Raw genomic sequence first — 69681 nt, 5'->3', positions numbered from 1 at the left:
AGATCACTAGTGGTAAAGGGAACATATACCATAGTGAGATTGCCCTCAGGGGCTACAGTTTCCCGCAGTGGACACAAATAATTCTGTTGCAGGGGCCCTTGGAGTACCGGGCCACCCTTGCTCGATGAGCTAATAAGGGTAAACCGAATATCCCCAGGGTTATAGTCAGATGACAAGTTCCACTGCGTTTCGGAGCTCTGAGCTGTCACGGGGCCAGTCTTTCTCCTGGTGTGATCAGACACTGAGGAGCTCAGAGAGGTTAGAGGGGACTCCTTTTTGGAAGAACCCTGGTGGCTTGGCTCACCCCTGCCAGCTGAGGCATTATCCTCAGAGATGGGGGAGGAGTTTTCAATTGAGGATGCCAAAACGGGGAGGCCAGGATACAAAGGGGGAGGGGGCATAGGATCAGGGGCAGAAGGAATCACAGTGGGAGGACAGGATTTCTTAACGGGGACAGGATTTTCTAACAGGGGCACGAGCCATTAAGGTTTTAATAGTTTGTATTTTACATTTCTGTAACCATGGGGGAGGATTGGCTACGAGGTCCTGCCATATATCTATATAGGGATATTGGTCCCAATGCCCATCCTGGGTCACAATGCTATGTACTGCTTGTACAATTTCTGGCTTGAGTGTCCCCCCTTCGGGCCATTCCACCCCGAAGGTTGTCCACTCAAGAGTACAAAATCTTACAAGATTGTCTTTGCATAATACAGTTCCATAATCAGCCTGGCGTCTAAACGCCTTCCAGTTATCCAGCATACATCCCAGGGGCGTACTGGAGTAGGTGCTTTGTCCAGACCCCATTACACTTTACCCAGGGGTTTGTTCAAGACAAAGGTATCAAGAAGCTTTTAGGGATTCAGTTTTAACCCAGATATCCGCTGGGTCACGAGGTTCGGCTGACCCCCCTTGCAATCAAGATATCCTGGTCACCGGGTTTCCCCTCACAGAAGTCTTGGGGCGGCTGAAGTCAGCTTAAGCCTCAGACCTGTCAGCAGCACTCACTCATTTTACACAGATCTCCTAATCAGTCACAATCTTGGCTTCCAACACACCATCAAGAGGAGAAACAAGATTACCCCTCCCACAAACAAGAGCAGTCCCTGAGGCTGCTCCAAATCCCAATAGTTGTTAAGAACGGCCCATGGACTAATGGAGTTAGTGACGTTACTCATTGGCTGTTGGTTACTTTTCCTTTACCCACAAACACGACGACAATACACTTATAATACTACGACAATGTTAATATACCTTCCCTTATACGGGCTGCCTAGGGGATTTCCACCGTCCAACCCACACCTCGGGAGCGTTATTCCTCAAACCCAGGAGGTAAACGCACTTACCGCCTGAAGTGGCCGCGTCCGGCAGTCAGACTTCCCCTTCTTCTGAAGCCGTCTTGCTTCCGTGTCTTCAGAGTTCTCTTTAGAGAGGACACAGCCACCCCGGCCAATTGTGACGATCCGAGGCCCGAGCAAACCAACCGCTCGAGGTGGCCACTCCTCGGAGTCGCCCTCGGCCGTCGGTCAGTGCCCTCTACAGGGAGAGAAGTCCCATCTGGGGTGCCATTTGTTAGCCAAATGGACTCGTTTCCCCCTGGAGCTGCCCAATTACCCCAAGGAGGCACGGGAGTCTAGAAGACGGCTTCAAGTTCTTTATTGTTCAGTCAGCTGAGCGGGTGTCCCCCTCGACTCATGCCAGAGGGAGGAACACACCTTACAAGCGTAGAGCAAGTCTTTTTATACCCGGTAACAAATAACTTAACGTGCCTACATTCTGCTGACCTATGGAATTTTTAAATTCCTTTCTAGGGGTAAATAGGATACATCTGTTGGACCGTAAATAGGATATATCTGTTGGGCCTCTTTGATTGATTGTCTTGCTATACGTTCATATATGGGAAAGGGAGCTATGGCCATGGGGAACAGCTGGGATAATAGGCGAGTATTTGGCCTTTGTTCTAACATTGGCACCATCTCCCATAGGAAGCACCTCCCACACCTGTGTCTGTGCCTTCCTCTTCATTCTCCGATGCAGCTGGGTTGCATGGTAATCGCTCTGCAAACCTGCCATCTCTTGTCTTGCTAAAACCTCCCCTCAGAACTCACCCTGGTTGGCTTGCCTTTGAGGAGAGAGCGGGGAGAAAAAGGTGGGGGGTGGGGAGGAGAAGAGACTGGCAACACTAAGTTAACAGAATCATCAAACTGTGTCACTTTGTTGTTGTCACCCTCACCATTTCCCTCCCCTTCCTACCCCCTTCCTTGTCTGTTTATGCAGCTCATTTATTGTGTCATGTGGACATTAAGAGGTGCAGTCCTTAGGGTAGGAACAGGTCTTTTCTTGCATTTTAAGGGATTCAGAAATTATACATAATAGAAGAATGCACTGTAGGGAGACCGTGAGTGAGTCTCCTTACGTTAGAGCATGGCTGATTTCAGAACTAGCCCTTGCAGATGGTGCCAGCCCTGGACTCATACATTCCTACATTCTAAGGTCAGAAGGGACCATCATGATCATCTAGTCTGACCTTCTGTATGTTGCAGGCCCCAGAACCTCACTCACCCGCTCCTGCAATAGACCCATAACCTCTGGCTGAATTACTGAAGTCCTCAAATCATGATTTAAAGACTTCAAGTTAACCTGCAAATACCCCGTGCCCCATGCTGCAGCAGAAGGTGAAAAACTCCCAGGGTCTATGACAATCTGACCTGGGCAAAAATTCCTTCCCGACCCCAGATATGGTGATTAGTTGGACCCTGAGCATGTGGGCAAGACCCACTAGCCAGACACCTGGGAAAGAATTTTCTGTAGTAACTCAAAGCCCTCCCCACCAAGTGTCCTATCACTGGCCATTGGAGATATTTGCTGCTAGCAGTTGCAGATCAGCTACATGCCATTGTAGGCAGTCTCACCATACCATCCCCTCCATAAACTTATCAAGTTCAGTCTTGAAGCCAGTTAGGTTTTTTACCCGCTCTGCTCCCCTTGGAAGGCTGGTCCAGAACTTCACTCCCATGATGGTTAGAAACCTTCCTCTAATTTCAAACCTAAACTTGTTGATGGCCAATTTATATACATTTGTTCTTGTGTCCATATTGGTGCTTAACATAAATAATGCCTCTTCCTCCCTGGTCTTTATCCCTCTGGTGTATTTATAGAGAGCAATTATATGTCCCCATAGCCGTCTTTTAGTTCAGCTAAACAAGACAAGTTTTTTGAGTCTCCTCTCAAGGTAGGATCATCCTTGTAACCCTTCTTTGCATCTGATCTAGTTTGAATTCATCTTTCTTAAACATGGGAGACCAGAATTGCACACAGTATTCCAGATGCGGTCTCACCAGTGCCTTGTATAATGGTATTAACACTTCCCTGACTCTATGGAAATACCTCGCCTGATGCATCATAGGACTGCATTAGCCTTTCACATTGGCAGCTCATAGACATCCTGTGATCAACCAGTACACCCAGGTCTTTCTCCTCCTCTGTCACTTCCAACTGATAAGTCTCCAGTTTATATAATTGGAGGATGCTTCCTGGTATTGAACCTGAATGTTTCTCAGCAGTGCAATGTCATATCCTCTGGCTCTGCTCCTCTCCCCACTTTTCTTTTGGCAGGTCCCACATGATGGTTCCATGGGGGAAGAAAACCAAATGAGGCTGATACAGTGTGCACTTGGTAGCTGGGTTGCTGGTGCTGGGGTTCTTATTTTCCCTGCAAGTTACTGTTCTTCTGTTCCACCTGCTGTTCTGTGGCACCAATTAAATTAACCACTTCTGTTGTGATGTGCTGCCCATCTTGCAGCTGGCGTATGGCATAACGAAGAGCCTTGAAGACATCATTTTTGCTGTGACTATGGTAACCCTGACCATCCCCTTCCTTCTGATTTGCATCTCTTATGTCTTTATTGTGGCTGCCATCCTGTGGATCCACTCTGCGGCCAGCTGTCACTGTGCCTTCTCCACCTGCTCCTCCCACCTGACAGTTGTCCTTCTGAAATATGGCTGCTGCATCTTCATTTACTCCCACAACAGCTCCAGCTACTCCCTGGAACAAGACTAGGTGGTGTCTGTGGTCTACACTTTTGTGACCCCTGTACTGAACCGCCTGATCTACAGCATGAGGAACAAGGAGTTGAAGGATGCTCTGACCAGAGTGCTGAGAAGGAAAGTGCTGTCCGAAGAAAGTGACACCTTTGGACCCTCAATCAGAGAAACAATGTAGGACTGGATGGCGCAAGGTGCTTGGAAATGGGCCATACAGGATTCCTGATCTAGGGAACCAGTTGCGTTCTGGACCCAAGTTGTAGTGGTACAAGGAGCCCATGGTGTTGGAAAGTGAAATTATTAAGGTGCTTGAACCATCATGTGGGTTGCATGCTAATGCCAAGAAAATCTTAAAAATGCTGATTAGACAAGTATCATACTGATTGCTCACTTGACAGCAATGGCTGCAATCTCAGACTAGTAAAAAAGGGTAGATTTGTCAGTATTAAATGTTTCTACATTTTTTCCAACAGTTCTAGTTGCTTAGGGGTTTGGACTAAAAACTTCAAATTTGGCAGGCAGATATTTTTTTTCCACAAAATTTTAATTCAGATTTGACTGAGTTATAAGCAGCAGCATGCTTAGTAGAACTTGCTAGATTCTTGCTCCTACTTTTCTGAACCTTCCAATTGGTCACTGAGCCTGCTCCCAGACATTTACAGTGTTTCCACACTAGCACATAGAGTGGTAGAAAGGACACAGATAAAACTGCTGCTGCAGGCAATCTTAATGCTAAAATGTCCTAGTTTTCAAGTAATTGATGTGCAACCTGAAAAGGAGTCTTTTAACATCATTTTTTCTGCATGAAGTTTCATCTATGTAGAATGTAGTAAGTAGTTACCCAAGTGATTGTCACTGAGCTGCTCTGTAATAATTTATGAACACGGTATGTTGACTTGGTTATTGGGATGTTTGCTGTATGAATACATTGGTTTAGTTTAATAAGGGAGATGTAAGTGTAACCCTTCTGCCCGTCTGAGTTGGCAGCAACAAGGGCTGGGTTCGGTATCAAAGGGTTCCGTTTCAATAACACAATGCAAAACCGGCTCGAGCCCCCACCCAGTGACCTGGGACAATTACACACCATCCACTGGCTGCCTCTAAGAGGCAATACTTCCCCTCTCGCAAGCACAGAGTCTGAGTGTAGCAAAAACCTTTTAATAAAGGAGGGAAACAATGCGGCATTATGTTGGGGAAACACCACAAACAGGATTCATAACACAAACCATGAGCAAAAGACCCACCCCCAAGTAAGTCTGGCAGTGTCCTTTCCCCCTCAGGGTCTTAAATCCAGCAACCCAAAAATCACCCAAAAGTCCAACAACCCAAAAGTCTGTCCCTGGTCAGTGCAGCCCAAGAGTTCAAAAGTTTATCTGCAGAGTTTTACCTCCTAACCTGGGTGGCAATGGGGGGGGGGGGTGGAGGGCATGCAGGGGTGTTAAGGGGCACCTTACGTGGTCCAAGGCCAACTGCCCCACCTCTCCATGGGGTTCTGCTGCAGCCCTCACTGCGAGCCACTCCGCCAGCCGCTCCACTCCACCAGCCGGCCCATGAGCCGCTCTGCTCCACCAGCTGCTCTGCAATATATCTACTGTTCGTGGAGGTGCAATTATTAAGTTGGTGTAGCAGGGCAGTTACATCGGCCGGAGCAAAATTTAAGTGTAGACACTTCCACAATGAGGTCGATGTAAGCTGCCTTGTGTCGACCTAACTCTGTAGTGTAGACCAGACCTAAGATGCAAGGTGGGAGGGTCCCAGCCCAAGCCTGGAAATCTACACAGGAATGAAGGAGGCCTGCAGCCTGAGCCCCGTGAGCCTGAGTTGACTGGCATGAGCCAACCGCGGGTTTTTCTTTGCTGTGTAGACATACCCTAGGTCTGACTTCCCGAGCCCTAGTGGTAACACTGAGAATATTGTCTCCTGGTTATTAACTTTTACTCCAAGTCCATAAAGCAAACTTTCAATGTAAATACATTATTCCTTAAATATTACCTATGCATACATCTTGCAATGACTATGAATCTTAACAAGTTAAGAGCTTTCTATAGATACCTTACATACTACGCTTTATTGATAAATATCCTGCAAGACATTGTTTGGCTTAGTAAGTTTGTCAGGTCTGCGACAAGAGTTGTTTGCAAAGAACAAGGAACTCTTTGCCAAGGGGCCTCTGTGTCACAGTCAGTTCTGATGAATGTCCCAACATGAAAAAACATTGGAAGAAAAGTTGCGAGATGTTTCAACATTTTCAAAATGGAAAGCCTCAGTGTTTCAGTTCAAAAAGACTTTTTGTGTAGAAATTTAACTTAATTGGTACCCCCAAAAAAGTGAAGAAGAACAAAAGGTCAAAATCTAAACAAAACGTTTCCAAGTTATCAAAATGTTTTGATTGACCCAAACCAAGAGGGGTTTGTTTTTTGCGGGGGCTGGTGTCAGGTCACAAAAATTTTCAAGATTTTCACTTTTTTGGCCCCAATTCCAAGGGGAAAAATGTTCAAAATCTCAAAAATTCTTGTAGGATGGAACAAATATTTTCTGCGCAGCCATAGCTTTTAGTCAATTTAGCTGGTGAGAGAGAGGTACTGAAGTGACATCTCTGGTGCCTGAACTCCTCTGTTCCCAGAAGAGATGCAGCATCAATACAAGGTTCTGTACACTTTTGGCCCTCATCGCCCTGCTAATGTGCCTCATCCTGGTCTGTCTAAAGCAGTGGTTCTTAACCTTTACTGCAGCCTGCACCTCTTTGGTTCTCAAAATATGTTCTCGCACCCCTTATCAAAAATCGTTGAAGTAGGTCAGTTCTTAAACCTAGATATATTTTTATTTGTATATTACAGTAATCGTTAAAAAATGTATAATCTTAATAAATACATAGGTTTAATTAAACAAAGTAGTTGTACTTATGTGCCTGTGCTTAATTTGTTTTTTCGATGATTTACCTTCTAAAAAAAAAAATGGCATGTCTCGCACCCCCAGAAAGGGCATCTCGCACCCTCAGGGGGTGCGTGCACCCCAGGTTAAGAACCACTGGTCTACAGAGTCTGCCAGCAAGGGAGTCACTTAATGCCAGCTATACTGGGCATTTGGGTGACATGAGAACTGGTCTGGGTCCCTCTAGAGACTGGGCTGAGTCCCCAAAGAACCATCAAAACTATTTCTGTGTCAATGAGAGCCAATGTGGCTAGAACACTGAACTGGGATCTCTAGTCACTGCTGTAATTGTAATGATAGCATAAGTCCTGACTAGCCTAAGCACCAGATCAGAACCAGTGATGTAGAGACTACAGGCTCTATGTTCCACAGGTCTCTGAGTCAGCCATCCCCTTACTGTCTGGAATAAGGGTCCACAGCTAGTGGGACCACCAGCTAGCTTAACCCCCAGGCAGTCTAGGCCCCAACTGAGCCTGCTGATTGGCCCAACTGCCCATTGGCTGAGGGAATCAACAGACCTGCTAAGGCAGCAATAGCCAATTATTTTTTTGTCAAAGTCCACATTTCTTGATCAAGGTTTAGTCAAGGTCCAGGCTCCAGAGAAATATTTTTCACACTACAAGTGCCCCTGTACAAGAAACACATACAATGCTGTGCATTACTCCTGGGTGGATTCTGCACCACTGTGCATGCGCAGAATTCATGTCCCCCTCAGATTTTTTTTTCTCTGCAAAAAATATATTCTGCTGGAGAGGTGCTGCAATTATGCCTTTTGCCCACTAGGGGCTGCTATGGCACCAAAGCAGAGGGCAGCCAGCTCAACGGCAATAGCAGCAAGCAGCCAATAGGAAGGAGGAGAGGCTGTGTTCCTCACAGCACCCTGCCCACAAGACCAAATGAGGAGGCATTGGATATGGGGAGGGACAGAGAGTGGGTCACATGGAACTGCTGGGGGGTTACATAGACTAGCAAGGGTTAGTTGGGGGGGACAGACTAGGGTGGAGGTTGAATTGGAGTAGGGGTGTGGGGACACATGAGGACAGGGGAGGGGGTGCATGGGGATGAGGGAAGGGGTGCATAGGGACAGGAGGGAGGGAATGCATAGGGATACCTGGGAATGGGAGAGGAGGGGTAGCTGAGTGGGGGTTCAGGGACACATGGGCAGGGCTGGCTTTAGGAAGTGCGGGGCCTGATTTGAATACCTGGTGGCGGTCCGGGTCTTTGGCGGCACTTCGGCAGCGGGTCCTTCACTCACTCTGGGTCTTCCGCAGTACTGAAGGACCCGCCGCCAAAATGCTGCCGAAGACCCGGAGCGAGTGAAGGACCCGCCGCTGAAGTGCTGCTGAAGACCTGGATCACCACCGGGTGAGTAAAATTTAAAAAGTTAGGCACTCTTCTTTAGGGTGCGGGGCCCTCTTAGGCGTGGGGCCCGATTTGGGGGAATCGAGGGAATTGGCCTAAAGCCAGCCCTGCCGTGGGTACAGGGGCAGATGTGCCTGACTGAATGGGAGAGGCTGGGGGTCAGCCAGGGTCTGCATGGAGGAGGAACCCCAACTCCCTAACAATCCCTCCCCCACCAAAAAAAACCCTGTTCCATACTTCTCCCACCCACACCAAACAACCCTCCAGATCCACGCCCAGGTTCCTTCCCAGCAATTACTTCCCTCTCCCTCATCTCCTCTGTTACTCCTGACTCCCCCAAGCTTTTGCACTGCTTCTGAGGGATGTGGGAAATACATTTCTGTATTGAAGTTTAAATTAATTATTACTCAAAGTTAAGTATCAGAGGGGTAGCCGTGTTAGTCTGGATCTGTAAAAAGCAGCAGAGAGTCCGGTGCATCCAAAGAAGTGAGGTTTTTACTCACGAAAGCTTATGCCCAAATAAATCTGTTAGTCTTTAAGGTGCCACCAGACTCCTTGTTGTTTTTGTAGATACAGACTAACACGGCTACCCCCTGATACCAGAGAGTCCTGTGGCATCTTTGAGACTAACAGATGTATTGGAGCATAAGCTTTCATGCATCTGATGAAGTGGGCATTCACCCACGAAAGCTTATGCTCCAATACATCTGTTAGTCTCAAAGGTGCCACAGGACTCTCTGTGGCTTTTTACTCAAAGTTATGTATTAATATGCCTAGTAAGGAATCTATTTGTCAAAAAACATTTCCTTAATCTTCTTTGTTGTTTGTATTGTTACAGACATACTTGTTGACAGGTATTTTGAAATACCAAAATAATTTAAACTGATTAAAATGATTATATTGTGTTATTTTGACAAATATGCAGAATTTTAAAATATTGCATGAAGAATTTTTAATTTTTTGGCGCAGAATTCCTATTGCTTATATTTAGTGGATTAAATGAAAAATAAAATCAAACCACTATATAATCTAAAAATAACCTCCAGAAAAGATGTAATAAATTACATCTGAGATTTTGAGAAAGCACATAGATAAAATGTCAAATAAATGCAAATATTAGCATTAAAACACTTTCAGACAACTGTTTTAAGTTTTGAATTTGTTTTAAGTTTACAAAGAGTATTAACTTTGGTTTTGTCAAATAAAATTATTGTAGGCATATATATAGATAGATAAACATTCAAGCCTTTTGTGGTTTATTTAATATTAATATCAGAGTTTGAAAGAAAATAATACTTATAAACATGAACTCTTTACCTTAGCTTTATGATTCAAGTCTTTCCAATAACAAATACACACACATACGTGCAGTAAGCAAAAGAATCATGAATAATTACTGTGAAATACCTGTTAAAACTGTAGTATCACAACTGAAAATGTAATTTTATATGGCAATACAAATTTAAAATAAAATATATGTGAATAATATATAATTATAATACTCACCATCAGTGGGAAAAGTGACAGGTCCTCTGATGGACAAGGGCCTTCAAGTTTGGAGTAAGTTCAATCAAGGCTAGACTGAGGCAATTGCACAGATGATCATCAGTCAAAACGGAGCAATTATGCAATTGAGAATGTTCAATGTTGAGAATGCTGAGTCACACACATACGTCGAGCCAAACATAGTCAAGATGTTATATGCTACCTTCTCAAGTGTGGATACTTGGAGTCTAGCACAAGTTTCAGACGTAGTTTCAGTGTGCCACACCTTAAGCATTTCATTCGGTTGTAAATAAGTACTCCAGCTGTAGTTTTGCTTTTTCAACATTTGGAAAGGATACTTTTGCTTGATCGCACCAAGTCCCATTTGCTTGTACCATGAATGGGTTCCTTACAAACAGGAAGATGTCTTTAACACTTATAAATTCTTGGAACCTCTGCTGGAAGTTTTGATGAAGCCTGTCAAGAGATGACACCATCTGATTCAGGTCTCCGGTGTCCCGGCAGCTTAGCAATGTCGGAAAATGCAGCATCTCCCCAGTTTCCAAATCACTTTTGAAGAGACTCAGTTTGTTTTGAAATGAAGCAACACTGTTTTGGAGATCCGCTACATTGTGATTTCACCCCTGTAGCTTTACACTGAAATCATTTAAGTGGCCTGTCAGATCAACAAGGAAGGCCAGGATGCTCATGCTTGCGGCATCCTTCAAAAATGAATGTTGCTCTTCTGCCTTTTTCTCTGGAATTTTATGTAGATATTCTTCCTCATGAACTCTGATTTCCCACAGCCTTCTTAGTACTTGCCTCTGCTCAGCCAGCAGATGTCATTATGAACCAACAAGTCATTGTAATTAGCAGATATTTCTGAAAGAAAGCTTTTGAACTGTCTGTGTGGCAGTACTGACTTGGACTGAAGAATGATGACAAGTTTGATCGCCACTGTTATTACATTAGCAAACTCAGTGCTAAGCTGTGCACTAGGTGCAGTTTGGTGGATTACACACAGTGATAGGAAATCAAATTGGGGTTCAGATCTTGCAGACATTTCACAAGATCTCGGGGAGTACCAATCATGGCAGGAGTACCATCTGTTATAATTGACACAGTCTGAGTCACGTCTAAACTTTTATTAGACACAAAAAGTTTGAACAGACTTAAACAAATCCTCACCAGTTGTATTATTATTATGTGGTATAAGGGACAACAAAGTCTCAACAAATTTCTCTCCATCAAAAAAACGGACATACGGTGCTAGCTGAGCTGTGTCCCTGACATCACAGAATTCATCCACTGCCACAGAAAATTTTTCCATTTTCAGTTTCTCACACAACTGCTTGAAAACGTCTTGTGCCTGTGACAGGGTGTGACTCACCACACTAGCGTCTCCTGCTGGCTGTCCCGGGGATTAGCTCTGCTAGCCTGTGTGCCTTCTTCTTGTGATGTCTCATTGCTGTCACTTCTGCTCCTGGACCTGTGTCATTCCAAGGACCATGGCATCCTCTTCGGGACACAACCTTCCGACTGCCACACTCTATGCTTTTCCTCCCACCCCTCCAGGGGAATGTACCACAGTCCGACGGTCTAGCCACTTCCTCAGTGGTGAGTGGAGGTGTGGGGGGTCCCAGGCCCGCTCACTACTCCAGGTCCCAGCCCAGGGAGCCCATATATGGCAGCCACGTGCTGCGTCCCCTCCAACCTCTCAGTCTATTTTCTTGGGCCACTTCCCTGCAGCTTCAGCACCTTCTTCACCCTTATCTCAGGGCCTTTGCATGCCAGTTTCAGCAGTCAGCCAGGAGCTTGCTCTCACTTCTCTGAGCCTGCCCAGCATTGCTCTGTCCAAGGTACTTCTTTCTTCCTTCTGCAAGGCAGACAGTTCTCCCTCCTTGAGCTCCAGAGAGCAACTGAATCTGCTCTGCCGTGCAGCTCTTCTTATATGGGCCTGCCCGGCACTGATTGGCCCTCTCCTATTGGCTGCTTTTTGCACAGCCTCCCCAGGGCTCCATTTACCCCTTACCAGCCAGTGTGGAGTGGACGCCTCATCACACTGCCAAATAGCTGTGTGTCTGAGAGCAGCAGTTGTCAAAGGCACCAATGTCTTTCTTCTCTGCACAAAGGATTTCAGCTGTAGTAACCATACACTGCTTAATAATGTCCATGTAACGAGGGGATGTGGCCTCTCTCTGAGACTGACAGGAGGAACCTCCGCCCAACCCTCGGGTGGGCAAAGCCAGGACACCCACCCCACCAGAAGCAGAGACAGGAAGTATAAAAGGTGGGCCTTACAGCCCATTTGAGCTGGAGCTGCCGAAGGAGAGAGATGCCTCTCGCCCGTTGCTTGGGCTTGAGTCTGAAGAGGACCCCTGCTGTGGCGATAACTGATCAGAGCTGCCAGCGCCACCAGCAGACCAGGGCACCGAGGAGCTGCTGGGACTCCTGCTAGCCAGTGTATGCTGGGGAGACGGAGGATGACCTCAAGCCAAAGGTACACCATGGGAGGAGTGTAGGAAGTAGCCCAGGGACACCAAACTGTAGTCCGGTTGTGTTGTTGCCTGAACCCCAGTCAGCGTGTTTTGGTCGGATCCCCATTGACCCAGTGGTGGAACATTCCACCACTGTTAGGACCCTGGGCTGGGACCCAGTGGAGTAGGTGGGCCTGTGTCCCCCTACACCCTGCTGCCAACCCCACCCCTGGGGTGGCAGCCTCCCCACCTTAGGCCAAGAGGACTACGTTTGTCTGCTGTATGCTAGAGCCAGGATGTCAGACTGTCTGTTTGGTGCTCTGTCTTGCCTGAGGGTCTGAGCCCCTAGACTAGGGGTGGGCAAACTTTTTGGCCCAAGGGCCACATCTGGGTGGGGAAATTGTATGCAGGGCCATGAATGTAGGGCTGGGGCAGGGGGTTGGGGTGCAGGAGGGAGTGCAGGGTGTGGGAGGCGGTGCGGTGTGCAGGAAAGGTCTCAGGGCAAGGGTCCAGGAGGGATGCGGGGTGCAGGAGGGGGCTCAGGGTAGGGGGCTGGGGTGCAGGAAGGGTATGGGGTGTGGCAGAGGGCTCAGGGCAGGGGGCTGGGGTGCAGGATGCAAGAGGGTTTGGGGTGCAGTCTCCGACCCGGCGCCGCCTACCTCGAGTGGCTCCAGGGTGGCAGAGGCGAGCCATGGGGCTAAGGCAGGCTCCCTGCCTACCCTGGCCCCGTGCCACTCCCTGAAGTGGCCAGCATGTCCGGCAATGGCTCCTGGGGGTGGAGTGGGGCAGGTGGCTCTGCCGCGTGCTGCCCTCACCTGCGGGTTCCATCCCTGAATCTCCCATTGGCCGCAGTTCCCCATTCCCGGCCAATGGGAACTGCGGGGGGTGGTGCCTGCAGGCGAGGGCAGCGGACAGAGCCCTCTGCCCCACCGCTCCCCCAGTGGCCACAGGGACGTGGTGCGGGCCGTTTCCAGGAGCGGCGCGGGGCCAGGGCAGGGAGGGAGCCTGCCTTAGCCATGCTGCGCCATGAGGCTGGCAATCCCATGGGCCGAATCAAAAGCCCTGATGGGCTGGATCCGGCCCACAGGCAGTAATTTGCCCTCCCCTGCCCTAGACTGTATGGTACTCCGCTCTGCCTGAGGTCCTAAGCTCCTGTTCATTGCTCCACCCTGCCGGAGGGCCCGAGCTTGCTAGATTGTTTGTTGCTCTGTCCTGCCGGGGACCAGAGACCTGGACTCAGGGGTGAAAGTGAGCCGGTATGGGCCGGTACAGCGTACCGGTAAGAAGCTGGTACCGGCCCGTATGCAGCCCACATTAAAGCAGGGCCACCGACAGGGAAGGCAAAAGGGGCAAGAACATTAAAGCGCTGCCATGGCAGCGCTTTAATGTGGGCTGCATACGGGCCAGTACCAGTTTCTTACTGGTACGCTGTACTGGCCCATACTGGCTCACTTTCACCCCTGAGTCCAGGGATGCCCTTCCACTGAGCATCCATGCAATGAGTGTTCACAGGACTGGGGAATGCCGCTGTATTCACAGGGATCGAGGAATGCTGCACTGTGGCCAGAGCCGGTGCAAGGAAGTTTCACGCCCTAGGCGAAACTTCCACCTTGCGCCCCCTCCCCCCAGCCCTGCGGCAGCTCCCCGCCCCCCCTCCGCCCTGATGTGCCCCCCCCGCGGCAGCTGCCCGCCCCCGCCCTGAGCCCCCCCCACAGCAGCTCCCCACCCCAGCTCCGCCACCTCCCCAAGCACGCTGCCTCCACTCTAATTGTCCTCCCCTCCCAGGCTTGCGGTGCCAAACAGCTGATTGGTGCCGCAAGCCTGGGAGGCGGGAGAAGTGGAGCAGCGACGGTGTGCTCGGGGAGGGGGGTAGCAGAGGTGAGCTGTGGTGGGGAGCCCTGCGGCAGCTCCTCCCCCGCCCTGAGGCACCCCTGCGGCAGCTCCCCACCCCCCCGGCCCGGGAGCCGTGCGGCAGCTCCCCACCCCAGCTCACCTCTGCTCTGCCTCCTCCCCAAGCAAGCCACTCCGCTCTAATTCTCCTCCCCTACCAGGCTTGTGGTGCCAAACAGCTGATTGGCGCTGCAAGTCTGGGAGGCTGGAGAAGTGGAGCAGCGACCGCGTGCTCGGGGGGGGAGGGGCGTAGGAATGCTGTAAAAAAAATATTGGGGGCACCGCTTTTTGGCGCCCCCAAATCTTGGCAACCTAGGCAACCACCTAGTTTGCCTAAATGGTAGCACCGGCCCTGACTGTGGCACGGTTACAAAGCCAGCAGCAGATCTCCATACTCCTCCAGTGGCTGCAGGGCGGCTGCGGGAGCAGCCCATGAGAAATTTGATATCTTCCTGCTAGCATGTAAGACTCAGGAAAGGAAACTGGCTGTGAAGGCAAAAGTGAAACTGACAGAGCACAGAGTGTCTATTTTGTCTTTACTAACTTTCTGCCACAGTCTCCTGGAGCACTGCTATGAATTCTGCAAGCCAAAGAACATCAGACAGCAGCGAGTTTTTGAGGTGCCTAGCCCAATGGGACTCTAATCTCGGCTCAAGCCTGTAGGACAGGGGTCGGCAACCCTTCAGAAGTGGTGTGCCGAGTCTTCATTTATTCACTCTAATTTAAGGTTTTGCGTGCCAGTAATACATTTTAACGTTTTTAGAAGGCCTCTTTCTACAAGTCTATAATATATAACTAAACTATTGTTGTATGTAAAGTAAATAAGGTTTTTAAAATGTTTAAAAAGCTTCATTTAAAATTAAATTAAAATGCAGAGCCCCCTGGACCGGTGGCCAGGACCCGGGCAGTGTGAGTGCCACTGAAAATCAGCTCGCGTGCCGCCTTCAGCACGAATGCAATAGGTTGCCTACCCCTGCTGTAGGCCCTACTGTAATGCAAATGCAACCCAGCCTCATCCATTCTGCCTAGTACTCTGTCCCCGCTAGTGGTGGTTGGGCCACAGTTAGAGGTTGATGAGCATGCTCCATCCTTGGCTAACAGAGTTGGCCCTTTTAGCTCAGACAGGGGCATCTCATGCTTTAAAATCCAGAGGTCCGAAGGTCAATCCCTGCTGCTGACAACACACCCCAAGCGATGCAACATTCCACAGACAATGAACTATAATTATAATGACAACATCCACTTCAAAGGTGTTGCACTTATATTGCTGTTTCCCTAGCTATCCAGGTTCCCTTCCTAAAATAGAGTGTCCTAGTGGTTGCTTGACTAGGGCACTGGCGCTTAGGAGCCTCTATTTTCAGCTCTGCCTCTGGAAATCCTTAACATTAGTGCCTCAGTTTCCCCAAATGAAACATGGAGATAATAATAAAGATGCACCCACTAATTAATTAGTTAAATTTTGTAAAACACTTTGAACATCTAAGCATATAAGAAATTGATTAATATTATTGTCCTCCCAATTATGCACTCAATGTGGTTGGAGGGTGTATATAAAAGAGTAAAGCAGGAAGGGAGTGAATGCTAAAAACACATGAATTATGAATACCTTGTTATTGTGGTTGCTATTTGTATAGCACTGGCAGCACTTTATAGACAGGTATAGAGAGCAGGTCCTTCTTCTCAAAAGCTGACAATCTAACCAGTCAGCTTACAAACAGAGAGAAGAGGACACAACAAAAGCCATGTACATGGCTGGGGTGGCCTAGCGCGTGCCTCCAGGGCACCATGACTTAAGAGGGATGGGGGCTGGTGGAGATTTGCTAAAATCCGAGGCCAGAATCTGTCTCTTACAAGGTGCAGTATCACCAGACCCAGGTGTTCAAAAATCACGAGTCAGGTGCCCAAAAATTCATGAGCTGGCACTAAGAAATGCAGAAATCTCAGCAAAGACACCAGAAATGAAACATATGTTATTCCTGGCCATAGAGGAGAGACAGGACTTGGCTGTAATCAGTGCTTGAAGTGGTAGGCAAAACAATTAAAAAAAAGAGGGGGGGTCTCATCACCAGCAATTAATTCTGCTCCCCAACCCCCAAACCAATTCTATCCCCCCCAGTTTTACCCCTCCCGCAATCAATTTTGCCTTCACATCTGTTCTGCCCCAAGCCTCACCTCTGCCCTGCCTGATTGGGGGAGAACTGCTTGCCTCCTGCAGTAACCCTGATGCTCTTCCCCAGGAGGTGGGGAAGTGGGGAAAGCAGCCAATCAGAAGGGGATTCTCCCCACCGCCCCAGTGAGCCTGAAATGTGCGCCCATCTTCGAAATTTTATTTGTTGGATCTGTGCCCCTTCATGACCCAGCACACTTTACTGTCTTAACAGATAACAACGGGATTCCTGCCTGAGATAGGCCTCACTGTTTGCTCTGGTGCTTCAGCTCCCAGACTGACTGACAACCTGTACTTTCTAGTGCCACCAAACATTGTCTCCCTAAGCCCTAGCCTAGGCAATCGTAGGAGGAATTGAGGACTCCACCTTATAAAAACCCACGGAGTGGAGGGGGGGGTGTATGACAATAGGTAGACATAGATATGAGAGAGAGGGAGAGAGATAGGACTGTATGGTCATATGAAGATAGATAGCAGGGGTGTAGATAGATAGATAGATTAGATAGAAAGATAGAGGGGGTGTATGGGGATAGATAGATCGTAGCAGGGGTGTAGATAGATACACAGTAGGATTAGGGGGAGAGCAGCCCAAGGTTTGCTTAATTCACTTCTTCGCAGAAAGAGCTGGGTGAGAATGGAGGAGGAGGAAGATGACCCCTGAAAGTGATGTTGGAAGGAAGACTTGCAGGAGGCGGGGGGGGGGGGGGGGTCACCTCAGGACAGGGGGTCCCAGAGAAGGGCAGGATGAAGTAACCTTGGGGTGGGGTAACCGAGCGAAGGGTTCAGGGTCACGTGAACTCTGCCCATGCCGCAGCAGAGCTCCAGGGGAGTGTGGCACATGGGTGGGGCTGGGTGCCCCCATGTGCGAGGCCTCCTGACAGTGCTCAGCTGTCCCCGCAGAGACCCCAGGCCAGGAGTGGACGATGAGACCCGAGGCCTTTGGCCGGGCAGCTTTGTCCTTTGGGGGAGTGGGGCTTTGCTGCCCGCCCCTGTTTTGTGGAGGCTGGTGAGGCTGCCCTCAGAGCTGGGGCAAAACAGTGGTGGTGTAAAGCTAGGCCTGTCTCTAGAGAGGCCTCCCCCAGCCTCAGTGCTGTGGTCAATGGGAGAGGAAAGAGACACTGCTCCTTTAAAAGGCCACAGGCAGGGAATGAGACAATGCCCCTTTAAGACATCCCCGGCGCTGTTTCTTTAACGGCAAGAGCGGAGCCGCTAGACGTATCGCGCCTGCGCATCGGCTTTTTCTGGCCCCGCGGATGGGGGGGCGGACTTGCGGGATGACGTCATGTACGTGTTCCGTGACGGCGAAGCGTGCGTATCGAGGGGCGGGGGCTCGGAGCCGGAGCGGGGTCCGCGCGGGGCCTCCCTGGCGGTGGGAGTCTCCGCGCCGCGCACCATGTTCCGCTACCAGGTGAGGGGCCACCCGGGCTGCGACCTTTGACCTCTGACCCCAGTCCCTGGGTCATTTCTCTCCCCTTCCAGAGCCCCAACTTCCTCCTCAGTCACGGGGGGCTGGTGGGCGCGGGCCGGGGGTGGGGAGGCACGAGGTTCTGGCGGGGCTCGGGCTGGTGGGGTGTATCTGGGGAGGTACGGGCCGGACGGGGGTCTTTGTGGGAGGCACGGGGTGGGATATGTCTTAAGGGGAGATGGGGCCGGGGTGTGTGTCTGGGGGATACGGAGTTCTGGGGGGATATGGGCCAGGGTGTGTTTCGGGTGGCCTAGGGCTCGCGGGGGCACAGGGTTTTGGAGGCTTGGGCTGTGGGTGTGTCTGGGGGGGTGCAAGGTTCTGGGGAGCACGGGCTGGGAGGGTGTCTGGGGGTGCAGAGTTCGGGGGGCATGAGCAGGGGAAGTGTGGGGGGGGACATGGGGTTCTGGGGGGCGTGGGCTGAGGTGTGTGTTGTGGGGGGGATATGCTGGGGAAGGTATAGACTGGCAGGTGTATGTCGAGGGGAAGGGATTCAGGGTGTGTGTCTGGGGGGTACATGAGCTGGGTGTGTTGGGGGCATGGAGTTCTGGGGTGTCTCTGGGAGGCATGGGATGGGAGGTATCTTTGGGGGAGTATGGGCTGGAGGGTCTCTGTAGGGAGGGGTGTGCAGGAGGCATGACTTAGGGAGGGGTTTCGTTGTGGGGGCGATGGGCTACAGGTCGAGAGGAGCCTCTATTGCAGGGTGCATGGTTGGGTACGTGACAATGTGGGTTGTATGTGTGTGGAGAGGGTAAGGGGATGCCAAGGGCATGGGTCAGAAAGGGATGTGGAGTAGGGAGTTCTCTCTCTCTGGGGCTAGGGACTATGGGTCTGTGGGATGCTTGTCCAAGGGGGAGGCCCTCCCACCTTGGAGTGGGGGTGAGTGTTTGAGAAGGTCACACTCAGTGAGTGCCCAGGAGACCTCCCTGTGCGGGAGCTGTTTGGCAATGGAGGCTGTTTCAGAGGGGCAGAGCTAGGTATGCATTTATCAGGCTGGCGCTTGGAATGCTTGGCTAAGGTGACTGCTTGATATATGGGCTCTGCAGGCTCGGGCAGGGGGGCACACGCAGGGTACAGATATTGTGGGCTGGAGTAGGGGCTCTGAAGGTAAATGTACAGGGTGTGGGCTGGGACATCTCTCAGAAGAGGGCAGCATGTCAGACAGGCTGGGGCTGCCTCTATGAGATGGGACTGCACAGAGTGTGGGCTGGCGTCAAAGACTCTGTGCTATCGGCTGGGGATGCCATGTGGGGTATGGGCCAGAGCACATCCCAGAGTTGGGCTGTGGTGTCTTTCTTAGGGAGGTAGATATAGGATATAGAGGGGACATGTCTCTCCGAGCAGGAGCTACTGGGATACAGGCCCAGGGGCAGCCTTTCTGAGTATAGTGTGCATGTGGGGTATGTGTGCCTCAGAACTATATTCAGATGGCTACTCTGGATATGGGTGCACCAGGTTGGGATCAGAAGTTGGTTTGGGAGGATGCCCAGGATGTTGGCCCATCAGATTGAGCTTGATGATGATTGATTCTATTCTGTCACATGCTATGTTATCTGAAGAGCTATGTGCCTGGCTGGTGGGGCCCTGAGAGTGGAACAGCTTGAGGGAAAACGTGATTGAATGGATGGTATGGGGTAGTAAGTGCCTGCTGGCCATTATGGGTTTGGGAACTGGGGCTAGGGGCACACCTTGTTTCTTACCCAGCTGGCTTGGGTGGGGAAGGCATTTGAGTGGACATGCTTGGTCCATGCCCGGAGGCATGGGTATGTGTGTCATAGTTGTAGGGTGTATTTGTTGCATGGTGTATGTAGAATGCCATGTTTGAGGGGGGTACATGGGAGGACTATGGGGGTGTGCTTGGTCTGTCATGGGTGGGTGGGGGAGGAAGGTTCTTTCTATCCCTTGTATTTATGTGGCTCCCCTCACTATCACAATCTTTAGTGTATTTATCCTTGCAGCACCCATGTGAGGCAGGGCTGTGCTATTATCCCCTTTACATAGATGGTGAACAGACCCTGAGAGACTAAGTGACTTCCCAAGATGTCACAGTAGCAGAGCAGGGAAATTGATCTCAGACTGGCCCCCTAACCACTGGACTATTGTCCTTCCCCTCCTGCTGTGAGAGGAGGTGTGCTTGAAATGGGATGTTTATCTTGGGGGTGGTATTGCCTCATTTAAGGAGGCATGCTTAGTAAAGAGGGTGTGTGTAATGGGTATGTGGGAGGGGAGTGATGCCTTCCCTGTGGGGATGCACTTAGTCCGTGCTTGGGCAGAGGTACCTTGTCTGATCATGGGTGCAGTTTGGATGTGTGGGGGTGTCTTGGGACACGCTTGCTGTGGGGTGCCTTGTCTGAGGAGTTACGTTTTGTGTGTGCTGGAGGTGATGTGTCGCTTTTTCCTCCGAAGGGCCACATTTGTAATGTGCTGGTATAGGGAAACAAGACAGTCTCCAAGAAAGGATTCAGACAGACTCGGTGCCCCAGCTTTGGGCACAAGGTGGCTGAGGGGAGCCCACTTTGGTGATGCCGGTAGGGCAAATAAAACTGTGGCATATCTGGAGGCCTGCTAATTTTTGTTCTCTCTTTGCTCTTTTCCAAGTCCCTGGAGGACTGTCCTCTGGATGAAGATGCCTTTCAGACCCTGGGTGAGGAGGATGAAGATATCGACCAGTTCAATGATGACACGTTTGGAGCCGGTGCTATTGGTGAGAGCTGCATCTCCCATTCACTTCCCCTTCCTCGTCTCTGCCCCCAGCTCTCCTCCGGGGAATGTCATATCTGGATGGAAATCCCCTCAGTCCTGCCCTTAACCACCCCACCCCTGCAGCTCCAATTCTGGGTTGCTCCACCCATAGCTCTGCTGATGTCCCTCAGTCCTGAGCCCCAGCTTTCCCTGCTGTTCCAGTCCATTGCTGCCTGGGAGGTGTAATTGGCTGTGGAATAAATGAGTGGCACTAAGGTGCCAGCCTCGCTTCCTTTCTGTGGTTCCTTTGCAGATGATGACTGGCAGGAGGCACATGAACGGCTTGCAGAACTGGAAGACAAGCCTGCGACAGCTAGAGAGCTGGAAGATGGGGCGGTCAGTGATGAGATGGACCTGCTGGGGCACCATGAGGAGAACCTGGCCGAGAGGCTGAGCAAGCTGGTCATTGAGAACGAGTTGGAAGATCCAGCCATCATGCAGGCTGTGCAAACCCAGCCTCCAATGCAGGTGAGTGCAGTATTAGTGGGGGAGGAGCCTGGCTGCATGGAATGGATGGAAAGACAGGTGAGCCCTCTCCATGGTAACTCATCATACTCTTTTACAGCAGCCAGGAGGCCTCAACTCCAGCATCTGGGATGGATCCGCAGTTCTGAGGCGCATCCGAGGACCACTTCTCACTCAGGTGCCGTGTCCTGTCTCGTTACTAATCCTGCAAAGGTTAGCTCAGAGGCTTTCAGGGGAGACATTTTCCTCCCACCTCAGGAATCCCTTTCCTGTGCAGAGCAGAAGCTTTTGCCATCTCCAGGAGCATAAGATTTGCCAGTTCTGTGTCCTGTTGCACTGGATCAGGCCACTAGCACTTTTTGTCTGGTGTCCTGCTTCCTGTTGCTCGGATGAAGCTGTTGCCCGGGGGTGCTGGTTATGGATGCATCAGAGAAAGTTTGTTTTCCATAATGTACTTAGCTTATTGTATTGCACCCCATGCCAGGTGGGCGATTCCTTCTTGACTTCTGTGAAAGCCAGCTTAGACCCTGAAGTATGAAGAGCCATTTTGCTCTGTAAAGTGACTCTAAGATAGTATTGTGGAGGGTGGGCCAGCACTTACTTCTTGTTGACTCTAGATCAAACATGATCTATTCATGAGAAAGTGTTTTAGCTGCCAGCTCCGCCAATTTCCTCTTGGATCTGCGAGCCAAGCTGGGTTGTTTCCTGCTTGTGTATTATCCCTAATAACTCTGCCCCGTTTGAGAGATGTTACAAGAGTAGTTAAGTTGATGTGAACTACTCAAGATAAAGATTCTGCCATCACAACTTAGCTAAGAATGCTGATCCTTGAACCAGAATAGAGTCCAACTAATTCTTCTGCATCTGGGCTGGCTCTGCAGGGCTAGTAGGGCTAAAAAGTAGCAAAAATATGTATACTACCATGAAAGGCAGCAGATGGAACAATAATACATACCATACAGCTCTGTTCTCCCTGAGTCTCTCAGCACTTTGCAGAGCTTTCTAGTGACAGATGTGGTGACAGAGGTTGTGACTTGTTCTTTGCTTTGCAGTGAATCCGTGGCAGAATCTCAGAACTCAGTCACCTGACTTCCAGCCTAGGGTTTCATACTCTAGGCCGATTAGATCATAGCTGCAGGTGACACATTGAAGCTCCCCAGAGAGCATTTGCTTTCCTGACCATCTTCCCCCTGTTTCTCATTAGGCAGATTTCCTTGCTCTAGCTGTGCCTCTGTTCTCACCGAGCCCCACTGGCAAGCTGGTAAACTACACACAATTCAAAGTAGCTAACCACTAGCTGTGTTTTCCCCTTCTCCTGTGTGCAGGAGATGCCCTCGGTGTCTGTGCTGGAATATGCTATGCCTCAGAGACCCTCGCAGGGCCAGGAGGATGAGCGGGACCTCTCGGAGCGGGCACTGCCCAGGCGCTCGTCCTCCCCAGTCATTGGGAGCCCCCCTGTCAGGGCTGTCCCCATCGGCACCCCACCAAAGCAGGCTGCCGTGCCCAACTTCAACCAGCAGGTACCTCTGCCCTTCACACTTCTCTGGCAGGAGCTGGATCTGGTCACCATTGTTTCAGGAAAAGGTGGTGTTTCCAGGAAGGAGCAGGGTAGAAATGAGAAAGGGAGGCCCCCAGAAGGTGAAGACCCTGAAATTTTTAGGACAGCTTAAGGGAGCCTGCCACTAGTTTTTTGCCACCACGCAATCTTTAGAGCAGCAACACAGCTGAGTGCATGCCTGGATGCTGATAGGTGGAGAAGAGAGATTAATGGTAGGATGAGTAGGCTTGTCCTCTTAGCCGCTCTGTCCTTTAGGTGCCACAACTGTGCCCGGAGCCTGCATGATCCTCCTTCATATGCTGCTCTCACATGCCAGCAATTGGCAGACAGGGAGGGACATAGCATTGCTGCCCGAAACCAGATGCTATCCGGCCAGGGTCTCCTCTGGAAGAAACAGTCTGAAGATGCTGATGCTGCTGTGTGTACTGGGGGTTCCCCCTCTACCACAAGATGAGGAATTGGGGGAGGTGGAGGGGCTCTACATATGACACATTGCAGGCTGGTTTGCATTCTGCTCCGTGAGTGAGCCCTGGGTGACAACTCTGTGGGAGGAGCTGCCTGGCAGATGTTGGCAAGGAAAGGGGAAGCTAGTTTCTAGGACTAAGATCAGTTCCCTTGTTTTGGTTTCTCCCTCCTGATAGATCCTGTGTCCAAAGCCTGTTCACATCCGGGCCCCGATGCAACAGCGTTATCCTTCCCCCTACGGCGAGAGGATGTCCCCAAACCAGCTCTGCAATGTCCCGGTATGGAGTGTCACATGCTCTGTGTATTCCCAGCCTGACCCATCACTCTCTAGGTCCCCTGCCCCGTCCCTTCTATCATCCCTAAAGTCCATTCTCCATCAACTTCACCCCTGGGCCTCTCACTCTGTCTCAGTAATCCTGAAGTCCTTTCCCATAACCTTCACACTTGTCCTCTGATCCCTCCTATAATGTTATTCCCTTCCACAGATCCAGGCTTCTGTGTCTATACTAACTTTTTCTTAAAGGGGAATCATCTTGTGTTTAATGTTCTGACTTCCATTTGTCAGCTAGAGATCTCAGCACCTCTTTCCCTTTCCCTGTTCCCCTCAGGCCCGGGTGTATCCCACGTGCTGGAAGCTCATGTGCCTATCTCTTGGCCTCTCTGTTACTTATCTGGGAGTAACTGTGGTCTCTCGTTTTCTCTCTGATCCGAGTGTATCTGGAGCATGCACCTGCTGAATGTCCATGTTGGGTTGATTGGTTCTTTGTTTAGAATTAGTGTTTCCTTTTTGCTCTTCCGTTTTCTTTCCCCAGAATTCTTCCCTCCTGGGCCACCCGTTCCCTCCCAGCATCACTCCCGTTTTCACCCACCTTCAGAGAGCGCAGCTTCTAGGAGGAGCACAGGTAAAGCTCTGACTATTCCCTCTTGTTCTCCGTCTTTCCTCAACAGCACCTTGTGTGTGCTGCGTTGTCCTCTGGTGTCTGTGTCCTCTGTTCTGCCTTTGCATGGCTGTCTCTGTGCTGCTCCTTCTCAGACAGTTGCTGGTGGTTCCCATTTCCTGCTCCCCCGGATGACTAGAGCTGTGCCACTCAGTCTTGTCTGTCCCACTCTCTCTGTCATAGTGGTAACGTTTGTGGTGGTCTCTCTCTCCCCTCCCCCCCATCTCTGCAGGCTGGACGAATGTCTCCTAGCCAGTTTGCTCGTGTCTCTGGACTCGTTGGCAGCCCCCTCACATCCATGAACCCCAAGTTGCTTCAAGGCAGAGTTGGGCAGATGATGTCTCCAGCCAGTGGGTTCCGTGCCTTTTTTGGGGCGCCACCACCTTCCGCGCCACCCCCATCCCAGCAGCAGCAGCACCCCCCATGTCCTGGGTCCCACTTGCAGAACCTAAGGTACGACACTTATCCTCTGTCTCCCATCATTGAGCTCACTGCACCGAGTTTGAGAGTCTCTGTTGACTTTCTCTGGAGATGACAGACTTGAGGTTACAACTCTCTTCTCTAGGCCTCACCCGCAGATGTTCAGACCAGATACAACTCACCTTCACCCGCAGCATCGGCGGCTCTTACATCAGAGACAGCAGCAGAACAGGAAGTGAGTACTGGAATCATCTGTGTGTGGGTGGTGGGGGGTAATGAACTCCACTGCGGGATGAGAAGATTCACCTGGGTTCTAGTGCCAGAGAAGGAGGATCTCACTCACTCACGCACACGCGCGAACACACACCCCTCCCCCCCCGCCCCCGGGGGTCTCCTAGGAGTTCATGCTCCCCACAGTTGGGCGTGGCCTCTCAAGAGCCATCCTGCAGTGCAAGCTGTTATCCATGTCTCTTTTCCACTGTGCCCTTTCTGTATCTTCTGAATTTTTATGGGTCCTCCCACCAGCCAGCACCGGAGTTTGAATGGCTCAGCAGGGGACCGAGCTGGCCACCGGAGCAGCCAGCAGGAGCAGCTGCGGAAGGACCCCTATGCCAATCTCATGTTGCAGCGGGAAAAGGACTGGGTATCAAAGATCCAGATGATGCAGTTGCAAAGCACTGACCCTTACCTGGATGACTTCTACTATCAGGTAAATGCTTTGCACTCACTAATAGAGCCATCCTGACCTAGCTTCCACCTAGGGATGAGCTTGGCTGTCCCAGTGGCTACTGGCCTACTGTGCTAATCCCCTGTCTGCAGTACCTGCACCCCCAGATAAGTGACTGCTGGGAGGGTGGCTGCAGCTGAGCTCCCAGTATGATGCTGTTAGCTGGCTCTGTAACTGTGCTTCAACACTCACCCACTCAGGCTGGCTTGTCAGCCCCACCAGCTGCTGGACTCTGTGTGTGATGGCCCATTGGTTCTTGGGACCAAGCTGCCCATGGTTTCTCTGTGCTGGGATCCTAACCTCCACCTCCTTCTCCTCTTCCCTATTGTCTCAGAATTACTTCCAGAAGCTGGAGAAAGTGTCAGCGGCAGAGGAGATGCACGGCGATGGCCCCAAGAAAGAACGTACTAAACTCATCACACCCCAGGTGGCCAAGTTAGAGCATGCCTACAAGCCAGGTAAATGTCTCCTCCCTCAAACCGCATCCTGGGCTGGGGAGAGGTAGGGGGTTCATGGGCCAGCAGGGAATTGACAGACCTGTGGTGATGTATTGGTCGTCAAATAGCATCTCATTCCCTAGCTGTACTGTTCTTTTAATGGTGGAGGATCGTTACCTGTCCTGGGGTAGGGGGTAGAAGAACCGCTGTAGACTCGCTCTGGAGAGGGCTGGCGTTAGGGACAGCTGCAGGGATTACTTGGGGAGGGCAGGGAGAGATCAGGGTTCTCTGGGGCATTGGTGCGGAGGCAGGGTGAAGCTGGAGGAGTTTGCGTGTAAGGTTTCTCTGGGGTGGATAGAGGAGCAGAGGCTTGGGGTGATGACTCCATCTACATTGCTATTCCTTTGTCCTTGCAGTGCAGTTTGAGGGCTCGCTGGGGAAGCTCACAGTCTCCAGTGTAAATAACCCCCGGAAAATGATTGATGCGGTGGTGACCTCCCGCAGCGAGGACGATGTAAGTAACAGCAGACATGGCTGCCGTGGGCCCTTTCTTTCCACCCGGGGTTCGGTCCTCCTCTCTCTTCGCTCACTCCACTCCCCATCCTCTCCTTTCTGACACTGCTTTTTGTTCTGTGCTTCACCTGGGCCCGCCTCGCTCTCTTTCCCTAGGAGACGAAGGAGAAGCAGGTTCGAGACAAGAGACGTCAGACCCTCGTCACCATTGAGAAGGTAAGTGTGAGATGAGACCCCCACACACCACCACCCTTTGCTCCGCAGCAAGAGTGAACCAGGCCAGTGCTCCAGGGGAGCTGCCAAACCCAAGTGCAGCGGCTGCCCCTTGGGGATGGGGACATGTGTCCCCACTAAGCCACACACCCCCTTCCCAGACCCCTGTGCTGAGCCTGGCGTGCTCCTCACTCTCCAGGCACTGCCTTACTTCTTGCTCTAATCGAAGCTCATAACAAACAATGGAAACGCCTTCCCTCTTTGTTGCCTGCTTCAGCAGCCAGGCCAAGGAGAGAATGATGGCTTCTCTAGGCTGGGGCTGAGGCACACTGACAGCTTGCTGCCGCCCATGCTGTACCCACTCTGGGGATCGACAGCACTCTCTCTACAGGGCTTGCTGATCCAGCAGCACACTCTAGTTCTGAGTCTGCTCGGAAGGCAGTGGCTTCCTGTCCTGACTAGCTGTTGGGGATAGCAGGGGTTCCTGTGGCCGGCTCTGATCCGGCTGCTTGTCATGCAGACGTACAGTCTCCTCCTGGATGTGGAGGACTACGAGAGGCGCTACCTCCTGAGCCTGGAGGGGGAGCGGCCGGCCCTGATGGAGGAGAGAAAGCAGAAGATCTGTGACATGTATGACAATCTGAGGGGGAAAACACCCGGCCAAGAGAGGTGAGGAACGTGAGTCTGCTACAGTGCTCTTGGTGCTGCAAAGATGTGTGCCACCCCCAGCCTCGTCTCCCCACCCATGTGTAGAGAAGGGAGAGGACTGTGGAATTCTTCCTTCATTTGCTTCGGGATGGGGTGAACGTTTGTAGTCCATTCCCATACCCACATGTGGGGGGCAGCCCCCTTTCTAGTAACAGGCTCAGTGAAACTGCAAGGGAACTCTCCAACTGAAGGGGGGCAGCACCCAAAGGAAAGATGGAGTAGGAAGAGGCCGAGGCATTGGCGGGGGCTCTTGCCCAGTACTGCCTGGAGTGAGGCCTCTTCACCAGTTCATATGCAGGGCAGGGTCTCTTCCAGGAAACATGGGAGAAACCAGGCAGGGAACTGAGGGGGCCTGAGCTGAGGAGGAAAGTGTGACCAGGGCAGCCCCAGGAAGGATTTTATTGCCACCCTCATCCCTCATGTTCACAGGCCCTGTGGGGCCTGCACCTTTAGTCCTTGGAGATAATCAGCAAAGTTTTTGTTGTGCAGAGAAGGTAGATATGTATTTCATGGGCATGGTGGGGTGATGCTGCACGGGCCCTGGGTACAAGGAGGTGGAGTGGGGGGCAGTGCTGCACAGGCCCTGGTTGCAAGGCGGGGGGCGGTGCTGCACTGGGCCAGAGGTGCAAGGGGGTGGGGGGAGTGATGCTGCACTGGCCCTGGGTGCAAGGGGGGTGGGGGAAGTGCTGCATGGGCCAGAGATACAGGGCGGAGGTGGTGGTGCTGCACGGGCACTGGATGCAGGGGGTGGGGGCAGTGCTGCATGGGCCTGGGCTGGGTGCTTCTCTTCTCATGCCTTCCCCCTCCCTTCCAAAAAAACAAAAAGTTGACTTCTGCCCAAGCCTGGAAAACTTCAACCCTGTAAATGAGGAGGAGCTAACACTTGTGGGGAGGGTTCAGCATGGAAACTGTTATGTGACTTTAGCTAGAGCTGTCATTGTTGCCCCCATTATAATAAACTACTAAAAGGAAGCTTGAAGGCATGAAGCAGCATTGTGTGATTTATTTTTTCCCCCCATGTGCTTCTCTTCAGGCCAGATCAGCTATGCTTTTGGGAAGGTATTCTTTCTGGCTGGGGAGAGGTCACAAATGCAGGCCCATGTTACAGGGACGTGGGGTCTCCTGTGAGTCCCTTGCATACACCCACTGTCAACTAAGGGGTCATTCCTATATCTGGCTAATGACAGTCCAAACCTTCTCCTCTTGTCAGGCCAAGTGATGACCACTTTGTGCAAATCATGTGTATCCGGAAAGGGAAGCGTATGGTTGCCCGGATCCTGCCTTTTCTGTCCATGGAGCAAGCGGCTGACATACTCATGACAACAGCCAGAAATCTGCCCTTCCTGATCAAGAAGGATGCTCAGGATGAGGTAACCAAGGAGGCTGTGGCAAAAAGAACTTCCATTCAGATTGTTGGTACGAGTTGTCTGTTTGCATCTTGGAGGCAGCGTTGTCCAACTCTCAGAGCAGGGGACTGAGAATCCGAACTCATGCCTTCACTCTCTGGCTCACTGTGTGAGCATGGGGAAGTTGCTTTGCATATCTGCAACTCCATGAATGGGGGTAATAACTGACTGGTCTCTACGAAGTATTCCTGGCTTCATATGGGTTTGTAAGGATTCTATATTTAATGTTTGGGAAAATGCTTTGAGATCCTTGGACAGGATGGTCCAGTTAGATATGCAGATGTCCATTGTGTGCCCATTTTCATCACATACTTAACTCTCCCAGAAATTCTCCCTCTAGATTGAAACTGGCCATGATTGCCCAAAGGTAGAAAGTGAAAGCTTGAGGAAAGTCCCCAATTAGCCTATTTCTTTCCCTACTTTCATAGGCAATGTCAATACTAGAAACATTACAGCGACATAGCTGTGGTGTCGTTACTGTAGTGTAGACGCTTATTATGGCAACAGAATGGGTTCTTCTATCGCTGTAGTTAATCAGCGAGAACTGAGCGGTGGGAACTGGGTTAATGGAAGAATTCTTCCATTAACCTAGCAGCGCCTATGACAGGGCTTATGTTGGTTTATCAATGTCACACATGGCATGAAATTTTTCACAGCCCTGAGCAATGTACAGTAACTGCTCACTTAACATTGTCCCGGTTAACGTTGTTACGTTGCTGATCTATTACCGGTAGGGAACAAGCTCTTTAAAGTTGCGCAATGCTCCCTTATAACATCGTTTGGCAGCTGCCTGTTTTGTCCACTGCTTGCAGGATTCTCTGGAAGAGCAGCCCCTCCTTGTGGGGATTAGAACTAAGGGGGGCCAGCAGTGCCCCCCATCAGCTCCCCTAAATTCCCTGTAAGGTATGTGGCTTGGCAGCTGCCCAGCAGCAGTTCAGCTGTCCCTCTCCACACTGCTGTGCTGCTCCTGACTTGCCCTCTGCTTTGGAGCTGCTCCCGGGAGCTTCCTGCTTGCTGGGGGAGGGGAGGAGAGAAGTGCTGATATCAGGATGTCTCCCTTCTCCTGCCCCCCATGCTCTGTACTCCCCCTCCACAAAGCGGAGGAGAGGGACAGAAAGGAGGGAGCTGGCTGGAAGCTGTTGCTTCCTGTCTGAACTGGCTGATCTGCTTAAAAGGGCAATGTACTTGAAGTGGTGTCAGCGTACTTAAAGGGGCAATGCATGTCTCTCTCTCACTCATGCACGCACCCCCCAGCACTTTGGAAAGTCAGCATATGTGCAGCTGTGTATGTGTTGTCAGGAGGAGGGAGTGGTGCGCTCCAGCTGGATAGCATGGGCTCATCATCATGTTCAGTTTTTGCAGGGAAGTGTTTGCAGCTACTGCCCTACATCTATTGTTTCCTCCCTCCTGCCTCAGTACATGCTGCCTTGCAGAGTGTGAGGCTACATTAACAGCAGCGTATTAACCCTTGAGAGCTCAGCTGAGTGCTGATTCATCATTTAGTAGCAAGGCATTCCCTGGGAAATATTCCACCCTCTTACTCCACCACCTCAACCAAGCTTCACAATCATTCATTGCTGTGTACAATATTAAACTGTTTAAAATTGTTTAAATCTTGTACTGTATATGTATATAATGTCTTTTGTCTGGCAAAAAAAAATTCCCTGGAACCTAATTCCCCCCCTCCCCCCATTTATATTAATTCTTATGGGGAAATTGGATTCGCTTAACATCGTTTCACATAAAATCGCATTTTTCAGGAACATGACTACAACATTAACTGAGGAGTTAACTGTAGTTAAACTGATCTAACTTTGAAGTATAGACCAACCCTAATAACTATTTACGTCTTCTTGCTTTAAAGGAGATTGTGGGGGAAGGAGAAGTGGACTCATTTCCTTCGTTGCTGCTTGAAAGACTGACTATTATTTGTTTTACAGTAGCAATATATTAGGTTTGTCTATCCTGTCTTTTCCTGGAAAACTCTATGGACTACTAGAGAGCTAGTCGGGTTATGACATAACTGGAAGGTCTTTTGGGCAGCAATCATCCTGTTTTATGTTTATACATCTCCTAGCACAATGACCTCTGTGCTACCATGATACAGATAATAATCCTCAGTATCAAGGAACAGGGAAATAATTTTTGTTAAACTGAGCATTTTGTTTTAATTAATACAAAATAATTGAGAGAGAGAAGTTTGTGAAAGACTCAACACTTGCGTTTCTTCAACTGAGGAATGAGAGCACTCCCACTTCAGTTTTGTCTCTAAGGAGACATCTAGCAGAAACAGGAAAGACCAGTATTTCTAAGGTAAAAAGATGAGCTGGAAAAAAAATTAAAAAAAAAAAACAAGAAGGCTTTCAGACCTTCTTCAGACTTTTTTTTAAAATAAGCAAAAAAGGCATTATTCCAATCTTCCTTTTCTTTTAAAATACAGTTTAAAATGGAGAAATTCTCAAAAACGGCTGAACTTAAAAGGTCAAAGCTTTTTCCACCCTCTGAAGAAGTGTCAGCTGTTTTATGGGACACATGGAAAGTAATGGAGTTGAGAGATTGAAAATTCACTTCTGCTTATGCAAAGTTCACAGTTTGATCTTGGAGTTGTTGTTTATGTGGCTATGAAGGAGAGTAAATACATAATATCACTTGATACCCTTCCTGAGGGGCTAGAGGGAGTCTCAGTTTCTGGGTACCTGATCAAAAGCCTATGGAATTAATAATAGTACAGGGCTTTTAATAAAATAATAGAGACCAGAGTGAAATCACTAGTGAGGCCATTTGTTTGCATTTCATTTCCCTTTAAAAAAAAAAAAAAAAAAAAAAAATCAGCAAAAAACAAAGACCTCAAACTTTAACCTCAATGTTGCATTTACAAGTACTCAAACGTCAGGAACTATCAAAAAAACAGGTCTTGGAGTAATGTTAGCCACGCTGCACATGAGGTGCATTTCAGAGTGCTAGCAGGATCAGGTATTGAGGGCACGTGCTGTGCTGTAACCTGCTGAAAGATTCAGAGGCCAGGCTTCAGTGCAAAGAACAGGGATCAGGAAAGAATTCCGGTTCAGATAAAATAAGAATCCTCCCTGGACATTCACCCAAACCCATACTGAACCAACCCTTTTTCTGGGGCTGCCTCAGAACAATACGTCAGCAACAAGTGGAATGAGGGAATGTAGCATGACTCCATTTGTATTGCAGCAGCACGTAGAAGCCTTTGGTGTGATTGGGGTCCTATTGTTCTGGGTGCTGCACAAACACATAGACAGTCCCTGGCTTCAAATGGTGACAATCTCCATAGACAAGATCGTGCGGGAGAACTTAATAATGTGTAGCCACCCCGTCTCATCCTGGAGGTGATGCTGTCACTTCATTCCACGCAGGCAAACATTTCTCTCTCCCGTTTTGTTAACCATCTCCACTCTGTCTCACCTGGATAACTGGATTTACTCAAAAAGGGAACGCCCTTGAGAGCCCTTGCCCTGCTCACCAATAGGAAATAATATCTGGATTCAGTCCTGTGGCCCCTCCTGGAGCCTGGGGAGCTCCCTGCCTAGTCAGCTGTCTGTGACTGATGTTGGTCTTCTCTCCCTCAGGTGCTGCTGTGCCTGTTGAGGCCCTTCTCTCTCGTTCTCTATCATCTTCCGTCGGGGACAGTCACCAGCCTTCTGCAGCAGCTAGCGAACCTACCTCAGAGCGTCACGGCGCCAGCACCTGCCAACCTGCACCTCGCAGCTGTGCTCCAGAACAAGGTGCCTATGCCTGAGCTATTGCTGAGCACTGTGAGAGGCTGGAGCATCTGCATATTCATTCCCTTCACTGCTGGGAACTAATTTGGGTATACACACATCTGGTACCCTCAGAGCGTGGGAGATGCTAGAGACACTTCCCCTTCCTTGATTCTCTCCTTTCTATTTTTAACTGGAGGGTGCCCTCATTAGTCCAGACACCCTCAATCCAATAGGAGAGCGAGAGAGCTGGTCCCCTTCTCCACCTAGGAGGTGTGAAACTCCCTAAATGTGATTCCTGAACCCAGAGACAAGCCAACAACTCATTGAGAGGCTGCCCTTTCTGATCAGCAGTTTCCTTGGCAGGAGAGGTAGCGCCGAGCTAACTGGCACTGGAGTCTCCTGCATTGCAGCAACAGGGGTGGATGAGCAAGGAGCTAAAGGAGTGGGACTGACTTGGGGAAGGGGAGTAAAATCTTCCTGCAGAGCACTTCCACTATTTCCCCTCTCCTTGCACTGCACAGCCAGCTGTAGGATGGGTAGCTTTAAATGCATATCAGAGTGAAAGACACCTTAGAAGTACCACCAGTTGGATGTGCAGATAATAGGAGTCTTTCTCCTTGTGCATCTCTTTCTCAGTGTAGGGTCTGTTTCCCTGGTCTTCACTGCTTTTGCTTTAATGGTAGATAAGGCTGTATAACTCTCCTGGGGCCTGCGACATATCAGTTACTTTCTTCAGGATTCATTTGGATCCAGAGGAGAATTAATGTAAAGCATGAATCCTAGAATTATATAATTATATTTATATTTTTTATATATATACTGCCCCAGAACAGCACAAAGGGTGCTGGGCAGGCTTGGGAGCAGCGTGCTGTTCTGGGCAGTACGCTGCAAAGGTGGAACAGCGCTATGGGAATTGTACAGTCGCTGCATTGAATTACAATCTTTGATGAATCTGGGATAGGCTACTTCTGGGCAGGGGAAGTTTCTGCTTTGATTAAACCCGGCACAGCAGAGGAACCAGAAAAGTATAATGGGGCTATTCCAGACAGATGGGAAACCAAGGAGCACATGTCCAGAAAGCTGAAGGGAAAGAAGACATGTTGTAGTTGTAGAAAAGCAACACCTCACGTTTCCAATCCTGCCCAGTGTCGCTCTTGCACAGTCTCAGGCTAAGCATGTTAGGTAGATGGTTTGCGTCTTAATCTGATTCTTTTCCTCTTTGTTGTTACTAAGTCTTGTATCTAGGGGTCCTGGTCTATGACTAGGGCTCCCAGGTGCTGTGGTAATACAAATAATAAATTAGACTGTTGGCCTCTGAAAACAGTGCCTGTGCTGGAGTAGACCTGGCTGCAGTCAGAATGGGCACGGGGAAAGGCAGAGGCCAGAAAAGGGGAAGTGAAGGCTCCAAACTCAGGAGTAGGAAATGTGGTGGTATAGCAGCACCAGGAAGAGAGAAGAGTCTTCCTGCAGTGGGTCAGGCCCAGAGTCGTCCCCCTCCTCCACGCGCATGCTGTCTTACTTCTTCTCTCTCTGCAGTTTGGCCTGTCCCTGCTGTACTTGGTCCTGAGTCGTGGGGAGGAATTGCAGAATTCCAATGCTGGTACGGAGCTAATGCAGGACAACCAGTGGTGAGTCCCAGCTGCATCCCTTAGCTGCGTCCCCGCTTTGAGGACAATGCATGTTGACCAGTGGTGAGTAGAGCATACCCTGGATCAGGGTAGATGCTGAGTAATATGGCCTCCTGACAGCAGATGGGGCTTGGTCTAGTAGTCAGAGCATAGGATTAGGAATTGGAACGGAACCCACAACTCCCCAGCCAGAGGAGGGATCACCCTGTGAGCTGACAGCCTGCTACAGTAATTCCAGGCTTCTTATTGGTGTCTTGCTGACGGGGGGGTCTGTTACTTACAAAGCTCCTGTGCATCCAGGAACTGATATTCAGTGGTTCTCTCTGGGCCTGCTTTGGAGGTACAGTTGTGGAGGAGGTGAGCCCCACTGAAGGAGTCTAACTTCCTCCTAGGAAGGGGGACACTTCCTGGTTGCCAGGGGAACATTCTGCACTGGAGTCCAGAGAGCCACAGAGGCACCACAGTGACGATGCATAGTTTTGCTGAATGCAGTCTCTGGCTGAATCATGGGACTCCAGATGGCTGAAAAGGGTTTAAGATTATAGAGGGAAAACAACTGAACATGAGTATGATGAAGGAGCAAAACGGGTAAATATGATCCTTGGATATAGAAACAGCAGGGAGGTGATTTTTCCATCTGTATATGGCATTGGTGAGACTGATAGTGGAACACTTTCTGCTCTTCTGATATCCACATTTGTAAAAAGGATGTTGAAAAATTGGAGAGAGTGCTGAGAAGAACTACAAAGGGCTGGAGAAAATGCCTGTTAGTGAGACACTTGAGGAGTTCAATCTGCTTACTTCAATCCAAAAAAGTTCAAGAGACGACTTGATTACAGTGTATCCACACCTTCATGGAGAGAAGATACTGGGTGCTACAGGAGTCTGTCATCTAAGGCAGAATAAGAACCTGTGGCTGGAAGTTAAAGCCAGAAAAATTCAACTTAAGGCACAATTTTTAACAATGCAGGTGATTAATCAGTGGAACAGACGATCCAGGGAAGTGGTGGATTCTCCACCTCTTGATGTCTGTCTTCAAATCAAGATGGGAGGCCTTTCTGAAAGTTGCTTTGCTCAAACACAAGTTAGTGAGCTCAGTATAGGGGTAACTGGGTGACATTCTTTGTTTTTTGTTATGTGGGAAGTCAGACTAAACGATCTCCTGGTCCCTTCTGGCTGGTCAATTGTTAAGGCACTGGGTGTGGCCAAAGTGGTGACCAATCTGGACTCAGATGATTCCCAGAGTTCTTCAGAGTCTTACTGTTGAGCCATTATTAATTAGCTGACTTCTTATAGGCTATCCCAGCTGTCTCTGGGAACTGAACCGTGGCCTGCATACCCTATTGCAGGGGTGGCCAACCTGTGGCTCTGGAACCACTTGCGGCTCTTCAGAAGTTAATATGCGGCTCCTTGTATAGGCACCGATGCTGGGGCTGGAGCTACAGGCGCCAACTTTCCAATGGGCCGGGGGTGCTCACTGCTCAACCTCTGGTTCTGCCACAGGCTCTGCCCCCACTCCACCCCTTCCTGCCCCCTCCCTGAGCCTGCTATGCCCTCACTCCTTCCCCTCCCCCCAGAGCCTCCTGCCCGCCACGAAACAGCTGATCGGGAGGCGCTGGGAGCAGTGGGGTGGACCTGATGGGGGGCTGCTGACATATTACTGTGGCTCTTTGGCAATGTACATTGGTAAATTCTGGCTCCTTCTCAGGCTCAGGTTGGCCACCCCTGCCCTACTGGATCCTCACATGGAGCCTGACTGAGTGATTCCTACCTCTCAAACGGTCTCCCAGTGGCATTTCAGCCAAGTTGATGGAGGCTTTTTGAGCCTTTTCCAGTAGGAACCATTGCTTATGGTTTCACTAGCACATGATGGTGCTTATTGACACTTACTCTCTTTCACTTTTTGTTTGACTTTGGTTTCATTAGTGACTGTGGGGGGGGGGAAAAGTTTCTCATAGGACTGGCTGCACCTCTGCCCCTTTCTGGTCTCTCTGAGTGCACCCCTCACCTGTCAGGCCTCGTGCCTTTACCTGTCTCGGGGTGGAATTTCACCCTTCTCCCACGCTTAGACCAGCCCCTGGGCTATAGCACACTGTGTATCCACTGTGCTTACCCAGCGGGTCCAGCTGATTTGGACACTTGCGGTTTCTTGTCTTAGGGGCATCTGACCAGAGGTGAATAAACTGACCATAGAGCCTTCTTAAGCCAAAGTTAACAGGAGCAAATTTTAACAGGAGGAACAAAGCTTGCAGTAATTACATCGCTTGTGTGCATCTACACTTTGCTACTTGTGTAGGCGGTGCACGTCCTCACCAGGAGTGCTTGCATTGACTTGCCACCCCACAGTTCAATGTAAGCAAGGCAGTGTCTACACTGATGCTGTCAACCTAGCTACATTCATATTGACCCCATGCTGCTCATGGAGGTGGAGTTATTAAGTTGTTATAGCGGGCAAGTTATGTTGGCGGGAGCAAAATTTTAGTGTGGACACTTAGAGTTAGGTCAACATAAGGTGCCTTGTGTCAACCTCACTCTGTAGTGTAGACCAGGGCTTAGTCTGGTTCCCCTGAGCAACTTTCCCTCCTTCCCTCTTATCCTTCTTGAGGGAATCCCTTTCTGAATAGCTACAGTCCTTTTGATCTCCCACGTGCATGGGCCTCTTCCTGGTCATGATATTGTCACTTAATGACCCTCAATTGTTTGCAGAGGAATGGCTTATCTGGAGCCATTCTGTTTCCTCCTGCTTGTTTTGCCTTGTATTCTCTATTAAACTACACCAATATAGTCATATAGCAAACACCCAATAAGGCTATCAGTAGAACTCCCATTCCTGTGCCTCTGTCATCCACCTTGACCACTAAATCCTGCTTGGGGCTGATGCAGGGAAGTTCTGTCATTTCGCCACCTGCTCACACCTTCGTCTGTGTCCTTCTCCTTGGCAGGACAGAGCTGATGTCCATGACAACCCGAGAGCTTCTGCGGATCCCCGAAGCAGCGCTGGCAAAGCCAGTATCCACCCCTTCTAATCTGCTGTCCCTTTTTTCTCGCTATGTTGATCAGCAGAAGCTGAACGTGCTGGAGACAAAGTTGCAGTAAGTCCCTGTTTCTTGTCTGGTTTAGTGCTATGTTTGCTGTCCTGCTTCCCTTGTGTAATAACAGGGAGGGGGGCAGGGAGTTGAGCAAGTGAGGAACGGGGAGTCAGGGTCTGTTGTCAGGAGCTGGGTGGAGGTCAGAGATGCTTGGGGGTGGGGAGGAAGGAATATGGCTGGGGAAGAGGTGGCCAGGAGATACGTAGAGTTAGAAGGGTGTGGAGGGAGAGATTCAGGCGTTCAGCCCCACTCTCCACAGTTAAACCATCAGGGGTTTTAGGAGAGCAGAAAAGTGGGAATTGCCAATGCTGAACAGGCAGTGATGAAGACAAGTGAACTCAGTGCCATTAGATGAGGCTTGAATGTCTGCATGTGCTCCAGCCAAGGGGGGGGACACCGATCTCCATCACACCCTAGTACTGCGGCTATTTAACTTCCTTGTTCTCGTTTCTTCTGCCCTGCCAGGTTAGTGCAGGGGATACGGTAGGAGGTCTTGACGGGTCCTCAATGCCGGCTGCCATCCTTGCCGCCGCCACCAGAGGATTGCAGTGGAGGAGGGGAGGCAGTTGCTCCCCTGAAACAAAGCCTTGTGGGATTTTTCTCTTGGATATCTGGCATGGGAGACCTCTTTTGCTCTGTGAACTTGGTTGGGTGTGTGTTTGGTTTCTCCTGCCACCCTTCGCTGCTAGGTTGCAATTCGGCATGTCCTTGCTGCGTTCCCATTTCCCTCTGCATCTTCACAACAGCTGCTGCTTTCTCCCGCCACAGCCCCTGTCTTCTCCCCACCACTACCACATTCAGGCTACTGAGAGACTGGTGAGGAACCCACCCTCTCCTCCTTCCTGCCCCCTGTCAATGCAGAATCCAGATAGCTAGGAAGACAGCTAGTTGTGGGGAGAATCCCCATGCGCTCTGGAAGGTGGATTTGGGGGCCTAGAGAGACATCTGCTGCCCAGTGTCTCCTAAATGTTTAGGAGGGTGTGACTTTTAGAGGATTGGCCCTCTGACCCTGTTTCTTTCTTCAATCTTTGCTCATTGGCTAAGACATGAGAATCTGTTGGCTCCCCCCTCTCTCATCCAAGCACTGAGTTTTCGTCCCACCCCTCATACTGCACAGGGTGGGCTTTCCTGTTCCAGCTCGGCATGGGCTTCTCGTTCTTTCTGAAGTTGCACAAACTGGGCTCCCCTCTGTCACCCGTCCTAATCCCATGACACAGTGAACACACACCTTTGCACACTTGCCTCGTCTTCCTGAGAATCGTTTTGCATCTCTCTCTCTCTCTCTCTCTCTCTCTCTCACACACCTGCCCCTTGGTTCAGGCCCATGCTGTCCAGAGCCCTCCAAGACAATAACCAAGGGGCCTGGCTTTGATCCCTAGTGGGGGATCAAATCTGCTAATCTGAATGAGTTTTCCATACCCAACCACTGCTAGATCCTGCTGTTTTGCTCCTTTTGGAATGTGGTGGGGTTTTTAATCTTTCTTTGCTTTTAATGACAAAAAATATTTGCACATGTAGGTATTCTACAACCAGTAAACTCCTCCCTATTATTAACCAGCTGCCCCTCCTCCTAAATCAGCTGCTTTCTCCTAATCCCTCTCTCCCCAAAGTATTCTCCTCTTCAACCAAAACCACCACCTCCTAACTCCTCTCCACACACACACACACACACACACACACACACACACACACACACACACACCCACCCTCCATTTCCCTCACAACCGATCAAGTGGATCGTTCCTTTATTATATTATTCTTTTTTTTGTGCTTCCCTCCCTCCCCATTTTTGGTTCTAATGAAAATAAGTTTCTAAATTTACATTTTTATAGGGTATTGTAAATAAAAATGAATTGTATACTTGGGGGAGAGTAGAGTGCTTCCTTCCACTTGGTGGTCTTGTGCCTCTTTGAGCTCTCTCCATCATCCCAAAGTGCCTTCCAGACAGGATATCAGCAAATATCTTACCTCTAAAGCCTGAGGTGCAGAAAAGATTTTGATAGAGGGCTCTTTAATTTAGTGATCAAAAGTATAGCAGTAGCCAAGATCTGGCACTTGAAGCTAGACATTTTCTGACTGGAAATAAAAACTTGTGCCTCAAAAATGAGGGTAATCGGCCATTGGAATAACTAGCCAAGGGCTGTGGGGGAATTCTCCATCTCTTTGTTGAAGCAGAATTAGACATCTTCCTAAAGAACCCAGAGCTTCTAGTTCAACCAAACATTGGCTCAGTGCAGGAATTGCCAGGTGCCATTCTCTGGCCAAACTATGCAGGAGGGCAGACTAGATGATCATAATGGTCCTTTGTTATGCTCTGTCTTGATCAGTCTTGGGAGTGGAGTAGGGGAGCTGTTTAACAGGGTATGGCACCACTACTGAAAGTTATGGCAGGATGTTAAGAACATCTGCACTGGAAATTGCAGGACTTGTAAAATCAATAAAAAGAACAGGAGTACTTGTGGCACCTTAGAGACTAACAAATTTATTAGAGAATAAGCTTTCGTGGGCTACAGCCCACTTCTTCGGATGCACCCGAAGAAGTGGGCTGTAGCCCACGAAAGCTTATGCTCTAATAAATTTGTTAGTCTCTAAGGTGCCACAAGTACTCCTGTTCTTTTTGTGGATACAGACTAACACAGCTGCTACTCTGAAACCTGTAAAATCAATGTAAATCTTCAAGGCGGAACCTGGCCAGGACCCCACTGTTACCATCTTGTGAACTTGCCAACTTTTGTGAAAAGTGCCAGGGATGTTTTAACAACCAAGAACTCTGCACTTCTGTTTCATTTCTCATTTGAAAAAGGGGATGTGTGGGCTCTTGCTACTGGTTCAGAGGGAATAATATGTCCTGAATCATCAACACTGCTACCTTTAATAGCAGCCAGCTTAACCTTTGAGGTCTCCCATCTATGTGCTGACAATCCTTTTTAGCAGGTGCAGTTAGGCACTCTCCCCTCTTCCTCTAGCTGAAGTGGAATGGCTGGATGATGAAGTTGTTCCTAATGGAATCTCAGCGCAAGCATCAATTACCTACCAACGGAGCAGCCTGAGAAAGTGCCAGTGCTGATCTGTTCAGCACCCAGAGCTACATGTATAATCAGATCTCAGCTAAGCTGCCATTTGTGCATGATACGGGTACATACTGGCATAGCAAGAGCTGAAAAGATCACATCACTGGGGACAGGTGGCACTGCCACCCTGCATTGTTGAGTATGTCAGCTGCTGTGTTCTGAACCACTTGGAGTGGTTTCTTTCCAGGGGTGTGTAGTCTCCTGGGCGCTGTAGATGGAAGCAGCCTTTTCTCGAGGCCAGGATTAGCCACAAGGACTCCAGGTGAATAAGGAGGCAATGGCTCATTTTAGCAATCCAGCAGCAAGCTGCCTTCAATGGAGAGTGATGCTATTGAAATAGAGAGAGACCCCAAGTTAAGAAAATCCACATTATACTTGGAGTGACTGCTCATGCTGGTGCTAGAAATGGGTAGTCTCAGGAGATACTACGGCTCCTTCCTACAATCAAAAAGAAGTGAAGTCCAGGGAGCATAGCAAGGCATCTGACTCCCAGTCTGAGGATGCCAGGTCCAAGGATCCATGGATGCAAGATATTTTGTTAGAGGAAAATTTTAATGTTGCAACATGTGTGATATTTGTAATAGTTGTCGCAAAGGAATTCTAGTATAGGCTGGATAGGTGATGTATTTCAGTTTCAAATGATGCAATAACTTGTATTCAAACATTTCTTAATGTCCCCTATTGAATAGCCATCATTTTTGAATATCAATGTGTAAAGGCATGTTTTAAAACATACTTTAATTCCCTTTAATTAAAATAGAGGCAGACTGTTAACAATACAGAGTGGGGTTAGAGGGCTGGGAGTTCTTTGTTTGAAAAAAGGCAGGAAGGATCAGTATGGGAACCACTGCTCTAGGAAGTGACGGTTGGGCTTTGGAAAAAGCCCTTTGCTCCTCTAGACCGTGGGCCTGAGAAGGAGGCAGATGGGTGGCAAAAGGAGATAGACACCAATCCTAACCTAGGGGAGATGGAAGGAGAAGGTTTTTTTGGGAGAGGATTCTCATGAGTGTCTGGCTGCTGCTGTGTCCCCTGGAAGGAGACAAAGAAGGAATAGCAACATTGAGAAGGGAGGCTAGGAGATATCCAAGAGCTGTCACTAGCAAAAGAAGCCAGAAAGAAGAAGGGTGGCTATTTGTTTCTAGAGGAGATGAGAACCAGTTATTTGAACCCAGACAGGATGGCTTTCAATCAAAAATGTTATCAGTGGCAGTGGTGTTACTGCAGCCTTGGAAAGGAGGATCCAGGCTTCAGACAGTGCCGCCAAAGAAGGATTGTTCCTCCTCTAGACCTCACCCCAATTCACATTAAGGCTGGTCAAGCCTTGACAATGGGCCTAGTCTGGCTGAGAACCCAATGCAACCTCAAGATAGAGCCAACTGGGAGGTGGGGGTGGGATGTCTAGCCTCATCTGGGCCCAGCCTATCAAACTAAGGGGGATTCAAATTCAACCAGGGAGCTTACCCTAGCAGCAACAATTTCCATCTCCATTCCAGTGGGGCAGGGTAATAAAAGCTACATGTAGTAAAGCATAATATCAAATGTGCACAGATGAGAAGATGCTTTAAATAAATACTTATTCTATACATCTAATTAAAATGAGGCAATGCAGCCTTTGAGAGTATCTGCTGCTACCCCAGTGGCTCACAAAGAAAAGCACAATTCTAAAAGTGAGCAAGGTAATGAGAGCATCCAGTGTATGTAATTAATTAGGCAATCACCTCGTTATTGGCTTGGGCTAAGATCCTCAAAAGTACTGAGGTGCCTAACTCCCACTGATTTCAGTGGGTGTGAGATGCCTAAATACCTGTCAGGAGCTGGGCCTCTCTTACTCAGTAACAACTCAGAGTTGCTGCAGATCAAGTGGTGATTGTCTGAAGAAATCAAGGTGCACTTTAAAGATGCAATGTCAATATGTACAATACACCAAATCCTTCATTATTTTGTTAACAATGCCGTGATCTGGTATCCGCGTCATCTAACCACACACAATTCTCTTCTGCTGTTTCTAATCCCATCTTCTCAGCTGAGAGTGTGTGATGTCAGATCCTGCATGGCATCTGATTGGGAGGGGGCTTCATGGTGTATTTGGGGTTTGATCTTAAAGGAGGCTTGGAAGGATAAGATTTTTATCAGGAAATGTCAGTAAACATTGATTTCACTGTTACACAGACAAACTGATGAAACATTACCATCAATAATAACCAAAATGTACAGATAGGCAAAGTAAGCAAAATGCTGCTTGAGAACTTCTTAGTGTGTGATTTAAGGATATTTACTTTGTATATGTTGAGATGTGATGCTGACTTCCTCTGTGATCTTGGACAAGTCTCTGTGCCTCAGTTCCCAATATGCAAAAAACAGAGATAATAGCACTGTCCTACCTCTCGGGGCTGTTTGCAGGAGAAATACATTAAAGATTTTGAGGTGCTTTGACATCTATTGATAAAAAGCCCTATATCATTATTTTCTGCATCCCATCTAAAATAATTAATGGAAATATCCCATCTCCTAGAACTGGAAGGGACCTTGAAAGCTCATCAAGTCCAGCCCCCTGCCTTCACTAGCAGGACTAAGTACTGATTTTGCCCCAGATCCCCAAATGGCCCCCTCAAGGATTGAATTCACAACCCTGGGTTTAGCAGGCCAATGCTCAAACCACTGAGCTATCCCTCCCCCCATTAGTCATTGTCCAATCCTGACTGGGTGGTAAGGTGAAGCGTTACATGACAGTGGTGCATTTGCCATCTTTTCCACACAATTATGCATTTTCCCCCTCATTGCTCTTTAGTGGACTGTCTTTTCTCACTGCTGATAGGGAAATCCTTATCTTGAACTTCCTCATATTTTGGTCGTGACAAGCAGAATATACCCTCATGTCATGCTCTCTTTTCCTGGCCCTGCATGTCTCCTACTTTCCGCCTCTAATTTATGGTCAGCCGTTTGGCCAGGGTCTGTGTGGATTTCCCCTGATGTGGAACAGCTTGGTGGGACAAATCCATTCAGGGTTGGGGGAGCAGCCTGGCTTTAATCCACTCTTATGCCATCCTTTTCAGATGGCGGTTTAGGAGCCTGGGTGTCTGTGGGGATTTGATTGGGACACTGGGGATCCGTTCCCACCTCTGCCACAGACAGCCATGTGACGTTGGTAGAGTCCATTGCCATCCTGGGCCCATTTGCCCAGCTGTGACTTGGGGCCTCAAAGGGTCCAGACCTAGCAGATGGGGACACCGGTGGGGCATGTTGGGGTCCTGGCCCTGGGGACAGGTCAAGGATCAGAGATTGGCATCCCAGGATGAGAGTAACTCAGAGTCACGGGTCAGAGGTCACCTGGGTCAGAGGTCACCGAGACCCTGGCGTGGACACGTCCATGAGTCTTGCTGCTTCCTGTGTAGTCAGCCAATCCTAACATTAAGCTTGCGGAGACCCCGCCCACTGAAGCCTACCCAGCCAATCAGACGCAGAATGAATCACCTCTCACCGTGTGGCGTTGCCTCATCAGCACCGCACTCAACCAATAACTTCTCGGCTCTTCGATGACGTTATTTTATCCCCGCCCACATCTCCCCATTGGATGCAGATAGCGACAAACAGGCAAAACAGCCAATGGGAAGAGGAAACGACGATGCCAATGGGATGGCAGTGACGGCTAACGCCAGCCAATAGGATGCCAGGACCCGCCCAGCAGCGGTCGCTAGGCCAATGGGAGCGCACGGGCGGGGCCGCGGCGCTGGTGGGCGGGACTCCTGCCCCCGGAGAGGGGTGGCACTGCCAATGGGTAGCGCGCGGGGCGGGTGACGGCGCAGCGCACGGAGGGAGGAGGGGGCAGGGCACTTGGGCTCCGGCGCGACGAGCTCTCGGACGCGGCGCGAGATGTCGGAGCTGCGGGTGGCGGGGCCCGGGCCTGGGCCAGGACCAGGCCTAGTGGCGGCGCCCGGACCCTCGGCACCGGCCGCGGGAGGCGGCGGAGGCTCCGGGCCTGGCCCCAGCATCCCGCTTCCCTCGCCGGCACCGAGCAGCGGCGGCGGGCCCGGATGCCCCGTTGGAGCGGGCCCGGGTGGGGTGACAGCCACTTCCGGGTCGGGCAGCTCCGCTTCCGGGTCGGCCCGCGAGGGCTGGCTCTTCAAATGGACCAATTACATCAAAGGGTATCAGCGGCGCTGGTTTGTGCTGAGCAATGGGCTGCTGAGCTACTACAGGTGAGATCCCACCCCCCAGTCCTCCTGCCCCATAGCAATGGGCTGCGGCGCTGCTACAGGTGAGGCCCCGCCCCCCAGCTCTCCTGCCCCATAGCAATGGCCTGCGGCGCTACTACAGGTGAGACCCCTGCTCCCTAAACCTGAGATTATTCATGCTTTGTGAGCTGACCTTCCCCAGAGCAATGGGTGCTGACCTCCTACACTCCCCTGGAGATAGGTCCTGCCTATTGAGTCCCTGTCCCACCCCCAGTGGTAGATCCCATCCCCTGAGCTATGGGTGAGACCCTTCCCCCTAGAGCAGTGGAGTCCTAAACTGCTTCAAGGAAGTCCCTCTTTCCCCTTCTGAGTAAGACAGCCTCCTCCCCACTGTGTCGTGGCCCCTGTCCCCCGAGATACTACAGGTCATGGCACCCACTGTGCTGGGGACTGCCTCCCACTGGGACCCCACCCTAGGGAGAGTGATTTAGCCCTGCAGCTATTATAGATCCCAGCCCTTCGCTCACACTGACACATCTCTGGGTCTGGGATGTCCCAATGAAGAGGTTCCTTTTCCCACCCAGAGCAATGGGTTCCTCGAGTACTGTAACTCTTGCTCTGTAGCCCCCTTCCTGTCTAGAACCTGCTGGAAAGAGCCCATTTCACCTTCTCCTAAAGCAGCATTGGGCTGCTCAGCTCCTGTCCTTGCATCAAAAGATTTATACATTAACTCAGATAGTGACTACTCCCCTTCTGCGCCTCACAAGGAAGGATGTTCTTGTAGTTAAAGGACTGGATTGGGTCATTCAATTCCCTGCCGTACTACAGACTCAGTGTGTGACCTTGGGGAAGCCAAATGTTCTGTACCTCATCTGTAAACTGCAAATAATATTACCCTGCCTTGCAAGGGTGTGGTGAAGATGGGCCAGATAAGTATGTAGATCAACAGACTCCTTCAGTAGCAGGGTCCCTGCCCCCACATGTGATGAAGATTCAAAACCCCTAGGGAAAGAGGGTTGCTTGCTTATGCCCTGAACAGTGGGCTTCTCAGCTACTACAGGTACCTTCCCTTAGGAAGAGACACCAGTCATGTCCCCCCCACCTTTGCAATGAGCTCCTCAGTTACAGTCACTGGTGGCCACCCCTACAGAGAGAGGTTCCCAAGAGCAACAGGTTCCATGGTTGTAAATATCAGGGATCTTCCTGTATAGCAAGACCCCTGTAGAGAGAGAGACTAGCAGAACTAGAGAGAGTTCAGAGAAAGATGATGAAAATGATCAAAGGCCTGGATAACTCTCCCAGGCAGAGAGATTAAAAAGACTGGGATTGCTACTTTAGAAAGAAGATGAATGAGAAGGGTCATGGTAAAAATCTGTAAAATAATGACTGGTTTTGAGAAAGGGAGAACATAAGACTGGCCGTACTGGGTCAGACCAAAGGTCCATCTAGCCCAGTATCCTGTCTACCGACAGTGGCCAATGCAGGTGCCCCAGAGGGAGTGAACCTAACAGGTAATGATCAAGTGATCTCTCTCCTGCCATCTACCTCCACCCTCTGACAAACATTGTCTAGGGACACCATTCCTTACCCATCCTGGCTAATAGCCATTAATGGACTTACCCTCCATGAATTTATCCAGTTCTCTTTTAAACGCTGTTATAGTCCTCGCCTTCACATCCTCCTCAGGCAAGGAGTTCCACAAATTGACTGTGCGCTGTGTGAAGAACTACTTCCTCCCTAGACCAAAGGACATTCAAAGGCAATATTTTTTTCACACCTGTGTGGTATTAGCCTGTGGAACTCACTGCCACATGAAGTCATCGAGGTTCAGAATTTAGCAAAATTCAAAAAGGGATTGGACAGCTATATGGAGGTTAAGAACATCCAGATTGATATCCCTTCCAAAAATCTTTAATTAAAGATTGGCTTAAACCTGAAATTTATTAGGACGAAAGGAGGCCTAAGGTAAGAAACAGATTATCCCTCTCCTGGCAGCGTTCTTGCATCTTCCTGTGTGCGGGCCACTGGCTGAGACAGAGTATGGGACTAGATGGACCTTGGACCTGATCCAGTCTGGCAGTTCCTATCCTTACTCACCAGAGCAGTGGGCTCATCAGCTACTGGGATACCTAACCTGAAACCCCCTCTATCCTTGTTACAAATTCCAGCAAATAGATCCTCTTCCAGGAGATTCCATCCCATTCCCATCCCTTGGTAGCTACAGGCTTTTCAGCTAACACTGGCACTGGCAAATCTCACTGAGGCTCCTGTGGGGGAGATCTACTCCCATCCCCTCTTCTAGACAAAGAGCTTCTAGCTAATAGAGATACCATGACCCTACCTCCTGAGCATCTGTGGAGGGAGACACCCATCCAGTCCAGTGGGTTCATTAGCTACTACAAACACAGGAGGAAGCAGAGCGCACCAGACTCCTCATCTACTATAGGTTTTTGGACATGGGAAGTCCCTCCCCAACCCCCCTCATCCCCCCCCAAGGGAGAGGCAAACCCTTCTATATCCTCACCCAGCACAATGGGCTGCTGGTCTGTTATAGATATGGGTGTGACCAGGGCCGATCACTCTACTAATTCCCTGGGACTGCCACACTCCCCGATCCAAACCCAGAGTGGCAGGTTGCTGAGCTATTCCAGCTACAAGCAGAGCAGTGTTGCCTAGTGGATAGAGCACTGGACTGGGACTCAGGAGACCTAGGTTCTATACCCAGCTCTGCTGGGCCACCTTGGGCAAATCACTTCCTGTTTGTTTCCCCCATCAGTAAAATGTGGGTAATGATACTAACCACCTTTGTAAAGCACTTTGAGATCTACTGATGAAATTGCTAGATAAGGGCTTGGTACCATAATTGGCTCAGCCCTGTCCCAGGGAGAGACCCCTCCTCCTCACTGAGCTACTGCCAGGGCCAGAATTTTCCCTCACTTAGGAGAGAAATTCCCCCTGTTATCCATTCTTTGGAACTACAGATGAGGGGTTCACTGCCAACCGCTGCCCCATCTGAACTCTCCGCCTCTCTCACTCAGTAATAACCCCTATGTACTGAGGCCATCTCTTCCTGATATTCCCTCTGAGGCCCAGCTGGCTGAGCAGAGCCCCAAGAATTCGGTAAAGTAGCGGGAGGGCGACTCCTTTGTTCTTTTGGTTGGTGGCTGTTGCCTGTCAGGAAACTGCAGGGGCAGGAGGCCGACTCTGAGTCTCGGCGCTCACTCAGCACCGCTCCGCTGTTTGGCGGGTAGAGCATTGAGCAGACATCATTCACGTTCCCTTGTTCGGCTCAATTTTGGGGCATCCTGAGCTGCTGGCAAACCCTCCTGCTGCCAGCCCCGAATTCCCCTTCCCCAAACTGGGAGATGGCACCATGTTTCCTTACCTAAACTGGGTTACACACACACTGAGCTAGTGACCTATAAGTAGCACTTGCAGCTGCTAACCCTAAGCCCCATGTAGCCCATCGTACATTGCCTTGCATGCCCTAGGTTGACACTCTACCCAGAATCACAGGCTACACACAGCAGCTCCCTGAATGGCGGTTGGTCCATAACATGTCTCCTGGGTTCCTTCCCCCTTCGGGGACTAATCTGAGCTTTAACAAAATATTTATTGTTCTAAGTGCATGGATCAGTGAGGTGTAAGCTCAGGGGTTGTGTGGTCAGTCCAGCCCTGCAGTGCCTTGCGCCAGGAGGGAAGTGGAAAGCAACCTCTCTGTCCTCCCTAGTTTGCGTGAGTGGGGCATAAAGGGCATCGCCCACACAGCCAGAGGGGCCATGTGCACCTCCTGCCCAATCTGACTTTTGGACAGTGCAGGAGTGTTGGAGCTCCGAGGCGGCTCCAGCCTGCTCCTTGTGTAATGCTGCTCAGTCTGGCTGCTTGTGGGTACCAAGGCGGTAAAGTGCCACTGTGTGATGGAGAGATTCTGTGCCCTGGGCCCTCCAAGGTGCTGGGGTGGGAATAAGGACTGCTCTCCTCTACCAGGGTGAGCACGTTAGAGCCTTCTATAAAAATCCACTGAAATCTTTCTCCAGCCCCATCTGCCCTGAAGGATCTCAGTGGTGTTTAGACTGGATTCAGGCATCACTTTACCGAGCCCTGTGAATTGGAATTGGCCAACATGCCCAGGTTGGGGTGGGGAGTGTGATAAGATTTTAATCACCAGGGCTGCTTACATCAGCACCTTGTGCAGCCTGGTATCCACCACCCCACTGGGGCCTTGAGTCACTACCGACCTTGAGGGCATTCCTTCGTGAATTGCTCGCGCTACTGCTTGTAGTGCCTCAGGGTTTGCTGGACATCTCCCATCTGACCTGGCTTTGCGTGCTTAGTGTTGGGCAGCCAAGAAGTAATTTCATTGCCACCTGCATGGTAAATATCTGCAGGTAGAGCAAAACTATTTGCACATCCTGCTTGTAGCTGACATCTGAGCTCCAGAGCCTGCACAAGGGTTAAAAGCTTTACCAGAGGCCTGGATTGAAGATTGGAGAGAGAGGGAGGGGATGGTTCCTCCTGCCAAGCCCAGCCACACCCCCATGCTTGATGGGGGCTCCTTCAGATCTGCCCCTGGCAAGTAGATGTCTGACAAGCTTGAAGCCCCACCCCTGCCCCTCTGGCTACTGAGAAGAAGGGGTTTTTTTCTTCCATCTCCTGACTGTTGGGCTCATAACGAATGTAAAACTGCCCCTACCCCAGCCTGCTAGCTGCTATGAGTGTGGATGTATGGGGCTATGGGTACACTACACATGCTACAGCTGTGGCTATCCCGCTGTAGCACTGTCCTGTAGAGGGGGCTTTGCAGCTGTAGCTACCCCACTGTATAGGGTGACCGACCATATGTCGCATTTTGGCCGGGGCAGTCCCCTTTTTCAACTCTGTCCCAGCCATCCTTACTTTTTTACCGAAACTGGGCATTTGTCCCAGCTGCAAGGCAGAGCAGAGAGTGGCAGCTGCTGCCTGGGGGTCAGCTGAAGGCAGTGTAACCCGCCAGCACAGTGGAGAAATTTGCTGCTGGTGGGCAGAGCTGATCTCCCAGGCTGCACAGAGCTCAGCAGGTCAGCCCCAGCTGCAGGCGGTGCTGAGCTCAGCAGGCAGCACAGGGCTCGGCAGGTCAGCCCCTGGTGGCATGGGGAGGGCGGCTTGGGCATGCTCTCTGCATGGGGGAAGGACGGGGGCAGCTCTAGCGAGCCCTGGCTGTCATGTTTTACTATAAGAAATATGGTCACCCTACCACTGTAGCACTGGACTCTAGAGGGGGGTTTTCCTTTGAGGTAGGTAATTCACATCCCCTAGAGGTGGCAACTAGGTCCATGGACGAATTCTTTTATTCGCCTAGCTGCATCTACCCCAGAAGATTATGTCAACCTAACTACAGCACTTGGCATGAAACTTTTCACAGCCCTGAGTGACATAGCTAGTTCGATATAATTTTTATGTGTGGACCAGTTTGCTTCTTTACTGCATTGGATCCTCCTGAGGGCCTGCCACAAGGCCTGGCTTCTGCTCATATCTTTCCCCAGCAGCAGCATAAGGGAGAAGGATGGTCCAGTGATCAGAATATTTGCCTGACACTTGAGACATAGGTTCAAATCTTGGGTCTAACACAGGCTCCCTATGTGACCTGGAGCAAGTCATGTAGTCTGTGTGTGTGTCCCTATTTTACAGATGTCACAGTGGCACTGCCCAGCTTCTCCGGGGTGTAGTGGGAATGTTATTGTGAGGTGCTCAGATGGTGATGTAAGTGCAAGTAGCTGAGAGAGATTCTTGAGACCCTCACTGTGTTCCAGAGGGCTGGGAATGGCAGCTATGAAACTGACCAGCATCTTGTTAATGTCACTCTGCTGATGCTCAGGAAAGCCAGGAGCAGAGAGGCTGCAGCCTCAGGAAGGCAGCCCTGCATGTTAGTCATGTTGGGAGGATTTTCTTCCCAACCTTAAGGGCTAGAAACATAATTTCATAAATAAATGAAAGCTTAAATCCACAGAAAGCGGTGACTTATCCTCACCACCCTTGACACCAGGCCTGTGGCATCTCAGAAAAGTCCTAGGCAAATGGTTCAGGAGTTATGTCTCAGGCAGGCATTTTGATTATAAATTGTTTAAACACAGAGGAAGGACGCCCAGCCTGGCTGAACCTGGGGTGGGGTGGCTGCTTGTTAGCTGTTCTCCTCTAGCTAGCCCTGTATTATTCATAGAGTAACTAGAGCCTGTAGGGTAAGAATAGCTGGCAACACAAGCTCATGTTACACGGCTTGGGGGTGTGGGAGGGGAGAATACATAGTTCCTCTCCCCCGGCCTCCTTGTCTGATACTCTCGAGCAAAGATTTCCAGGGTTTAGGGAGTACTCAGGAAAAGAGGCAGCCCCTGAGATAAAGCAGCTCACCCCCATGTTGTGTTCTCCCCCCTCTCCAAGAGGGTGACCTACATCAGCTTCCTTGGTGTGCCCTCTCCAAGCTGCCAAAGCCAGGGGGAAGGTGTGGGTGTGCGTCAGCCCTTGGCTGCCTAGGTGTTGCTTGGTTATGCAGGCAGGGAGATCGCCCTGCATTATACCACAGCGATACAGTGGGAACTTCGAACTCATCCTGAGCTGGGGTGGGGGAGGGAAAGGTTGCAGCCTGAATAACTAGATTGGCTGGTGAAGAGCTCAGGTGACTGTTAGGGCAGGGAGGCTGTGTGTACTTGCCAAAAGTGATGTCCCCTGCTGGCTCAACTTATCTGGGGGGGGGAGGTAAGAGACCCCGTGACCTTAAGGGGTGGCAAGAGAGGACCTACCCTTCCAGCCATGCTAATTCTGCCATGGTATTTGGGGGCCTTTCTCTTCCCATCACTATTGCCCAATCAATGAGATCAAAGGACAGGATCTAGCAGGGACATCTCTCCTGGCCAGCTCTGGAATTTCCTGCTGGGTGGTGGGTGTTCTGTGCGTGCTCCACACCCTGCATTACTGGGCAGGTTGACAGCAGAGTGTGACGTGGCTAGCCAGGAAATTCACTAGTCTGCTTGGTTAATATTTACTTTGGGAGCAAAGGCTGTTGGTATGAACTCTGTGAAGCCACATTCACCTGGGGCTTAACACCCCCAAAAGCTCGACAGTCTGGCTGAGTCCCAGCAGCAAACGTAAAATCCCCAGCCATCTGGCCTGCCTAGTGTGCGGCTGGCTGGGCTAAATTACCAGGCAGTTCTATGAAGTTCAAGATGTTGCCCTATTAATAGAAATGCCTGCCAGTGTAGAGATCACATGAGCATAGAAAAGCCTCCCCACTCAGACCCTTAAAAGGGGATTGGCCTGACCCATTAATAGAACAAACTGGGAGCCACTGCCAATGTGGGGGGTGGCATGAGAGGCGGAGAGAAATGCCTCTGCAGCTTGCCATATGCTAGTGAAAGCTGGCAGGGAAGAGATCAGGCTAATAATGTCCACAGAGCAGGCAGCTCAAATCAGAATAAATAACCAGCATATGGGGTGCCCTGCACTCCACAACCACCCCTCTGGCTGATTCTGGAGTTTTGTCTAGGAAAAAGGATGGGATGCTGTGGGAACGGGGATGCTGAGATGGTGCCATGCCATAAGAACAGCTATATTGGGTTAGACCAATGGTCCAGCTAGACCACTATCCTGTCTGCCAACAGTGGCTGGCACCAGATGCTTCAGATGGGATGAACAGAACAACAAGGGTTGTGTCCTTGACTGTCTTGGCTAGTAGCCATTGATGGACCTATCCTCCAGGAACTTATCTAATTCTTCTTGAACCGAGTGATACTTTTGGCCATCACAACGTCCCTTGGCAAAGAGTACCACAGGTTGACTGTGCGTTGTGTGAATAAATACTTCCTTTTATTTGTTTTAAATCTGCTGCCTATTTATTTCATTGCGTGACCCCTGGTTATTGAGTTATGTGAAGGAATAAATACTTCCTTATTTGCTTTCTCCACACCATTCGTGATTTTATAGACCTCTGTCATCTCTCCTCTTAGTCATCTCTTTCCCAAGCTGAACAGCCCATGTCTTTTTAATCTCTCCTCATATGGAACTTATTCCAGACCCTTAGTCATTTTTGTTGTCCTTCTCTGTACTTTTTCCAATTCTAATCTATCTTTTTTGAGAAGAGGCGACCAGACCCGCACACTTTATTCAAGGTGTGGTCATATCATAATGTCACTATATAAATCCATTGAATTTTCTGTCTTGCTATCCAGCCCTTTCCTAATGGTTCCTAAAATTGTTAGCTTTTTCGACTGCCAGTGCACGTTGAGCAGATGTTTTCAGAGAACTATCCACAATAACTCCAAGATCTATTTTTTTTAAGTGGGAACAGCTAATCTAGACCCCATTGTTTTGTATGTGTAGTTGGGATTATATTTTCCAGTGTGCATTAGTTTGATTTACCTACATTGAAATTCATTTGCCATTTTGTTACCCACTTGCCCAGTTTTGTGAGATCCCTTTGTAACTCTTCACAGTCAGCTTTGTACTTAACCATCTTGAATAATTTTTTATTGTCTGCCAACTTTGCCACCTCACTGTTTACCCTTTTCCCCCCAGATCATTTATGAATATGTTGAACAGCACTGGTCCCAGTACAAATCCCTGGGAGAACCCACTGTTTACTTCTCTCCAGTGTGAAAACTGATAATTTATTCCTACCCTTTGGCCTTGGCTACACTGGCGCTGTACAGCGCTGCAACTTGCTGCGCTCGGGTCTGAAAATGCCCCCCCCCCCCCCGAATGCAGCGCTGTGAAGCGCCAGTGTAATCAGTGCCTGCAGTGCTGCACGCTCGCTCGCAGCACTGCAAGCTACTCCCCTCAGAGAGGTGGAGTACATACAGCGCTGCGAGAGAGCTCTTGCAGTGCTGGCAGTGCGACTACACTTGCGCTTCACAGAGCTGCCGCGGCAGCGCTGTGAATTGCCAAGTGTAGCCAAGGCCTTTGTTTCCTATCTTTTAACCAGTTACTGATCCATGGGAGGATCTTCCCTCTTATCTCATGACCTCTTGGTTTGCTTAGGAGTCTTTGGTGAGGGTCCTTGTCAATGACTTTCTGAAAATCCAAATACACTGTATCCACCAGATCACCCTTGGACACATGTTTGACCCCCATCAAAGAAGTTTAATAGATTGGTGAGGCATGATTTCCTTTACAGAAGCCATGTTGATTCTCTCTCAATATATTGTGTTTGTCTGTGTCTAATAATTTTGTTCTTTACTATAGTTTCAACAAATTTGCCTGGTACTGAAGTTAGGCTTAATGGCCTATAATTGTCAGGACCGCTTCTGAAGCCTTTTTAAAAATCAGTAATACATTAGCTATCCTTAAATCACTTAAATCAGCCTCTGTTCCAGATGACTGAAGCTACATTCCACAGTTATGGCTTAGGTGTGGGAATCTCCTTCACATACTCTCCGGTGAAGACTGATGCAAATAATTCATTTAGCTTCTCTGCAACAGCCTTGTCTTCTTTGAGTGGTTCTTTAGCACCTTGATCAGTGGCCCAAGAGATTGACAGGATTCCTGCTTCTGATGTACTTTAAAAAAAAAAAAAGTTAGTTTTTGAATCTTTTGCTAATTGTTCTTCAAATTCTTTGTTTAGCCTGCTAATTATACTTTTACACTTGACTTGCCAGAGTTTGTTCCTTTCTGGTTTCCTCAGAAGGATTTGACTTCCAATTTTTAAAAGGTGTCTTTTTGTCTCTAGCCGACTCTTTTACTATTGTTTAGCCAAGGTGGCATTTTTTTTGTTTGGTCCTCTCACTGTTTCTGTTGTTTGGGTTATACCTATAGTTTGAGCCTCTATTATGGTGTTTTTAAGAAGTTTCCATGCAGTGTGCAGGCTTTTCACTCTTGTGACTGTTCCTTTTAATACCCATTTTACTATTTTCCTTATTTTTGTGTAGTTCTCTTTTGAAGTGAAATGCTACTGTGGTTTGTTGTTTTTGGTATTTTTTCCCCCTACAAGGAGGTTAAATTTAATACACCATGTTGCTATTACCTAGTGGTTCAGCTATGTTCACCTTTTGAACCAGATCCTGTGCTCCATTTAGGACTAAATCAAGAATTGCCTCCCCCCCCCTTGTGGGTTCCAGGACTAGCTGCTCCAAGAAGCAGTCATTTATAGTGTTTAGAAATTTTATCTCTGCATCCCATCCTGAGGTGACATGTTCCCAGTCAATATGGGGATAGTTGAAATCCCCCATTATTATTGGGTTTTCTGTTTTTGCAGCCTCTCTAATTTCCCTGAGCATTTCACAAGCACTGTCACCATCCTGGTCACATGGTCAGTAGTTTATTCCTACTGCTATACTCTGATTAGTCAAACATGGAATTTCTATCCATAGAGATTCTATAGTACAGTTTGATTCATTTAGGATTTTTACTATATTTCAGTCTATGCTTTCTTTCACATATAGAACCACACCCCCACCAGCACGACCTGTCGGCTTTCCCCCAGCCCTTAGTTTAAAAACTCCTCTATGACCATCTTAATTTTACATGCCAGCAATCTGGTTCTGTGATGCCCCTCTCAGTGTTGACTTGAGTTACCCATTGTTTGCCTTTGTTCCCCAACCTTCTCCACCATAATTGCAGATCGAAAGCAGAGATGCGTCACACCTGTCGTGGGACCATTAACCTAGCCACAGCCAACATCACTGTGGAGGACTCCTGCAACTTCATCATCTCCAATGGTGGGGCACAGACCTACCACTTGAAGGCCAGCTCGGAGGTGGAGCGGCAGCGCTGGGTCACGGCTCTGGAGCTGGCCAAGGCCAGGGCCGTCAAGATGCTGGCTGAATCAGGTAAGGAGTGCCATGCGCGGCTTCTCCGAGGGAGCGCCATGGAAGAGGAGGGAGGGACCCAGTGGTGGTGCAGAACAGAGGACACTGGGGAAGCTAGGAATGAGTGAACACAAAGACTGAATTCCCTTCCTCTCAGGGAAGTGCTCTCCTAGATGGGGCTTGGGGTTTCAGGGTGGAGTGCTGTGTGTCAAGAGGGGGGATCTGAGTCCCCTAAGTAATTGTATCTCCCCATTCCTGTGGCTCCCAGCTCAGAGCTCTCTTGGGAGCTGCAGGTGATGAGAACCTCACACCTGAAAGCAGTACCAAATGCTTCACCTCGAGATACCAATCACCTTTCCATTTTAGGGATGTGATGTGTAGCCTGGGGGTCAATACAATTTTACTCGTCGCCCAGTTGGGATTCCTGGCATGTTTTGTTCCATCCTATTTAGATTCTCAGCTCCTCGGGGAAAGGACCATGCGTCTCCAGCCTTGCCCGGCACCAAGCCCATGATTCTCCAGTCACTGCTCAGGGCCCGTTGAACTGCGTGCCCAGTGCCCCATGGCGACACACGGCCTGGGGGCTCGTTGCCAAGGGCAAATGGACTCTGCTTTACCCAGTAGGCTGTTCAATCTCTCGTAGATCTGTAGCTCCAAAACTACACCCTGTTTGTCTGTGTCACAAATCTGCCTGGCTCCCCCTCCCATGTCTAAGCTGCTGTGTTCTGCAGCAAGAAGCTTTTGAGGCCGTTCTTCCCCCTGGACTGATGTGTTTAGCTCCACTGAATTTTATTTCCCATGGGAATACAGGGGTCTGACTTTGGCTCAGCTACTGCCTCGTGCTGTCTAGGGCTGTGGCATGAATGCGCATAAAGATCTCTCCACGCTCAGGCAGCTGCAGTTTGGAATGTTCAGAAAAGTGAAATCAGCACTGTTGGAAGGTGTCCGGCCATCCCCAGGGACTGAATTTTGTGTTTGACAATCTGAGTTCTTGGCCTCTCTGCTTAGAAGTAGACATTAGCGCCAAGTGTATTGGTTTTCTAGCTTTACTATTGGGAGTGAGATCTGCATTTTTCAGTGAGCAGTACTTCAGATCCAATGTGAGAATTCCCAGATGGTCTCTGAACCTCTCTAATAGTGTCAGCTGTTACCTCCTTTAATACAAAAATGCCAGGTCTCCTCTGACTGCTGCTTGAGCAGCAGCTGTCACTTTCGCACCATGTAGTATAGAACAAATGATGGAACAGGTCTGGAAAATGAAAGGTTACTTGTAGTTTTGAGGTGGGAGGAGAATATCCCAATTTTTCTAGACCAGAGGTAGCTAATGTGTGGTTCCGGAGCCACATGTGGCTCTTCAGAAGTTAATATGCGGCTCCTTGTATAGGCACAGACTCCAGGGTTGGAGCTACAGGCACCAACTTTCCAATGTGCCGGGGGGTGCTCACTGCTCAACCCCTGGCTCTGCCACAGGCCCTGTCCCCACTCCACCCCTTCCCGCCCCCACCCCTTAGCCTGGCATGCCCTTGCTCCTCCCCTTCCCCCCCCCCCCCCCAGAGCCTCCTGCATGCCACTAAACAGTTCGGGGAGAGAGGAAGGGGGAGGTGCTCATCAGCGGAGCTGCCAGTGGTGGGCAGGAGGCTCTGGGAGCTGGGGGCGGGGGGGGAGAAGAGCTGCTGCGGGGCTGCTGACGTATTACTGTGGCTCTTTGGCAATGTACGTTGGTAAACTCTGGCTCCTTCTCAGCCTGGCCACCCTGTTCTAGACCTTTTCCAGATTAGCCTGTATGAACATAGCAAGTGATTAGCTATATCTGGTTGGGACAGTATGTACAGCTGCCAGCACAATGAGGTGTCACTCCTGAGTGGTGCCTTTGGGAGCGACCCCAATAAAATTATTTAATGTAGCTCTGCGTTGGCCTGCTTGGAATTTCTGGACCTTGTTTATTTGTTTGTTTTTGTTCAGGACAACGTAGACCACTAAAAGATCAGCAGCCAGGTCTTTATTGACTCTGACAGTAATCAAGACTTAGCATTATCTCCGCCATCTCTATCCGTGAATTCCAGGATTCGGGGCTCTGGTATTCCTGAAATGTCTTTGCTTCCCGAGTTCTAATATATACCCTAGTGTTGGCTCTCTTGTTGTTGAACACACACCTCGTATGCCAGGACTCCCAGCCACATGGTCAAATCAGAGCTTTCCCTTAAGATTTCCTGGCTTGATCTGTTCTGCTAGTGTCTTCACATAGACTTCTTGGAGCCGCTTATGCAGTGAACAGCCCTGCCCATTACTTTCATACTGGCTTTAGAATAATCATTTCAGATTCTGTTTGAAAGGGAGGGAAGCACAATAAATAGCCTGTCTGGAGTAAAAATCCCCTCCCTCTTTAACTCCAATCCATGCTCTTTCTCAGTTGCCTGGGGTCAGCAGACATATGCTGTTAGGCCAAGGAAGAAAGCTCAAAAGCCCCTGTCTGCTAAAGCTCTGCCCTAACAGTTCAACCAGGGCTCCAGCGCTTCAGCTGCTGAGATGTCACCTGGGTGAAAAAGGCAACGCCTAATCCGCTCCAAGGGTAGAACCAGGAACTGAGACACATTGGTAGCTGGCATGGAGCATAGGTGTAATAATTCTTGCCAAGTGATTGGGCTCTCCCTTGAGAACTAGCTGGAGTTTCATGATGTTGCTTCTGTAGATTGCAGTGCGGGAGCCCAGCTGCCAGGCTGGGCCACAGATGGAGCCATCCTAACAGAGCTGGCTCTTTTAGTCCAGGCAGGAACGGCTTATGTTTTGAGAACCAGAGGTCCTAGGGTCAATCCCCACTGCCGATGCCCCAGCCAGGGGTTGGGTGGTATAATTCTAACCTGAGCAGCCATTGACAGCAGCTGTCATCCAATCATTACTGACCTCCAGCTGGATTGGATAGGATGAGGCACCATTTCCCCTGAGCTGTCCAATCTACTACCATCACTTTGTGGAGAAAACATGTAGGAAGTGCTGACCACGTAGGAGTAGGGGAGGGTTTGGTAACACACGTGGCCGGTTGGTGCTGAGCATCCCTTCCTGGCTGGGTGTGACATGGCTTGTCCTTGATACCCCTCCCACCCCCCAGACGAGTCGGATAATGAAGAGTCCATGTCACAGACGGACAAGACGGAGCTGCAGAACACACTGCGCACCCTGTCCAGCAAAGTGGAGGACCTGAGCACGTGCAACGACCTGATTGCCAAGCATGGCACGGCGCTGCAGCGCTCCCTCAGCGAGCTGGAGACCCTTAAGCTGCCCGCCGAGAGCAACGAGAAGATCAAGCAGGTCAACGAACGAGCCACGCTCTTCCGCATCACCTCCAACGCCATGATCAACGTGAGTGGCCAGCAGCAGGGGGTGGAGCGCATGGAGCTGCAGGGATTACACGCCCTGGCATGCACTGCTCCAGATCGGAGAGGCCTCTTGGATCAGTGCGGAACTTTGCGTGCTAGATCATGTGCTGTGTGGGGCAAGCAGCCGTGGCTGTGTCTGTGTGACACAATAAGGCCCTGATCGCTATTGCAATGAAGGCGATCTCTGGAGCAGACGGCAGATGTATTGTCCTGTGTAAGTCAGTACAAGCAACCTACAGGTTCCAGCTCAGTACAGTGATTTTTTTTGAGGCCTGTGCAGGAGTGGTTCAGCGATCGCTCATCTGGCCATAGAGGGTTGAGGTGTCGCCCCCCTGATGCCAGAGGGAGATGGGGAACCTGGTTACAGGATGTATCCCTGGGGGTGGGAGAGGTTCCTAGTGTGGGCCGGTCCCCAAAAGGGAGCTGGGGCTGTGAGGGAAACGGGGATCTATGCTCACTCAAATGACTGGGCCGACGGTGACTTCAGCTGGGAGCCCCCTCCACTTCTCTGCCTGTTGTCCCAGTTTTGTAACCTGCCAAGCACTTGCCAGGGAGTCACTGGCCTCAGAGCTGCCTCTAGTCCTCAGAACCTCAGCATAGGGGCTCACAAGGAAGGTGATGTCTTGACAGGCCAGAAGACTTATTGTCTGGGTGGCTGCTGGACACTTGAGCGGGGGTGGTGGCTGGGACACTGCCAGTGGCTTGAAAATTCCCCTGCAGCTCTTGTTTGTCCACAAGGGGGCAGCATTGCCCCTAGTGGGAATAAGAGGCATCTGGAGCCTATGGACGCATGCTGAACAGACCCCACTAAGCCTAACACAGCGCTCCCGGGGCAGGGTGGAGTGGCAGTGACCTGTGCTCTTCCTCGCAGGCCTGCCGAGACTTCCTGATGCTGGCACAGACGCACAGCAAGAAGTGGCAGAAGTCCCTTCAGTATGAGCGAGACCAGCGCATCCGTCTGGAGGAGACCCTGGAGCAGCTGGCCAAGCAGCACAATCATCTAGAGAGAGCCTTCCGAGGGGCCACCGTGCTGCCAGCCAGCGCCCCCCGAGGCGGGGGCTCTGCTAAAGGTCAGAGGGCAGGGCTCCTTCCCCGAGGCTGCACTGCAGCAGTCTGCTGTTGCTCTTGCTGGGTGATGCAAGGACTGGTGTGATTGGCAGCTCTCCCTCAGCTCTCCGTTGTTATGCACTGTTCCCCTGTAGAGCTCCCCCCTGCTGAGAGAGGCTGGGACTGGAGTAGGCAGGAGCTTCTGCTACAACAAGTGCTCCTGCCCTGCTCCTGCTGGAAGAGATCAGGACTGAAGTAGCTGGGAGCTCACCCCAGAGTAACACTGCTGCCCTCCTCCTGACAGTGCCCTCTGGTCTGGTGGGAGAGGCTGCGGCTGGAATAGCTGGGAGCTTCTGCAACAGCCAACGTTTCTGCCTTGCTCCATACAGTGCCCCCTGCTGGGAAGGGTCAGGGCTCAAATAGCCAGGAGCTCCCCTATAGCCAGCACTCCTGCCTCGCTCCTTGTAGCGCCTTCTGCCTGGAGAGGCTAGGACTAGAATAGCCAGGAGCTCCCCACACAACCAGCACTGCTGCCCTGCTTCCCATGATGCCTCCTGCTGGGCTCCAGACAGATGGAGACTGAAGACTCTCATGTGTAGCTTGCCACCATTACCTCTTGCAGATGAATGCTGCCCAGGAAAAGGAGACCTGAGTGATGAAGATGACGATAATGAGTTCTTCGATGCACCGGAGATCATCACCATGCCAGAGAGCATGGGCCACAAGTGAGTGATCTCGGGCTGAGTCTCGGGCATCGTTCTCCTGTTCCTCTGCCTAGCAGGGAGGATGCCCCTTCCCTACACGTACGTCTGTGGATGATCATGTAGATCTGCTTCTGCTGGTAAGGACCATACTCTAGGTTACTGTGATGAAGAGAGGTAGCTATCAGCATGGCATGGGCCTCTCCACCTCCCTGCCATGTCCTGTATAATTCCTCCACTCTCCAATGTGCCTCAAACTGAGAAAAGCCTCTGATGGCTTGGGGGAGGGAGGGCATTGAGGGGTGCAACGTGCTGACTTTTGTTTTCTCTACTTCCTGCAGACGCACTGGCAGCAACATCAGCGGTGCCAGCAGTGACATCAGCCTCGATGAGCAGGTAGTTCTGTTCCTGGTGCAGGCACAGTCTTTTTGCTGATGGAAGCCCCTAGAGAGAGAGAGGCTGTCTGGGGGCATGGGCAGATATCCCAAGGAATGTTCCTGGCACTGGTGACTTGAGCTTGCTGGGTGCTTTAAGCAGGCATGAAGCCAAGGGCCTGACAGGCTTAGCCTAAACAGGCAGGGATGTGGGTATGGAAGTGCATGAAAGCTGAGTGGGGAAGAACTAGACCTTCTGGTAGTGCAGTGGGAGGAGATCTGGTGGCCTGGGTCAAGGAGGGTGTCCCAGGCATAGGAAGCTGCATGGAAGGAGGCTGGAGGTAAAGAGAAGGACATGAAGGGAGGGAGGGAGTTGAGATTGAGAAGAGATCTGCAGACTGGCTTTCCCTTGGTCATCCCAGCATGGTCTTGCCCATGTCTTGCCCTCAGTACAAACATCAGCCAGAGGACACCAAAAAGGAGAAGAGAACTCGGATTCCCAACAAGCCGAACTATAGCCTCAACCTGTGGAGCATCATGAAGAACTGCATTGGGAAGGAGCTCTCCAAGATCCCCATGCCGGTGAGTCCCTCAGCCTGTGGGGGGGGTGCTTTGGGGCTAGCTCTTTGAAAGAGGGTGACCTCCAGTTTTCTGAGGAACAGCTGGGACTGAGGCTGCAGGTTGATGAGCCCCATTGATCTAAGGTTGTTGGGTTCCCAGTGCCGGGGCTCCCTGAGCAGCCAAGGTCCTGGGCTCATCCCCTGTCTGACTCCTCTCTCCTGCTCCCAGGTGAACTTCAATGAGCCTCTGTCCATGCTGCAGCGCCTCACCGAGGACCTGGAGTACCACGAGCTGCTGGACCGAGCAGCCAAGTGCGAGAGCTCCTTGGAGCAGCTGTGCTACGTGGCCGCCTTCACAGTCTCCTCTTACTCCACCACCGTCTTCCGCACCAGCAAGCCATTCAACCCTCTCCTGGGGGAGACCTTCGAGCTGGACCGGCTGGAGGAGAACGGCTACCGCTCCCTCTGTGAGCAGGTGTGAACCGCCTCTGCCCTAGAGGGCAAGCCAGGCTTCCCTGCTGTCTGTGCTGGGGCTCCTTAGAGATCTCCTCCAGCTGAAGCTCCTAGCGCTGCCATCCCTGCCTACCCGACCCCAGGTCCCCACGGTTGTCTCTCTTAGGGAGAGCCAGGCACTGGGCTTGGGAGTGGCAAACGGTGGCACAGGTTCCTTGGCGACTGTCTCATCCCCTCACTTATCTCTCCCAGGTAAGCCACCACCCTCCCGCTGCTGCCCACCATGCTCACTCCAAGCACGGCTGGACGCTTCGCCAGGAGATCAAAATCACCAGCAAGTTCCGTGGCAAATACATCTCCATCATGCCCCTCGGTGAGTCCTGGCCACCAGCACCCCCACTGCTAGGTAGTAGGGTGGGTTCCTTAGGCCATGGCAGAGTGTCCCTGGCCCCTTGGGTGAGGGTTCCCATCTCCGCTCCCCTTGCTGTGACCCTGTATGCCAGCGAGGGTCTCCAGCCCTCCTGTAGTGTTGTCAGCTGCCCAGGAAGGAGGATGGTAGAGTGCGGTGAAGATGCTGCCCCAGCCCATCGCAGAAACATGCACTGGAGAGCCAGATTCCTGGGATCCATTCCCACTCCGCCACTGCATTGCAGAGTGATCTTGGATGAGCCACCCAGCTGCTGGGCCTCCATTTCTATAGTGGGAATGGTCTGAGCTGGTGGGGAGCTTGGAAAGCGCGAAGCAAGTGCCATTGCAGCAGGCTAACCCCAGCCACACAGCTAAGGTGACATTTATAACCCCTAGCTCTGACCTAGAGCTTTTCAGCCATAGAGATCAGGGTCATGACCCCTATTTTACAGAGTGGGAACTGAGGTACAGGGATGGGACGTAACTTGTCCAAGGTCACCTAGCTGGCTGGGGCACAGCTGGGAGCTAAGTTCCCTCTAAGCTGTGCAGCTGCACAGCCGGCTATAAAAGGGCCGCGCAGACGGGGAGAGGCTCCCCTCCCCCAGCCCAGCCCTGCTGCAGTTGCTGGGCCAGGGAGAAGCGCCCAGCCCCAAGCTGCTGTGGTGAGAGAGGGCTGGGGGGAGTCCTCTCTCTCCCCGCCGCAGCCCCTGGGCAGCCTGCACCCCAAACTCCTCATCCCTGGCCGCACCACCAGCCAGAGCCCTCACCCCCCTGCACCCCAACCCTCTGCCCCAGCCCTGAGCCCCCTTCCTCGCTCCGAACCCCTCAGCCCCACCCCTGCCACACATCACTTCCATATTGGTGCACAGAACAAACTTCATTCTGCACACGGACGTAAAAAATTAGAGGGAACATTGGCTGAGAGTAGAACCCAGGTGTCCTGACTCTCAGCCCTATCCACTAGGCCACGTTGTCTGAGTTTCTTTGCCAGTGGAAGGAACAGTGAATATCATGGGTCTGAGGGAGTTTTAGTCAATTGGATGGTAACTCCAGAGTGGTGGGGGATTGGTTGTACAATTGGAAGTCTGGAAAGCTTATTATAAGCTGTTGAGAAATAGGCATCTGCAGTATTTGCTGGAGAGTGTCTTGCTCTTTTGTATCCCTTGTGCAAGAAATCGGACACACTCTGGGACCCGTCCTTCAGCCCCCTGGCTACTCCTTGTGTGCTGCTTCTTGGAATCGGTACATGGCACGAGTGTCTGTCCAGAAACCATGTTCTCCATAACGGCCAATACACACATCTGGTTGAAACCACCAAAACAAAGAAGTGCCGCTGCGTGAACGCAGTCGGTCACCTCCGAGGAGACCGGAAAACACATGAGCCCAGCAGTGTAATGGCTCCTGCAGGGACATCCTCAAATCCAGTGCGCCCCTGCCTCGGTCCCTACAGTGCCCCCTGCTGGGAGAGGCTGGAGCTGGAGTAGCCAGGAGCTCCCCTCTCACAGCCAGCGCTCCTGCCCTGCCCCCTGCAGTGCCCCCTGCTGGGAGAGGCTGGGGCTGGAACAGCCAGGAGCTCCCTATACAGCCAGCTTGGTACTTCCTAATTGCATGGCACGTGTGACTGTCGGATAAAAGCAGATTGGGTTGCTGTTAAGTGTTGGGCTGGGTGAACTCGGGTTCGTGTTGCGTTGGGGGCTCTCCTGGTGATGGGCAGGAGGCCTGGATGGGCACAGGCGTGTGGTGTCTGCAGTGTTGTAAGGCAGCTGTTGGGGTTAGACTGGCCATTCCCTTCCCCCATTTTTTAGTGCTTCTGTGGCGTGGGTGGGTGGAGTTTGTCCTGTCCCAGCGCGGAGGGGATGTCTGCTAACAGCTGTTCCAACCTCCACCTCCCCGTCTCTAGGTACCATCCACTGCATCTTCCACTCCTCCGGAAATCACTACACATGGAAGAAGGTGACCACCACAGTACACAACATCATAGTGGGCAAGCTGTGGATAGACCAGGTGAGCAGGCGGGTTTGGGAATGTGTTCACATGGCAGCAGTGGGAGGCAGGACTCCTGGGTTCTGTTCCCAGCCATGTGACTTGGGCTAAGCATCTAACAGCCATGGCTTGGTTTCCCCATCACTACCATGGGGGTGGGGGCTTGGAAAGTGTGAGTATCGCATTGTGAGTATCGCTGAGCCTATTAACCCAAACCTTTCTCCCCCACAGTCCGGCGAGATCGAAATCATCAATCACAAGACGGGCGACAAGTGCAATCTCAAGTTTGTTCCTTACAGCTACTTCTCCCGGGACGTGGCCAGAAAGGTAAGAGGGAGACTCATGGTTCATCCTCATCCCGAGCCTCCTTTCCCACCCCGAGCAGGGCGCAGTGCTCACCAGGGCAGTGCGGAAGAGGGGCTTGGGGGATAGAGGAGGGGAGAGAATAAAAGGGCCAGGTGCTGTGGGGCGCAGAGGGGGAGACAGGATGGGAAAGGACCTGTGTAAGCTGCTGCCCCATGGCAGGTGAGGGAGAAGACAGCACATGGTGTAAGACGTGGCAGCCACCTCTGGGAAGTGACCTCCCCAGCCAGCCCTGGTGTTGGGGCTCCGCTCCGATCCCAACTTGCTGTTGCTCTGGGATCATGGGAGCGCTGAGGTAACAGGGCCGGGGGTGGATGGGCTCTGGGGAATTTGTGGGTCTGGGGCGAGGAATCTGGTCAACTCCTGAGCGGAATGATGGGTTAATGAGGAGGAGGGAGGTGGAATATGGTGAATTCTGGCTCCTGCAGCTGGCTGCTTCCTTTGGCTCCTGGGAGTGGCACTAGAGCAGGGGCGGGCACACTTTCTGGCCTGAGGGCCATATTGGGTTTTGGAAATTGTATGGAGGGCCAGTTAGGGGAGGCTGTGCTGCCCCAAACAGCCAGGTGTGGCCCGGTCCCTGCCCCTGCTTCTTGCCCCCTGACGCCCCCCCACCCCACCCCTGCTCCCTGTCCCCAGACCACCCCTGGAACCCCCACCCCTGACTGCCCCCCAACGCCCCATCCAACTCTTCCTCTCATTCCTGAATGCCCCCCTGGGACCCCTGCCCCCATCCAACCACCTTTTCTCCCTGACTGCCCCTGAAACCCCTGCCCCTGATTGCCCCCTGCTGCCCCAAACAAACCCCCATCCTTCCTGCCTGTCCCCTGGGACCCCTGCACCCATTCAACCCCCCTGTTCCCCACCCTCTGACCACCCTAACCCCTATCCACAACCCTGCCCCCTGACCACCACCCCAAACTCCCCTGCCCTTTATCCAACCCTCCCCTTACCGTGCTGCCTGGAGCATCGGTGGCTGGCGGCACGGCTGTGGCTGGAGCCAGCCATGTCACCGTGTAGCACAGAGCACCTGGTCAGGCCACGGCTCTGCAGCTGTGCTGCCCGGCCGCCCAGAGCATTGCGCCGATGGCATGGCGCGTTGATGCTGCGGGGGAAGGGGAGCAGCGGGGGAGGGTCCGGGGGCTAGCCTCCCGGGGCAGGAGCTCAGGGGTCGGGTAGGAGGGTCCTGTGGATCGGATGTGGCCCGCACTAGAGGCTCACATGGGAGCTCCCTCATCTCTGCTGCTGTGCTGGGTGGCTGGGGAGACAGCTGCACCCAGTGCCCCACTTTGTACTCTCCATCCTGGCAGGTGACGGGGGAGGTGACAGACCCCTCGGGGAAAGTGCACTTTATCCTGCTGGGCACCTGGGACGAGAAGATGGACTGCTTCAAGGTGCTGCCAGGCAGTGGGGAGAACGGTGCCGAGGGGCGGCAGAGAGCTGAGGAGAGTCAGGTCCTGCTGTGGAAAAGGAACCCCCTTCCGTGAGTGAGGGCTGCTGGGCTGGGGGCGTGGCTGAGACACTGGTGGGGCTAGATGGTTCAGCATAGCCCCAGCTTCCTTCTGGACTGTATGATACACAGGTGCCGGCTCATGCCTTGCCATCTCTGCCCTCCATAGGGGCTATGGAGCTCCCCTCACTTGAGGCCACTTCTCCTTTGCTGGGAGGATTGGCAACCAATGCAGAGATCAGGGATTCCCATGGGACGAGGAAACCCCTCCCCACTGGCGGAGCAGGCAGCAGGGATGGAGGGAGGATGCCATGGTGGCAAGATCTCCATGGGTCCCATCCCACTGCCATGTCTCACCCTCGGCACAGGAAGAACGCTGAGAACATGTACTACTTCTCCGAGCTGGCGCTGACGCTCAACGCCCCCGAGAGCGGTACTGCCCCCACCGATAGCCGGCTGCGGCCCGACCAGAGGCTGATGGAGAACGGGCGCTGGGACGAGGCCAACGCCGAGAAGCAGCGGCTAGAGGAGAAGCAGCGCATCTCCCGCAAGAAGCGCGAGGCCGAGGCCATGAAGGCCACAGAGGACGGTAAGGAGACTGTTGGTTCCTGGCCCCTGCCCCTCTCCTCCCCCACAGGCGGTGCTGGTGTGTCTGACACCCCTCTCGCAAATCTTGCTTCCCCTTCCAGGCACTCCCTATGACCCCTACAAGGCTCTGTGGTTCGAGCGGAAGAAGGACCCTGTCACAAAGGAGTTGGCGCACGTGTACCGAGGAGGCTACTGGGAGAGCAAAGAGAAGCAGGACTGGAGCTCGTGCCCGGACATTTTCTGAGCTGGAAGTGGCAGGATCAGCAGCAGGAGGAAGAGAAGGAAAGAGGATGGAGGTTGAAGGGAAGCAGCCGATGATGTGACTTCCTTGCCTAGCGCTTTCCTCGAGTGTCTGTCTGTCTTAACCAATCGCTCGTTCCAAATCAATCACCCCAAGCAAAAGCCAGTGGTGGTGATTGGATGGGTTGCCTTAGCTGATTGACACTGGTGTTGATGATGTCTAGATCCACAGGGCTGGCGCTCTGTGCCCCAGATGGCCATGTCCCCCAGCTCCCTTAGACAGCCATCTATCTGTCCAGCTTGGCCCGACCCCTCTGGGAGCTGAGGGGGGAAGAGCTTGGGAGCTGTTAGAAAAGGACTGGCCCTTGTTAACACCCTTAGACAAGGGGATGCACGCAATGGGGCTGTGGATCAGAACAGAAGCACCCCAATGTACTTCCCATGGAGGGGGCTGTTTGGGGGAGCTGGGGATATCCTGTATCTCATATCTTGGTGGGGAGGGGTTAGTCTCCCCTCCCTTAGGTGGGAGCTAGGGGCACCCAAGTGGCTAGGGGAGCCTGGTGAGTGCCCATGGAAACGGAGGAATGTTGCGGGAGGCAATGCAGAGCCGCAGCTTCCCTTCCACATCCTGGAGTGGAGGCGGAGGCTGTGACAGGCCTTGCTCTCTGAGAACTCTGTTTGGGGCAGTCTGCTGAACTTTCCGTCTGATTTCAGAGAGGGCTGTGGGCAATGAGACCCCCACCCCCTCTGCTCTCCCCTCCTCTCCCGCCAAGAGGAACGCACCCCACAGTCTTCCCCCTCCCCATGTGCACTCTGGAAGGCAGGGAGCTGCTGTGGGGGTGGAGCATCCCTCTGGCCAAGCGAGCGCCTGTTATATATCTGTATATTATATATATGTAGAGAGAGCTAATATTTTGTTTGATTTCTGCCCCTCCCCCCCCCCAGTGGGTCCCATTTTTGTAACACCCCCCATCTCATGTCTCCTGCACAGTGAGTACCCAAGCTCTGCAGAGCTCCCGCCTAGCCCTTCAGGCACAGCACTGACGTGGGTGAGAGGGAGAGGAGGTGCTTGGGCCCAGAGCCATACTTGGCTTTGGGCTAGGCCCCTGCCCACTTGGGCTAGCATTCCTCCTGCTCCACTTGGCCACTCCCCTCCACGTTAAAGTCACCTGCCCCTTCCAGCAGGGAGGATGGAGGCACTGACAGCGGCCAGAACTGGATCCTGAGGTTCAGAGGTGCTGCCATAGTGGGAGAGGATCGGGCAGGACCAGGAATCAGGCCAGCCCCCCAAAATCAAAGGGGTGTCTCTCTGCAGCCCCGAGCCCTGGCTCAGAATCACACACTGAGGTGCCTTCCTTGTATCTTTCATTCTGGGTTCTTTTCTCTTCCCCCCCCCCCTAACCCCCCCCCGACTCCACTGCCTCTGCCAACAGGGTGAGAGGGCCAGTGCTCATGCTGCCTGTGCATAGACTGCTGGCTGGATGGGGCAGGTCCCCTCTCGCCAGCTGGGTGAGATGAGGCCAAGCCCAGCGCTAGCCGATCCCTGCTTTTTGGGGCAGGAGAAGGCACAGAGGGGGCATGGGCCCTCTATTTCCATGGGAGGGTCACTGGTAGATTTAAATAATAATAAAAAAAAAATCAAATCCCTCCACTTCTAGTTTTGGGTTTTTTGCCTTACTGTTTTTTTCCTTTTTTTTTTTTTTTTTTTTTTTAATTTCCAAGAAAACAACTAAATAAAAAAAAACCTGAAAGCCCCAGCAGTGTGTGTGTGTCACTGCCAGCTGATTTACTGTGGAGACCAGCTCCTGGCTGGGTTGGTATGTGGACCTGCCCTGCTGGGGCTGAACTGGTCCCTGGCTTGGGGCTGTCTCTCTGGCTGGCTGCTCCTGCAAAGGGCTGGCAATCAGGATGTTGGTCCCAAAGTCCCCTTTCCCTGTGGTTATGGTAGGTTCATCTGTGTACCTTGAAAGAGAGGTCATAGAGTGAGTGAAGCCACCCTGCCCCCGCCACCCTGCTTTTCCTTCTTGACTTGTGTAGGTGTGACTCTCCCCTCTTCAGCATGCAGGCCTTCACATGGGCTGTATATGGTGACAGAGGCCTGCAGGGCTAGGGATATGCTCCCTTCATGCCACTGCCCAGCAGAGTGGGCTTAGGCTCTATGGAAAGATTGAGGGTGGGGGTATGATTTTGCAATGGGGGATCACAGGCACAGGGCAATGAACCCCCCCCCCAATTCCCATCTCCATCATCACTTGGCTTCCCTAGGACCCCCACTTCCTCGCTTTTGCCAATTCTTCCTCTGCTGGTTGGTGATAGGCTGAGAGGGCCAGGGGGAGACTAGGCCCCCATACCCCTTGGCTCCCCCTAGTCTCAGCAGTGGTGGACAGCTGTCCCCTGGTTCAAACAGGGCCACACAGGCTTGGGGTGAGAGGAACATTAACTGGTGGGCTGGCAATGTTTTAACAAGGGCCTCCTTTCAAAAAATGTTTTGGCACATGGGCTACTCCATTTGGGGGAGAGGGTCATTCCCTATTCCTCTGTCCACAGAATGTCCTATTGTCCCCCCTCCCACACATTCTCCCCTGCCCCCCCTTCACACTCTGGCCCTGCTCATGTTAGCATCATGCACACAGCCCTGGTTGGAAGCTGTTCCTTTAATCACTGGTGGGGGAGGGCAGGTGGGCCTGTGGCCCCCAATTGTGGGGGTTATGGACCCTCTGGCTGGGGGATTAGGTGGGGAAACTCTTGCCCTCCCCCCATATCCCCACCAGCAGAGGAGAGGAATACAGCTCCCTGGGTGGGTGTGGGTGGCATGGCTCCAAGTCATCTCTTGTTTTCAGCTCTTCTGCTCTGCGGCTGGGCTGGTGCAGAAGGGTCTACAGTACCCTAAGTCCCCAAATCCTCTTGCACTGGTGGAAGGCAGCATTGTGTCCCCTAGGGGCCCAGCAGAAGGGTAGAAGTGGGAAGCTCCCCATTGCAGCAGCACCTGATAAGAGGAGGGGAGGGCTCTCAGAGGAATGCGCTGCTGAGCTAGCCCTAGCCCATACAAACTATTATTTGCTGCTTCCCCTCCTTCCACTAACCAATTTTGCTCCATGCTGCACCCATGGGTGCCCCCTAGAGTCAGTTTCAGATTATAATTTAGAGAATTTTTTCACTTCAAGGTCCCAGAAACACAGACAAGGTTTTCATCTCGAGGCCAAAAGACCAAAAACATCAAGACACTTGATCACGGCCTTGGATAGACCAAGAGACTATTGACATTTACGT

The 69681-nt window shown here is 51.2% G+C and overlaps 2 protein-coding genes and 1 pseudogene across 4 annotated transcripts; all 3 read left to right on the top strand.

Annotated features, from left to right (window-relative positions):
• Positions 1 to 4222, top strand: part of LOC128836092 (olfactory receptor 10V1-like) — a 7701-nt pseudogene extending 3479 nt beyond the window's left edge.
• Positions 4223 to 17661: 13439 nt separating this feature from the next.
• On the top strand, positions 17662 to 38146 carry PATL1 (PAT1 homolog 1, processing body mRNA decay factor). 3 transcript variants are annotated; one of them, XM_054026999.1, is made up of 19 exons: positions 17662 to 17764; positions 20417 to 20522; positions 20814 to 21028; positions 21129 to 21203; positions 22351 to 22545; positions 23225 to 23326; positions 23861 to 23950; positions 24219 to 24439; positions 24552 to 24641; positions 24932 to 25115; positions 25468 to 25591; positions 25987 to 26084; positions 26240 to 26299; positions 26817 to 26965; positions 28215 to 28374; positions 32007 to 32162; positions 33678 to 33769; positions 36712 to 36861; positions 37324 to 38146. In XM_054026999.1, the coding sequence occupies exons 1-19, from the start codon at positions 17750 to 17752 to the stop codon at positions 37343 to 37345; spliced, it is 2304 nt and encodes a 767-aa protein (XP_053882974.1). In that variant the 5' UTR covers positions 17662 to 17749; the 3' UTR covers positions 37346 to 38146. The 3 variants fall into 3 exon arrangements, with proteins under 3 accessions (XP_053882974.1, XP_053882972.1, XP_053882973.1); XM_054026997.1 differs by having other exon boundaries at positions 21126 to 21203; XM_054026998.1 differs by lacking the exon at positions 23861 to 23950 and having other exon boundaries at positions 17686 to 17764; positions 21126 to 21203.
• A 5561-nt stretch (positions 38147 to 43707) lies between these two features.
• On the top strand, positions 43708 to 68117 carry OSBP (oxysterol binding protein). Its single transcript, XM_054025810.1, has 14 exons — positions 43708 to 44125; positions 54686 to 54894; positions 57980 to 58230; positions 59119 to 59317; positions 59917 to 60019; positions 60337 to 60391; positions 60820 to 60951; positions 61159 to 61404; positions 61635 to 61755; positions 63691 to 63794; positions 64005 to 64100; positions 65444 to 65616; positions 65952 to 66172; positions 66273 to 68117. The coding sequence occupies exons 1-14, from the start codon at positions 43800 to 43802 to the stop codon at positions 66413 to 66415; spliced, it is 2379 nt and encodes a 792-aa protein (XP_053881785.1). The 5' UTR covers positions 43708 to 43799; the 3' UTR covers positions 66416 to 68117.
• The last annotated feature ends 1564 nt before the right edge of the window (positions 68118 to 69681 follow it).

The sequence above is a fragment of the Malaclemys terrapin genome, chromosome 4 (genome assembly GCF_027887155.1).
Source record: "Malaclemys terrapin pileata isolate rMalTer1 chromosome 4, rMalTer1.hap1, whole genome shotgun sequence".
Classification (NCBI taxonomy): Eukaryota; Metazoa; Chordata; order Testudines; family Emydidae; genus Malaclemys; species Malaclemys terrapin.
Note: the sequence above shows the minus strand (reverse complement) of the source record. Positions and strands in the feature narration are given on the sequence as shown.

Excerpts from the sequence above, each read along its gene's own strand:
- OSBP (XM_054025810.1), top strand. The coding sequence starts at position 43,800 with ATGTCGGAGCTGCGGGTGGCGGGGCCCGGGCCTGGGCCAGGACCAGGC. Across the intron at positions 54,895-57,979 it reads CAAGATGCTGGCTGAATCAG|ACGAGTCGGATAATGAAGAG; the intron begins GTAAGGAGTGCC and ends CCCACCCCCCAG. Across the intron at positions 60,392-60,819 it reads ACATCAGCCTCGATGAGCAG|TACAAACATCAGCCAGAGGA; the intron begins GTAGTTCTGTTC and ends TCTTGCCCTCAG.
- PATL1 (XM_054026997.1), top strand. Across the intron at positions 21,029-21,125 it reads AAACCCAGCCTCCAATGCAG|CAGCCAGGAGGCCTCAACTC; the intron begins GTGAGTGCAGTA and ends ACTCTTTTACAG. Across the intron at positions 26,966-28,214 it reads AAAACACCCGGCCAAGAGAG|GCCAAGTGATGACCACTTTG; the intron begins GTGAGGAACGTG and ends TCCTCTTGTCAG.